Genomic DNA, 72,089 nt, shown 5'->3' on the forward strand with positions numbered 1-72,089 from the left:
CTACATCTTCTAGTAATTGCCTCAAGGTCACTTGTTGTCATACCTATCGGCCACAACCGATAGAGCATGTGCGGGAAACCATGCTACGGATCAAACACCGCAACGCCAGGTGGAGTTCCCAAATACGAACAGAGTTCACATCGTCCTAAGACTACCAAACTCGTCAGTCAATTACTAAGGAGGGCAATCTGTCTAGATCCGTTCGTACTGGCCACAACCAGCATACTTACACCGGCAACACTCGCCAACCCGAGCCACAACTCAAGAGTTCCTCATGTTCATCCGCCATCTCGAGCCACAACTCAAGGAATGCCACCTGCTTAACCCCTATCTAGAGCCACAACTCAAGGGATACGTTCCGAGCTCAACTCAAGGAACCCAGCAATTCCACCTTTGAAACATCACCAAAACACTTGTAGATCACGTCTCCAAGCATTAATCCCCAACACTATAGTAGTAAAAAATCGCCTGGCGGGGGACACGTGTCGCTAGGCACGGTTGCTTCCAGATTGACTAGCAGGGGACACATACCGCCAAGCGCCAAGCGCCTTAGAACCACCAAGACTGCAAACACCGCCCGACGGGACAGCCCACACTGCTAGGCGAATCCACTCCATAAAGCCCCTGACTCTATTGCTATCACTTGGCGGAACTTCCCTCTCCACCAGGTCTCATAGAGTTTCATTCCAAGTCCTAACACTTTTATGTCCACATTTTCCATTACATTACATAATCTCAAGCCAAACGTTTATGCTAAGTCCAATGTACACAGTCTATAGTCATATCCCTTGCACACACCAATTCTAAATCCCACAAGACTCTACTTTATTCCATTCTACTGTCATATAGTTATTATCATTATCAAGGTTATCATCAACTACCACTTCCAATCCCAAGGATAGCACGAACCCATATTTTTTTAACATTCAACATCCCAGCAACTCTCGCAACCAGAAAGATTCCACTGTCCTGAGATGGTGCCTGGCGGCAAGACCCATGCCGCCAGGAATTGCATACAATTTTGGGAAAATTCCCAGAACTCCCGCACCTGCACTACTCTTTTCTTCCAATATTTTCCCAATGCAGATTGATCACACCCTTCCAATTATTTAGCAACCCCAACAAAAATGATTAGTCCATTTCAACAATAGAATTACTAAATTAAATTCCCGCTATCTGATCCCAAGAGCTACAATTCTCAAATCATTAAACCCTAAAATATCTCTCCGCTGTTCCATTCAATTTCTCCCCCAAATGCATAAATATACCCACCTCTCAACAATAAACCATCCTTTAATGATCACAGTTAACATTCCCTTCGATCAAATTCAGCCCAGAACCCAAAAATACCAAAAACGAGCCAATTTGATTCGCGTCGCCTAGCGGTTCAATCAATACCGCCAAGCGCTTCATCCAACAGACCTAGAATTGGGTAAGACGCCATGTGTCGCCTGGCGGCCGGGAATGTGCCGCCAGGCGGTTCCTCTTCAGTAACTCAGTAACAAGCCAAAAATGCATGAGCCGCCTGGCGGAAATTCATCACCCGCCAGGCGGTTTTTGGAAAATTTCTAGAAACACGAAATTTCAACCAGAAACGAAAGATAATCATATAATTCGAAATATATCATGAAATTCATATTCAAGCATAAAATTCTAACGTGTAAAACTTCCCTAACCCGGTTTCGTTTGCTAAGCTTGAAAATTCTCGCCTCCTCCTTTGATCAATGTATAGCTTCTCTTCCCTCACCCAATTCAGCTCCAATTCTTCACTCAAACCTCACCACTCTCTAATTTTCGTGCTCTAGTTTCTGAGTACAATCCCATCTTGCCAAAACCCTCACTCTTACCAGCAAAAAGAAAGTTTAATTTGGGTTCACCAAGATTTGAACCCACAACCATTCCAATGCCAAGTCAATGCTAAACCATTAAGCCAATTCATGTTTCTTGCTAACTAATACAATTCAATCATTACGTCATCATTCAACATGCTCAATCATATTATTAAAACAATAATAATTAAATAACATATAAATGACATACATAGAACTTGAACACAAGTCCTCTCACACAATAAAGTACTCTCAACCACTTGAGCTAGTACGTTTTCACGTCATACCAATCAGAATTTAATGCCATAAAGGCTTCTACTACACGTATTTATTAATTAATTAATTATTTAATTAATTAACTTCTACGGGTCTTACAACGAGCAGGGAGGTTCGTAGAGGCAGGACCACGAGCGGACAGATTCGTGTGAGCATCATAAACCCTGAATCCGAGGTTAACTAATTGTGTGTTGTGAAGGTTAAAAAGCCTTGGGGATAAGATCTTGGCCAAGAACTAACTAGGATGGATAAGATGGGTGTATTACTTTTATACTGATGTATTATATGTTATTTTTATTGTATAAGCTCATCCTTTCTGTTAGTGATTGGCGATGATCGTGTGATTCGTTACACGGGAGCATATTATAAAACATGTGAGGCTGTGGATGCATAGATGACGGAGAGAGGGCTAGCTTGGGGATGTCAAGCTAGGGACTTTGTTATGTTTTCATTTACTTTATCGAATTTTGAATTTTGTAATGAGATTATTACTTTGCCTTTAATTGAATGTTGGCGTATTAAAAGATGTTTTAAATTTTCCCGAGTTTGGGCATAATAATATTGCAACGTTTGAATTTCAACTTCTATTTATTTTTTTATTTAATTAAGTAATTTTCCTTAGGGACGTTACAGAATCAATTGTACAAGATAATGGGAAACTGACCTTAAGGCGTCTACTGCACTGATTAACTTCTTGTTTTTCTTCTTTTACTCCTCTAGTCTATCTATGTATGAAATATACATGAATGATGTTGGAAACAATGGAAGACTCAGATAGTCAAGAGCTTTTTTTTCTGTTGTGTTTGTTGTGTTATTTATTTACTCTCTCTTTGCCATTCAACCTCTTCTAATGGTGTGTGATTATCTTTTTTCCTCTGAACATTGGAAGCATACAAGCACTACACCTTTTTCCTTTCTCGGATACAAATTGATGGTAGTGATGTATGACTAACCAGCACAAAATTCAACCTCCTTTTCACTTCATTTTATTTTCAAATCCACCAAAGAAAAAAGAACAAAAATTAAAAGGAAAAGTAAAAATGAAAAATGAAAAAAGATAAAACGAAACAAAATATAATATAATGAAGCAAAATAAAATTAAATAAAGTAATGATTCTTTTAGAATGGTTATATTTTTGCTACAATTTTATAATGGTTTTTTAGAACGGCTCATGACATAGTCAAACATATCCTAGTCCAAGTCCAACATTACAAACACGCAAAACATAAGCCAAAAGAACACACTGCTCCTTTCTCTATCACTTGGCGCTACCTAAGCACCGCTAGGCGACATTCCAACGTAGACTACCTGGCTAAACCTAGTTCCAGACCGCCTGACGGGTATCACACGTCGCCGAGCACTACGCACCTTCAGAGTTTGTTGTCTAACAGTAGTCGCCTAGTGGAACCACCCTTGCCACGAAGCGCTATGCGATTCCAGTGGCCTCTGTTTGGCCGCTATCGCTTGGCGGCTCACCCTGCGCTGCCAGGTGCCATACTAGTAGAGTTAAGGCTACTAGTTTTTTTTGCCACTTTGGACAAGTTCTCAATGAACCTAAGTAATCCATAGACAATCCAAAACATCAACCACACTTATCCAATCATATTATCATGACTGAATCACAATTCAACACATTGATATACCCAATGGGTTCACAATTTAGATCATACCATTACTCAATTATTAATAGAATTGACCACATATCACATGCATCCCTATATATTCATATATATACTCCACCATTTAAATCCATGCTAGCATTCAATTTCAAGTTATGAATAATACATGCTCATATCAAATATAAAGTAGTAGCACTCTAACAACTTAAGCACATGATTCTATGCACCAATGCAAATTAATATAGCACTTCACACCTATTATGCAACAATTTCATTTATATTGATACACATGCATTCACTAATAAACCCATTCTCAACATGTGACTAACCCAAAGGAACATTGAAATTTATGGAGACTCACAACAGGACCTAATCATGCTTCCACTCATGCAACATTGAAATTACCTCCAAAACAGTACATACACACTTCATTTATCCCAATGCATCACACTAAAACCAATATTTAGCACTCTACATGATCATGTATCCATAAATAGATTGACATTAGTAGTTACTTGAAATTATCAAGAGATTATTCATGCATTTTAAAGACCTCCAAACCAACCATCATATGTGTTCCTGCATAGAACAAACAAGATAAGTTAGGCACAAGCGTCACCTTACCCATGTAGTCCGCTATCTCCTTAGCTGGTCTCTTCCCGATTGACATATGTCGACTTGGACCTAGGAGGGGTTACCTGCAGAAGGGACTCCGAAGCTCAAGTAAGTCAAAGCTCTCAGAAGGTCAAATTAGTGATTAATGCGTACCTTTAATTACTGGGATCCACGTCTATTTATAGAGCATTTAATTATGTCTGGTTATTCTATGGGCCGAGCCTTGGCTTGGGCTTTGGCTGTAAGTGGACCTGGGCCCTAGCTCAGGCCCTTAGGACTTATTGAACGCTGGGGAATTTTCATTATACTGAGTTTATCAAAGTGGTCGGCCTATGCTTTAATCTTACCGGGTCTGCTGGAGTAGTCAGTCTAGGCCGGCTACTTACCTTGACGGTTTATGTTGGTTATATGAGGTACAGGTTATTCCTCTAGATGTTTAGGTTAGAGCTGGTAAAACTTAGGCTAACTCGGCCTAGGCTGAATACTTGACTGCCTTGGTATATGTATTGTTTACTTATTTTGTCAAGTTTGGCTAGGTATGGTACACCAGTCCCTCAGCCTTGTTCGACATGAGTTGTCGGTCAAGGGTGATATGTGTTGGTATGCTAGCGGAACCGGCTAGGTGTGATACACCAGTCCCCCAGCCTTTAAGTGTGATGAACAGTGTTAAGGCTAAAAAGTGGTAATCGTCTGAAGGTAGGTGAAGGGGTGTCAGGGGTCAAATCAGGAAGTTCTGGTGCCGTCGTTTTTAAGAGTCATATCTCTCGCAATGATGGTGTCAATTGGTATGGGTTGTTGTTTTGGCGGGAAGGGGTTTTCGTCGTTTGGGATTATGGCCTATAAATGTAGATTTCAAAACGAGTGGGGGGTTACTTGGTTCATTTGCGAGAGTTTTGAATTCAGAGGTCTTGTGTGCATTATACTGTCCGACTAGATCCCAATTTCAGCCGACATCTTCCCGTAAACACAAAAACAGGTATGTCCAGTAGCGATAGTATATCATTGTCCACATCTAGTAGTGAGAGTACGGAGTCGGAGAGAAGTAGGGGTAGGCAATTTGACGAAGAGGGTACAAGTTCTGTAGGCATGGTAAGTGGGATTCCAATGGAGACGGTGAGGGAGGTTCGAGAAGATCCCCTTGAGGAGTTGGCCGAGAGTAACTGGCTGGCTAAAGGCGGTTATGGGTGGGCGGTTGTCGACGTCCGTAATCAATCATCTTTGTTCCGGTGGTCTCGCCTATTGAACTCTTGGTTAAACTGTACGCATGTCATCTCAAAGGGTGTAAGTGGGGACATCATTTCCCTGGAGAGAGTTAGCGCTATTGATCGAGTATGTCACGGGCAGGAGGGGGCTATAGAGAAGTTTTTATACATGTACATATGTCATTTTTCTCAACTACATGTGCGGCTACCGTTAGACGGTTTTACTATGGGTGTATTGCGCGCACTGAATGTGGCACCTATACAGTTGCATCCGAATAGTTGGGCCTACTTGCAAGCCTTTCACATCTTGTGCCAATCTCTATACTTAGAGCCTTCTCCTTACGCTTTCTTGTAATTCTACAACACCAGACCCCGTTGGCCGACTACTTGGTTGTCCTTGATAGGTCGTCCTAGTATCAGTAGACTGGACACATTTTCCCAGTCTTTCAAGCACTTCAAGGATGGGTACTTCAAGGTTGTTGTTAAAGAAGAAGGCAAAGCTCATTTTTTGAACGCAGATGGGAGTACAAAATTCCCATTTAGTTGGACGGGTAGCCCTTCTCGGTATAAGAATATGGGGATGGATGAGTTATCAGCGGGGGATAAGGAGGTGGTGGAGATCTTAGCGAAGTTTGTCGATAAGTTGCCCACTAAGGGCTTAGTTAGAGTTTATAATTCGGTGCATCCGATTATAGATATTGAAGGTATCTATTTATTACTTAAATTGTGTTAATGATTCTAAGTTATTTTAATCTGAGTTGTAATATATTATTGTAGGGCACATGGCGCAATCAGGAAAGAAAAACTTAGCACTTTTCCAATCGTTGAGGAAGGAGATGGCCGCTAAGGCCAAGGCAGCTGGGAAGACTGATGTTCCCAACCTGTAGGAGTCTGTGGTGGAAGTGCATGTACACGGCGGGACGAAGAGGAAGGTTGAGTTGCCCCCTCGACACGGCTAGGGGAAAGATGTGAAGAGAGTGAGAGCAGCCTTGCTCGGGACGGGGTCGGCCAGTGGAGCAGGGTCGGCTAGTGGGGAGAAAGGACCAGAATCTGGTTTAATCGAATTGCCGGAAATATCTATGAGGAAGGATATTGCAATCAACCTCCCAGATACCATTATAAATTCCATTGATGGCATGGATGCGGACCATATTGTGAGAACAATGGTCGAGTTTGGAAGCAAGGCCTTAATATTGAGTCGTCGTGTGGGGTCTTTATACAAGAGGGAGGTGAAGGAAGGGGGTCGGGAAAAGGTGGAGGAGTTGCAGGGGAAGGTTGGCAAGCTTGAGGAAGAGAAGGCTGTGTTGGAGAAGGCGAAGGAGAGTTGGGAGGTAGAGAGAAAAAAGTTGATAACGTGGAGGGTTCGTTGTTTGGATTTAGAGGAAAGGTTGAACAAGAAAATAGGGGAGTGGGAGGAAGATTATGAAGAATTGAAAGAGAAGTATGACGATGCCGTGGGAGAGCTTGACGACTTGAAGAATAGTATTATACAAGAGCATATCAATGGTTTTGAGAAGGGACTGCGTCAAGCAGCTTTTTTCCATCAGGATGTGGACGTAACAGATTCAAAGTTCGATGTGAATAAGGACGTTGTTGACGGAAAGCTGGTCCAGGAGGACGAGGACAGTGCGAATAAGGAGGTGGAGGAGAAGGCGACATAAGAGGAGAAGAGGGCGGGCGATGCCGAGGAGGTGGCTCCTGTCGCAGCAGAATAGGATTTTGATTTTAATTGATTCAAGAATATTATTTGAGCCTATGTTTGTAATATGTGGTACATTTCGCTACATTGGTACATTTTTGCACTTGTGTTAAAATGCGATTAAGATTTTGTATGTTATTATGTATGTCGTGTTTTGATGATATATGGTGTACATGTGATACGATCGATTGTATGTTATGGGTGTTCGACCCAGGCCGCTTACTTGTGGTAAGGGTGGGGAACTTAAACGAATTAAGCTCAAGATAAGGGTGTTCGACCCAGGCCGCTTACTTAGGGTAAGGGTGGGGAACTTAAACGAATTAAGCAAAAGATAAGGGTGTTTGACCCAGGCTGCTTACTTGGGGTAAGGGTGGGGAACTTAGACAAATTAAGCTCAAGTTAAGGGTGTTCGACCCAGGCCGCTTACTTGGGGTAAGGGTGGGGAACTTAAACAAATTAAGCAAAAGATAAGGGTGTTTGACCCAGGCCGCTTACTTGTGGTAAGGGTGGGGAACTTAAACGAATTAAGCTCAAGATAAGGGTGTTCGACCTAGGCCGCTTACTTGGGGTAAGGGTGGGAAACTTAAACGAATTAAGCAAAAGATAAGGGTGTTCGATCCAGGCCGCTTACTTGGGGTAAGGGTGGGAAACTTAGACGAATTAAGCTCAAGATAAGGGTGTTCGACCCAGGCCGCTTACTTGTGGTAAGGGTGGGGAACTTAGACGAATATGAGAGTAAAAACGTAGAAAAGTTGTATAGTTGAGAACCCTTCATTTTATTTATTGAATGGGAGTGCCTCGTTAAAACCTCCCTGGCCAAAACCCTCCTTAGGGAAAAAAAAAAGACCAGGTGAGGAAAAAGAGTACACCCAGGGTTACAAGTGTTCGGCTTAGTGCAACATACATTTAACTGAAATAGAATTTGAAGTGTGATACACTCCAAGTGTTGGGAATCCCTTCCCCAGATAAGTGTTCCAGGCAATAAGCTCCTCATCCTGCATCTTCGCGTATGCGGTATGGGCCATCCCAATTGGCGAAGAACTTGCCATCCTTCTTTCTAGCACTGTTGGCCATTCTCCATACTAAGTCCCTGATGGCGAATGATCGTGGACATAGGTTTGCATTATATTTTCTGGCAGCTCGTTGTTTGGCAGCTAAATTTCGTATTTGGGCTTTTTCTCTGAGTTCGGGTAGGAGGTCGAGATGCAAAGCCATGTTTGGGTGGTTGTGGGTTGGGTCGTATAGTTCTCGGCATAGGGATGGTTCGCCAATTTCAACCGGTATCATGGCGTCTGCACCGTAAACTAGGCTGAATGGGGATTCATTTGTTGATGATTGAGGGGTGCACCTGTAAGCCCATAGCACTTCGACTAACTCTTCGGGCCATCGGCCTTTGGCGGTATCTAATCTCTTGCGTAGCTCCACGAGGATAACTTTATTTGCCGCCTTTGCTTGTCCATTGGTTTGTGGATGCTCTACAGAACTTGTGATGTGTTTGATGCCTAGGCCAGTGTAGAACTTGGCAAGCTCTTTGTCGATAAATTGTCAGCCATTGTCTGTTACGATGGTATGTGGAACACCATATCTGCATATAATATCCTTCCAAACAAATTGCTGAACTTGCTGGGTCGTGATGGTGGTTAGCGGCTTGGCTTCTATCCATTTGGTGAAGTAGTCGACGGCTACAATTAAGAATTTCACCTACCCTTTGCCGGGTGAAAAAGGGCTGAGAATGTCCATTCCCCACTTAGTGAATGGCCATGGGGATAGTATGTGGTGTAGTTATTCTTGTTTCTGGTGAATAAGGTTGCCATGTTTTTGACATGGTTTGCACTTTCTGACATAATCCTAGCAGTCTGCTTCTATAGTCGGCCAGAAATATCCGGCTCTAAGAACTCTGGTAGCCATGGTGCGTGCACCGGAATAATAGCCACAAATGCCTTCGTGTAGCTCTGTAATAATATATTGTGCTTGTTCTGCCGTGACACACTTGAGAAGGGGTTGGCCGTATCCGCGTTTGTAGAGGTCATCGCCTATCATGGTGTACCTGGCGGCCTTAGCCATCGAAGTTTTGTCCACATCTTGAGGGGGGTTGCCGGTTTTGAGGTACTGGATATAGGGGGTGGTCCAGTTATGGCTTTGGGAGGGGGTGACGTTGCCAGCTGGGACGTGGGTTAAATTTTGACAAGTGTGTGTGATGGAGGGTGTAGATAATGTTTGTTGTAATAGGGATCGGTGACAGTTTTTTAACTTGGCCAATTTGGAGAGGATGTCGGCTCTGATATTGTCGGTCCTTGGGATGTGTTCGATGCGGACTTGTTCGAAGGCGGATTGAATGACTGCACAGACCAGGTGGTAATACTATAGAAGGATGGGGCCTTTTATCTGGAACTCGTCATTTAGATGGCCTACAGTGAGCTTGGAGTCGGTTTTGCACGTTAATTTCTTGACACCTACCTCGCGGGCTAGGGAAAGGCCAACGAGGATTGCTTCGTACTCGGCTTGGTTATTTGACGTTTTGAAGGCAAAGTGAAGGGATTTTTCAATGAGGATTTTGTTGGGGCCTTCTAAGACGATGTCAGCGCCGACACCTTTTGGATTTGAGGAACCATCTACATGAAGCGTCCACTGGTCCTCTGTGGGTGTGTGCTGGAGGTCGTTGACGAAGTCTAAACATTGTGCTTTAATAGGGCCATGGGGTTCATAGGGGATGTTGAATTCTAACAGCTCGACGGCCCATGATGACATGCGTCCAGCTAGATCTAGTTTTTGCAATATCTTTTGAATTGGGTAGTCGGTTGTAACGGTTATGCTGTGGTTTTGGAAGTATGGGCGTAGGCGGCATGCTGCGTGGACCAAGGATAGGGCCAACTTCTCTACCATTTGATATCTGGTTTCAGGATCTTGCAGCGTTCTGCTCACAAAATAGACAGGGTGTTGCATGCCGTATGTTTCTTGGACGAGCGCGGCGCTAACGGTGTGGTCAGTGGCCGTGACGTATACGAGGAGGGGTTGATGGGTGTCCGGCTTGTGGAGGATAGGTGGGGAGGTTAGGGTTGTTTTTAGTTTTTGGAAGATTTGTTCACAATTATCAGTCCACGTGAACCAGGTGGATTTCTTTAAGAGTTGGACTATGGGTTGGGTTTGTTCGGCTAGTTTGGGTAGGAAGCGGGAAATGGCTGTGAGACGGCCTATAAGACGTTGGACCTCCTTGATAGTAGTGGGGTTGCGCATCTCGATGATGGCCTTGCATTTTTCGGGATTGGCTTCTATGCCGCGTTGGGTTAACATAAAACCAAGGAATTTACCCCGGTCAACGCCGAATACACACTTGTCTGGGTTGAGGCGAAGGTTGTATTGGCGTAGCGCAGAGAAAACCGCTAAGAGATCATCGACATGTTGGTGGTGACTTGGTGATTTGACAACCATGTCGTCAACATATACTTCGACACATTGTCCCATTAGATGACTGAAAACCTTGTCCATCAACCGTTGGTAGGTTGCTCCGGCATTCTTGAGACCAAAAGGCATTACCCTATAGAAGTAGTTGGCATCGTCCGTGATAAAGGCGGTTTTGTGCATGTTAGATACGGCCATGGGGATTTGGTTGTACCCAGAATATGCATCCAAAAAACTAAGTACTTTATTCCCTGCTGCGACGTCAACGAGTCGGTCGATGTTGGGTAAGGGGTAGGCATCGCGAGGGCAAGCCTTGTTTAGATCCGTGTAGTCTACACACATCCGCCATTTGCCATTGGCTTTCTTCACCAAGACTATGTTAGAAAGCCAAGTGGTGTACTAAGCTTCTTCTATGAATCTTGCGTTCAGTAGCTTGTCGGCTTCAACCTTAGTTGTCAAGCGGCGTTCTTCACCAAGTTTGCGTTTTTTCTGGGATATGTAGCGGACTTCTTTATAGATAGATAGTTTGTGGGATGCCACCAGAGGGTCCACCCCAGATAGATCAACGGCTGACCAGGCGAAAAGGTCTGTCTTGCTAGTGAGGATGGGTGTGATGATGGCACGCTCGTCAAAGTTCAAACCGATGCCTAGGTTGATAGAGTGGCCGTTGGAAAGCTCTAAAGGGGAGGTCTCCTCAACTGGCTCGAGACGAACATCCCGGCCTACTCTAGGTCCAGGTCTTCGCCTAATTGTGCGATGCCGAAGCCAGGTGGTCGCTCAATGTGGTTGGTTTGTTGAATAGGGAGTTGTGGGCGCAGGTTGGCCATGTAGCATTCGTGTGCCAAGCTTTGGTCACAGTGGATGGTAAGGATGTCACCAGAAGGAGAAGGGAACTTCATGGCCAAGAGGGGGGTGGAGACGACAGCGCCAAGGGTGTTGAGGGAAGGACGACCTAGGAGGACATTGTAGGATGTTAGCGCGTCGACGATGAGGAAACGGATTGGAATGGTTTTGGTTTGGGTTCCCTCACGAAAGATGGTGTGGAGGTCGATGTAGTCGCGGGTGGAAACTTGTTCGCCAGAGAAGCCATATATTGGTTCATCATAGGGGACCATAGCGGTGTCCGAAAGTTGGAGTTTTTGGTAGGTGGCCCAGTAAAGGATGTCAACTGAGCTGCCTTGGTCAACAAGGACTTTCTTAACGGCGTAGTTTTCGATTTCAACCGTGATGACCATGGGGTCATCTTGTTGGTGGTCGAGGCCATGAAAGTCGTCATTTGTGAAGATGATGGGAGGCATGCGGCGTCTGTGGTGGGAATGGGTGATATGGTTGATGGACTGGATATGACGGAGGTGTTTCTTTCTGGCAGAAGAGGTGGATCCTCCACTAGCGAAGCCACTAGAGATGGTGTTGATGGTGCCACGTAAGGGAGGGTCGGCGGGGGTGATGCCGGTGCGGGCCGGTTCGGATTCTTGGTTGGTGGGTTAGGCGGGGCGTCTGTCGTGACGGGAGTCATGTGGAGGGCGTCTGTGGTCGAATCGATGGGGGTTACGGGATCGAGAGAAAGAGGAATGGTCATCTCTGCGGATGAAATGGCGAAAGTGGCCAACACGAACCAGTTCTTCTATTTTATCCTGGAGTGCTTTGCATTCTTCTGTAGTGTGGCCATGGTTGCGGTGGTAGCGGCAATATTTGGTCATATCAGCGTTAGGAGGTGTGGTTGTCTTGCGTGGTGGAGGGATAAGGTCAGCTTGTAGGGCCTCGTCGAGGATGCGGGAGCGGGCTACGGTAAGAGGGGCAAATCTGGTGAAGCGAGGTTGGCGGGGCTTGCGTGGGCGGGTATCAGGGCGTGGGTTAGGTTGCGGGGTAGGATTGGCGGTGGTGGCTGCATAGTCATTGCAGAATTTGGTGTGGAGGGTTTGCATTTCTTCCATGCAGACATAGTCGGCTGCACGCAATTTGAGTTCGTGCATAGAGGCAGGTGGGTGGAGGTAGACGTTGTTGGCGAAGGGGCCGGGTTGTAGGGTGAGTGCCATGCACTGAAGGATCATCTCTTGGTTGAGGTGTGGAGTGCGAAGAGCTGCCCTACTGAAGCGATCTATGAACGCTCTGAGCGGTTTGCCTTGTTCCTGTCTAATGCCCAGGAGGGAGATTGTGGTAGTTTGGTGTGGGCGGCTGCCAGCGAAATGGGTGGAGAACATGTGGGAAAGGACGTCAAAATTGTCGATGGAGTAAGGTGGAAGGGTTGTGAACCATTCTAGGGTAGGGCCCTTGAGGGTGGTGGGGAAGGCTTTGCAGAAGACTGCATCTTGGGACGTGTACAGGGCGACATGGGTGATGTAGACTTTGAGGTGCTCATCAAGGTTGGTTTCGCCAGTATAGCGGTCCAGGGTGAAAGGTTCCCACTAGGTGGGGAGAGGGGTGTTGGCGATGAAGTCGGTGAAGGGGTGACGACGTCTGGCTGGTGAGGAGGGAGCAGATGGGGTGGGATGGGATGAGCGGTCATAGCGAAGAAGGTGGAAGTAAGGTTGTGAGGGGGGATGTGGCTTGTTGGAGGGTACTGCGGGTTGTATGGTGGAACATGTATGGTGTGTAGGGTGGTGGGTATGGTGTAGGGAGGGTAGCGGCAGGGGTTGGGGCTGCGGTATGGGGATGGGTGGAAGGGATGGGTGTTTGTTGGGTAGTGGTGAAGGTATGAGGAATGGGGTTGTATTCGCTTTCTTCCTCTGTGGGCTGGAAGGCCGGGGACCTTGCAGCTTTAGAGGTTTCCTTGGTTTTTCCCTTCAGGTTGGGATCAGCTTCGATCTTTCGCCTAAGGCGAGAGTTCTCTTGTCGCAGCGCCTCCATCTCGTCAACACTGCGTTTCTTCAGATCTGTCAGCTCTTGTTGCATCTTCGCTTGGCCATCCAGGAGGGCGGCCAGGTCAGGGGTGATGCCAGCAGGTCTTGAGGGACCAACATCCGCCTGCTTGTTCACTCTAGCTTTGCTGCGGGTTGAAACCATTTTTAGAGAAAAACGGGTACTAAAGGTGTTCGTCTCGTGCCCCACGGTGGGCGCCAATTGTTCCTGCAGAGAACAAACAAGATAAGTTAGGCACAAGCGTCACCTTACCCATGTAGTCCGCTATCTCCTTAACTGGTCTCTTCTTGGTTGGCATATGTCGACTTGGACCCAGGAGGGGTTACCTGCAGAAGGGACTCCGAAGCTCAAGTAAGTCAAAGCTCTCAAAAGGTCAAATCAGTGATTAATAGAGTAATGAATGCGTACCTTTAATTACTGGGGTCCACGTCTATTTATAGAGCATTTAATTATGTCTGGTTATTCTATGGGTCGGGCCTTGGCTTGGGCTTTGGCTGTAAGTGGGCCTGGGCCCTAATCCAGGCCCTTAGGACTTATTGAACGCTGAGGGGTTTTCATTATACTGAGTTTATCGGAGTGGTCGGCCTAGACTTTAATCTTGCCGGGTCTGCTGGAGTAGTCGGTCTAGGCCGGCTACTTACCTTGACGGTTTATGTTGGTTATATGAGGTGCAGGTTGTTCCTCTAGATGTTTAGGTTAGAACTGGTAAAACTTAGGCTAACTCGGCCTAGGCTGAATACTTGACTTCCTTGGTATATGTATTGTTTACTTATTTGGTCATGTTTGGCTAGGTGTGGTACAATATGTATCATATATCTCCAACTATACATATCCAAATTAAGATCACACTGCATAAACTAAAGAGCAACATGTTATAAACCTGCTGTCAAAATTTTAGCTAAATCAAACGATTAATGAACTGAGAAACACAGTTTTACGAAAATTGCATAGACCAGAAAAATTAGTGGCATGGCACCCAACGCCCAAATGTCAAGAACTTGGCACCTGAGAGTACAGAAGCAGCGCCCGACGATTCCTGTTGCGCAAAAAACACGAAAAATAATGTTTTTTTTATGAAAATACCTATTCCACATATCCACGCGTCGCCTGGTGAAGAACTGCCACCAGGAAGTTCTTAACAAAAACCCAAACACTAGGTGGTTTCAGAATGAGTCGCTTGGCGGCTTTTAAGGCGATTTCTGAAAAATTTCTAGAAACGCAGTATAGTCTAGAAAAAGCATAACTAGGCACTAGGCATCCAAGATTATCATACAATGCAGAATTACGTAAATAAATATTAAGTACGAGGTACACCTCTCCTAACCTGAATAATCTTTGCTAAAATATGCAATTGGTAAGCTCTTGATACTCTCTTTAATTTATGTCCAAAACTCACTCTCTATAGCCCTCACAATATGGTAGTCTCAAAACCTACTCTCCTCCCACAAATTTAATTAGTCTTAATGACTAGAAAACAGGATTGCATTGACAAATGCTTTTAATTATCATTCAAAATGGCATACATAGGACTCGAACCCAAGTCCATTCAACACAACCAAGTACTCTCAACCACTTGAGCTAATATTGTTCCACGTCATAAACCCCGACATTAAATGTCATAAAGGTTCTCACTACCCGCATTTATTAAATAATTATTTATTTAATTATTTAATTTTCCCGGGTCTTACAACTAATGCACGTTTTAGTGTGGAGGCAAAGATGTGACCTTTTTGGAGCAAAAAGAAACTGTAGAAGAGCTTTGATGCTGGAAATCCAGGTTAGAGGAGATGAAGCTTGTGCTTGATTGTTTTATATAATTGTGTTATGTGTGGGTTGGTTATGAATCCCCTGGCGACAGAGTTGAATCGTCAAGCGACGCGAACTGGGTTTTCTAATTTTGCAATTTTCCTTGGTTCTTAGGATGTGTAAGACCCGTGAAATTTAATTAATTAAATAAATAATTAATTAATAAATGCGGGTCGTGGAAGCCTTTATGGCATTTGATAGTGGTTGATGTGACGTGGAAAAATACTAGCTTAAATGGATGAGAGTACTTAGTTGTGTGAGAGGACTTGGGTTCGAGTCTTATGTATGCCAATTGGGTGTTATTTAATTATTATTGTTTTAATAATATGAATGTGCGGGTTAAGTAAGAATATAGTATTTGAATTATGTTAGTTAGCACGAAACATGAATTGACTTAATGGTTTAGCATTGACTTAATATTTGCATGGTTAGGGGTTCAAACCTTGGTGAGACCTAAATTAAGTTTTCTTTTTGCTAAACTTGATTTTTGGCAAAGAAGAGAAGAGGTAGAGAACCCAGCAGCCACGTTAAGGTAGCCAAAGGGGCTGAAAAACAACCCCATAATGGTCTTGAATGACACTTATCACAAGCAATAAAACCAATTTTTGTTTTTGGCCAATTAACCTTCATTAAGAAGTAATTAAAAGACAAAATTGAAGGGAGAAAGAAGGTTTTTCTTGGTCTGGACTGGTACTGCACGAAAAGGGAGAGAAATCAGTATGAAGAGAGTGAGTTGGGTGAATTTGTGAGGCATTTTTCAGGAGGATTAAGAGAGATCTTTGAAAGCAAGTGGAAATCTAGAGCCATTCAAGTTTTAAGCAAAAGGATCCAGGTTAGGGGATGTTGGGGTATTAGGATTGTATTTTTATTGCACATATATATATAATTGGCCTGATGGAAATTTCATGAACTCACGAATGGAATTGGGGGTTAGGGATCATGTTGGAATTGAGAATAATTATGCCGATCATACTTTTGATTAGCGGATTGTTCAATAGAATTGATGTTAATATGATCAAGTATGAACTTTATAAGATAGGTGCAGTTGGAATCATATAAGAATGATGTTGTATGGTGTGTATGGTATTAATTGGGGTCACGTCGAGTGTAGGGAAACCTGGATAGGACCGAAATTGTTGTGCGTCGCCTGGCGGTACCGTGATTTCTGCCAGGCGACATCGCAGAGGTAAGTAACACATGGTTTTATTCCGCGTGGGATTCTTGAATGTAGTTAATTGAACCTATGATATGTAAAATTGTGTTAGTATTTATGTGGTGTGAGAATAAAGCTTGACAAGCGAGATAATGAACTATAATTGTTAAAAGGTATGAAAAGAATTGGGTACAGTTATGTGAGAATGGGGAGAGAGGCAATTAAACTCAATAAGAATTGTATGTAGAAACATGATAAGGACTACATGCATATGAGGATTATTAAATTGGACACTTTATGATTTAATTGGTGATTATGGACTTGGTCAAATAGAAAAATGAAGAATATGAAATATATTGCGCAATTTAGCTACTGTAAATACGTTGGAATGATTGAGATTGATGCTTGGAGGTGGGATAAATTGCATGCTATCTTGTTTGCGTTATTTAAGGTGTGCTAGTTACATTGGAAATGGTTGCTTTGTTTGATTTATAGTGTGTTATAATTTCATGTGTGGTATGATTGGAATCCTTTGGGGATCTGCTCAAGTGCCAAGAAACCAGTAGCATTGCACTAATGGTATGGTGCCTAGCGGTGTGTGCGAGCTGCCAGACGGACGGGACACAAACCTGTGACAGTGGTCACAGTGTGAGCAGGGCGCCTGGCGGTAGGGAGGGTTCCGCCAGGAGGAATGGTGCAGCAGAGACCCTGATGGTGCGGTGGCGCCTGGCGGCGTGGGGTAGGTGCGCCAGGCGGTGGTGGTGAGTGGCGCCTGGCGGCATGGTGGAATCCGCGTGGCGGTGACAGTGCAGTGATGATGTTGCAGGCGCGTGGCGCGTGGCGGTGCGTGATGCCCGCCAGGCAGTCTAGACCCAGTGTTGCTTGACGATGTGAGATGCGCCCCAAGCGGTTTTGGTTCAGTGATGGTGCGCGAGGAAAGGTTTCTACACAACTTTAGGTGATGTTCATGATGCGAGGCTTTGGCTGGGGTCCAGTTACGAGTGTAACCCGTTTTGGATTAACACGTGACCACTCTAGGTTGTAGCCTGGTGGTTTAGGAAGTCCAGTGGAGTGTGCGAGTTGTAGCTCGTACGACGAGGTTCAGGTGATTGCCCTTTTCAAAGCATTCTGATAGAGTTTTGGTAGTCTGGAACAACTACAAACTTTATGTTTGTTTTGGGGAGCTCCACTTGGTGTCACGGTGAGATGTTGTGGGAAATTGTTGAATGATAAATGAGGTTGTTTTATTGAATTTTATTTTTGTTTTATTTTAATAAGTAATTTCCGGCTAGGACGTTACAGGATGTGCCTTGGTGCTGTGAGAATATATCTAGTCTAAATTAACGTGTGCATATAAATTGTATGATTTACCATTGTGGGTATGATAAATGGATGAATTGGTGATTTCATGAGTATGAAGGTTTGCCTTGATTTGGGATGAATGGGAATGTGATTTAACTGTGGCGATTGTAATGATTTTAATGCATGTATGAGTGGAATGAATATGCCTGAACACTGTGCATATGATGAAATGCCATATTGCATGAAATTGCACGATTGTTAGTGAGTTGGAAAATTTGAAGGTTCTCGCATGTGCAAAAGAATCTAGGTTCAACCCATAAACTGATGCACTACTTGGCGGTACAAGTTAGTGGCCAGGCGATAGACGACTCCAGTGTTCCTTTGGGGCTGACTGTTAGGTGCGAATTGAGATGTTGAAATTCCCTTGAATGCACGTATGAATATATATATATATATATATATATATATATATATATATATATATATATATTAATCTTATGTGTAAAAACCAATAGAGTAAAGTCTAAATTTGGTTGCATCATTCATGTACGAGTGCATAAGCTTATATGCATACAGGGCTAGTATAATCTATATCAACATGAGAATGCATGCATAAACTTATGAATAAGTATATGAGGGATAAAATCTATGTGTTGGTGAAACTTGAGTCTGGAGTAACGATATGCATGAATTAGTTGCTGAATTTTAATGTTCGTAGGTATATTTTATTGTTGGTTAAATCTAAGTGTTGGTTAGGTTCCGTTGGATAAATATTGTTACTTAAATGTGAATGATGAATGTACATGTTTAGAAGTGATGAGTATTGAATTAAGGTATGAGCTATGTGATTAAACAATTGAACCCATTTAAGTAGAAGAGTATATGTATTGATACTCTGGATTGTGTGGTTTGGGAAATTGGGTTCATTGGAACCTGAGTTAGAGGAGAAAAACCAGTAATTGGTATGTTACTAGTGTGGCGACTAATAGTTCAACCTGCATCGCCAGGTGATAGGCCAAAAAGAAAAATCTGGAGTAAAACCTGAGAGTTGATGCTTGGTGACATAAGGGGTTCCACCAAGCGGTTCATTGGAAAATTTGGCCTGGATCAAAATCCAATGGGTTGTCATTGCCAGGTGCCAAGTGTCTTGCCAGGCGGTTTGGAACTAGGTTTTGCCTGGCGACGTTGTAGATGCGTCAAGTGATGTTTCACGCAGAGTGAGGCTGCGTTGGAAGATTTTACACTGCTTTGGATGAAGGCCTTGAAAAGATGACTTGTTAGGGGCCCATTTATGAGTTGTAGCTTGTAATGGGGAGTTGAACACATGACCATTCTAGGTTGGAGCTTGATGGTATTGGAATTCCAATGCGAGCATGATAGTTATGGCTAGTACAGATGGTTCACTTGATTACTATTTATGGTCGGAGCCGGTGAGGCTGATAGTCTTGTGATGAATACAAATTGTGGTCTGTATTAGGGTGCTCCACTCGATGTTACAAATATTAGTTTGTAATTAGATAATTCCCTCGTGTGATCTATAGGTGGTGGCCAGTAGATGAAAGGATCATGAGTTGGAGTTTGTGGTGGCAAGAGTCATCTTAAGGACATCATTAGAGTGTGGAGAATCAGGATGCGCACGGTAATGGCTGTGGCTTCTAGTGCATGAGGATGGAGGTCCCCATAAGGGGTTTGAGTTACTCTTAAATGCTTTGGATGCTGACTTAGGGGTGGAAACTTGCTGAGGACATTCCTTGAGTTGTGACTCGAAATGACATTCCTTAAGTTGTGGCTCGAAATGACATTCCTTGAGTTCTAGTACTTGCTTGAGACCCTAAGACTTGTGCCGCCATGCTTTTTGTTTGTGTTGTTGGTTCATGTTTGCTGCAACCATGGGTGTGGATCTCCTTGTACTAGTGGAGCTGTGGTTTGATGGTCCTGCAACGTTGGGTATGTATTAAAGATTCAGAATTGCATTATTTGGAAGAAAAAAATTGGAAACAATTATAGATGTGCTTTTACCTTTCTATTTCATTTTCCTTTTCTACAACTTCTGCCTCACCCAACACAACATCCTGACCCACCACTTCCTCCAATCCATAATCACCAATAAAGTGAACAACTTAATGTTGACTAGGAACATGCTGAACATATATATTAACCTCTTCGTTAGTCTCCTCTGCAAAGTTAGCTAATACCAGTGCTTCATTGTCATCATTCAACAATCTCAGGTTGTTTAATAGCTTTTGTTTTGAACCCTTCCACCAAAGTTTCACATCACCACCATATTTAAACTCTTTGACGATGCCCAATGCTTCAAAATAGGACAAAAAAATATGGATCGAACCTTTTAACAACATGAATTTCACCCCCAATGTATTTCAATCCCTTATTTCTTTTGAACCTACCCATATGATGAAAAGCAACAACGAACCCCATTTCCAGCCCTACATTTTAAATCAACACACAAATTAAACAAATTGAACCATACATGAACAACAACAAAAAAACAGCCAAACCAAACCAAACAATAAAAAGAATCAAAACAACAAACGAACTAACCTTAGTACTAGAAATCGTGATTTTGTCAATCACATCAAACCATTGTCTTAGCTTTTGATTATAACTAATGCCCCAGCTTTCGATTATATTCTGTATTAATTGTAGTTTATAATGTTGTAATCCTCTTTGTTCTCACCAAATGCCTCTTCCCCTCACCAAATGGGTCTTCCCCTTCTTTCTAATTTTAACAAATCCTAACTCATGTTTAATTAACATGTGTAGAACATATACAAGTGACAAAGCTGAAAACGGGATCCTGACATGACAATCTGTTTGCCAGGTGCCAAAAGAAACTAACGACGTCCAAAAATGAGGACCAATTCCAAGTGTTTCAAAATGTGAAGGACCTAAATAGAGCAAACTTTAGATGGAGTGACGAAAATCAAAATCGCTTAATACTTGAGGGACCAGAAATATAATTAACCCAAAATAAAATGATACATTTGTAGTGTATTATTTATCTAAGGGTATTTTCTAAACTAAAATAAAATGTAAATATAAATATAAATTAAATATGTGAAAAATAAAATAGTACATTTTCTGTGTATTATTTATACAAGAATATTTCCTAAAACTAAAATAAAATATAAATTTAAGTTAAATATGTGGAAAATAAAATGATTTATTTTTAGTGTATTATTTATCAAGAATCTATAACAATATATAAAGGAGATTCCTTTTTTTGTGTTCACTTTTCAAAATACCGATTTTACCCCTTTAAATATAATAATTTATTAAATTTTTAAAAATTGACCGTTACTTTTATAGACTTTTTATAAAATCAGATGTTTCTATTTCTTATCTTTTTTCTTTATTTATCGATGGTTATTTTTTATTTGTTCTGATATATTTCACTTTATTTTTAATAAATATAATTTTAATATATATATATATATATATATATATATTAACTTAATAACATTATAATATTATCACCTATTAATATAATATCACGCATATTTAAAAAATGTATAGATACAGGCGCTAATAGCGCCTGTGTTACGCTAGTATTTTCTAAAACTAAAATAAAATATAAATTTAAGTTAGATATATGAAAATTAAAGTAATATATTTGAAATATAATATTTATCTAAAAGTATTTCCTAAATTTAAAATAAAATATAAATTTAAATTAAATATGTGCAAAATAAAATAACATATTTCTTATGTATTATTTATCAAAACATATTCTCTAAAATTAAAATAAAATATAATCTTAAATTAAATATCTGAAAAATTAAAGCGATACAATTTCGATGTATTATTTATATAAAAATATATTCTAAAACTAAAATGAAATATAAATATAAATTAAATAAAATATGATACATTTTTTCGTGAATTATAAATTCCATGTATTTCCTAAAACTAAAATAAGATATAAATTTAAATTAAGTATGTAGAAAATAATTCGTTCACCACATCACCCACGACTCTCGGTCACTCATACGTTCACCACCTTCCTCCGTCACTGCGTCACTGTCCCTTCCTCCACCGGCGTTCCGCCGCTCACTGTGCCTTCACTCGCTCACCGTTCCTTCTGCACCGTTGGCGTCGCCCACCACTGTCAAATACAATTTGTAATCTCTAATTCCCTTTTCTGGGTTTAGTTTGTAATCCCTATATTCGTTGGCTCTGTTTGTACTCAATCTGTGTTGAATGCTTGTCTTCAGTCGCTCACCGTTCGTTCTGCATCGTTGGTGTCGCCCGCCACTATCAAGGTACAATTCGTAATCCCTAATTCCCTTCTCTGGGTTTAGTTTGTAATCCCTATTTCCGTTGGCTCTATTTTTACTTAATTTGTGTTGAATCTCTGCTTATGAATGAAAGAATGGAATGGAAATAGGGATGTGCTGAGTTTGTGCTTATGAATGAGAATGGAATGGAAATAAGGATGTCCTGAATCTGTGCTTATGAATGAAACCACGGAATAACTCTCTTATTTTAATTTTAAATGATATGAATATTTAACACGTGTTAGATAATATAAGGTAGAAAGTCATTATCACGTGGTGAAGGTGACTACATCTATTCCGAAAATGATTGACAAAGAGATCTTAAACCCTAAAGCTTTTGGCAGACAAGTGCTTGCATTGATATGCATCCAAAGCACACAATTTACACCTCCATTATTATGCTCTTACATAAAAATATTGGTACTTCCACATAAGCGGAAGTTGTAGATTAGGTCTGTTTATACTTTTTATGTGTAGGTTAGCTTTGTTTGTACTTTGATTTGGAGATGTAATGTGTGGCTGGGAAATTAGGAAACTTTAGCTGTAGTGTAAGGCAATGGGCAGTGGAGGCACTATTATAGTACTTGAGATTGAGACTTAAAATATATGAGTAGTGGACTTATGGGACCACTCTCACTTTCTTCTATCTATAATGAAAACTTATACAAATACATGGAAGACTAAGAGACTGCACTAGGACCCTAGCTGCATAATTAGATACAATAGTAGAGGTTTCCCACACTCTACACCTCTATACATAGGGTTAATGATACAAAATAGAAGTAATAATTTCAACACTCCCCCTCAAGTTAGAGCATACAAATTGTATGAACCAAGCTTGGAACAAATGAACTCAATCCGAGGTCCCCTTGATGACTTGGTTAACACATTTGCAAGTTGGTCATTTGACCCAACGAACTCAGTACAAATTTCCTTGGTCATCAATTTTTTTCGAACAAAGTGGCAGTCAATTTCTATGTGTTTAGTTCTCTCATGAAACACTAGATTTGATGCAATGTGGAGAGCAGCCTGGTTGTCATAGTACATCTTCATGGTCTGAATTTCACAGAAGTTAAGCTCTCAAAGAAATTGCTTTACCCATATGAGTTCCAACATGCGAGATGCCATTGCCCGATATTCAGCTTCACCGGTGGATCGGGCCACTACATTTTGCTTCTTACTTTTCCAAGAGATAACATTTCCTCCAAGGAAGACACAATATCCCGTAGTAGAGCGTCTGTCAATAGGGGAGCCTGCCCAATCAGCATCACAGTACCCGGAGATATGAACATTTCCTTTATCCTCATATAGCAAACCTTGTCTTGGAGCCTTCTTGAGGTACCTTAAAATACGGATGATGGCATTCCAATGTCCAAGACATGGAGTCTGCATAAACTGACTAACAACTCCAACTGCAAAAGATAGATCAAGTCTCGTAATAGTAAGATATATTAACTTTCCAACAAGCCTCCTCTATTTCTCTGGATCGGAGAATAATTCGCCTTTTGTTGTTGACATCTGATTTGGGTCCATAGGACTGTCTACTAGTCTGCAGTCAATCATGCCTGTTTCTTGTAATATATCAAGAGCATATTTCCTTTGAGAGATTACAACTCCATCTTTTGACTGAGCTACTTCAATGCCCAAGAAGTATTTGAGGCTTCCGAGATCCTTGGTTTGAAAATGTCTACACAAGTGCTCCTTCAATTGAGATATTCCAGCAGTATCATTTCCTATAATGACAATATCATCAACATATACTATTAGGTAGATACATTTCCCAGGAGAGGTATGTTTGTAAAAGACTGAGTGATCTGCCTTACTGCGTCTTAACCCAAATTTTTGAACAATGGAGCTGAATTTTCCAAACCAAGCTCGTGGTGATTGTTTGAGGCCATATAAAGAGCGATACAATTTGCATACCATACCAGACTTCCCCTGATCAACAAACCCAGGAGGTTGCTCCATGTAGACTTTCTCCTCAAGATAACCATAAAGGAAGGCATTTTTGATATCCAATTGATGAAGCGGCCAGTGACGAATTGCTGTCATTGCAAAGAAGAGGCGAATAGTAGTCATCTTGGCCACAGGAGAGAAAGTGTCACAATAATCAAGGTAGTGTACCCTTTGGCAACTAATCGGGCTTTGAGCCTATCAACCTGACCGTCACAGCCAACCTTAACTGCATATACCCATCGACAACCAACAACCTTCTTGCCCGGTGGGAGGGGCGTGAGCTCCCAAGTATTGCTGTGTTCAAGAGCTTGCATTTCTGCAATCATGGCTTGTCGCCATCTAGGATGATCAAGTGCTTCCTTCACATTTTTGGGAATAGTAATAGAAGACATTGAAGATAAAAGAGAACAATAGGAAGGCGACAATATGTGATAACTAAGAAAATTATAAATGGGATAGGGTTCCGAGTGGAACGAATACCTTTTCTAAGAGCAATGGACCAACCGGAATCACCTTCATCAGGAGGCATGGGAGCAAGAGATGAGGGAGAAGGATCTGAAGTCGGGGATTCACCATATTCTTGGATAATTGGACTATCCGTCGGAGTCCTGTGTTGGAGGTCGGGACTCAGGAGGGTATTAGTAGGTGGGGATGGGGGATTGAGAGGACTTTGATTAGGACTCGGGTTGACAGAGGCATCCGAGATAGGGGACTCAACCACTGGAATAGGGAGGACCTACTGTATGACATGAGCGTCTTGAACAGAGGAAGAGAAATAAGGGGTTTGTCCAAAGAATGTGACATTGGCAGACATGTAGTATTTCTTGGTTTCAAGAGTAACACCGATACCCTTTTTGAAGTCGAGAATAGTCCAAGAAGACACATTTGAGAGCACAAGCAGAAAGCTTATCTAGACCTGGAGACAGGTCGTGAACAAAACATACAAAACCAAATACCCGAGGAGAAATGTGAAAGAGAGGGTTATTTGGAAACAAGATGGAGAAAGGGACTTTATGATTGAGAGAGGACGATGGCATTCGGTTAATAAGAAAACATGCCGTTAAGATGGCATCTCCCCAATGATGGACAGGAATGTGGGCACGAAGCAAAAGTGTATGAGCAGTTTCAAACAAGTGTCGACTTTTTCTTTTTGCTATACCGTTTTCCTGTGGCGTATGTGGACAAGTGGACTGATGCAAGCTACCATGTGAACTTAAAACCGCAGACAAAGCAGATAAGAAGTACTCTTTGGCATTGTCACTTCTTAAGATTTTGATTACTCGACCGAATTGATTCTTGATTTCGTGTAAAAAGGATGTGAAGATGGATAACAATTCAGAACGATCTTTCATAAGATAAACCCAAGTACATCTTGAAAATCTATCGATGAAAGTAACAAAATACCTAAAATCAAAAGACGAAACATGCCTAGGTCCCCAAATATTGGAATGGATAATAGAAAAACTAGAATTACATTGTGATTGAGACCTTTTAGGAAAGGCAGATCTAACATGTTTTCCTAGTTGACATGACTCACATTCTAAGGTCTGGGGACCACTAAGTTCAGAACACATTTTTTTAAACTTGGATAGATGAGGGTGACCAAGCCGATCATGTAACATTTTAGGACTAGGGGCTGCAACACATGACACTCGTGGACGAGATCCAAAATGATATAATCCTCCTGCTTCATATCCTTCTCCAATCTATCTCCCCAAACCACGCTCCTATATAACAAAAGATTTGTTATCAAAGGTTACTGAACAATTTAACATTTTGGTTAACTGCTTAAAGGAAAATTAAATTGAAGGGGCAATTAGGGACAAAAAGGATAGATTTTAGATTTAAGGAGGGAGACATGATGACTTGACTGACTTCCTTTGGGGAAGTTTTAGACCCATTTGCAAGGGTTATAAAATGAGGTTTGTCTTGAAATGAAATGGTTGAGAACAAATAGGTATTACTAGAGATGTGGTGAGAAGCATTGGAATCAATTACCCATGAATTGTGACTTTCCATAAATTGAGAGATGCAAGCTGTTGATGTACTCAGAACTTGAGATGACTGTGTCAAGCTGTTGGACTTGAGGTGTAGGTACTCTTGATACTCATCCTTACTGAACTTGGATTTAGTAGTTTAAGCCTGAGAGACATTGGCAGTTTTGGAAGGAAAACCTTGTAAGGTGTAACAGTTTTCTTGAGTGTGACCCATCCTTTTGCAATACGTGCATTGAGGACGCCCGTGGCCTCCACGTCCACCTCTAGGTCCACGTTCTCCTCTTCCTGGAGTTGCGGCCATAACAAATGATTCTACTCGAGCAGGAGATTCTAGAGTTTCATGTGTTAGGACTTTTGGGACATGAATCATGCGTTGGATCAAGGTTTCCATGGAAGGGACCTCATGAGAGGTCAGAAGTTGATCTCTGATGTAATTGAAGTCTGGATGAATGGCGCGAGGAATCATCACCATATAGTATTTGTCCAGCTTCTTCATTTCATTTGAAACGTGAACTTCTAGAAACATCTGCAGGTCTTCCATGGCTGATTGTGCTTCATTCATGAAGGAGATCATGTCATGGTTGGTCATTTTTAGAGATGCCAACTTGTCCGTCGAATCATATAGGCGTTGGATATCGTTGTAATATATATTCTGAGTCCTCTTCCAAAACGAGTGACATGTCTTGAAGGCCTTAAGAAACATTAAAAGTCTTGGCTCCACGGATTGCCACAACAGGGCACACAACTGAAAATCTGCTTGCTTCCACTGTTTGGCTTTTTCTTCAAGCTCATGGCTTTCGTCTTTCTCAAGATGGTCATGATGTCCCTGACCAAGCAACCACATCTCAACGGCAGCGGTCCGGGAGAGGTAATTTTGCCCGTCTAGCTTCTTGGAAGTAATGTAGGGGCTTCTAGAGAATGAAATAGCACTCCCAGTACCTCCAGTGGCCATATTTGATCAAGGGAACAAAAACACAGCGAGGAGCTTCGGAAAACAGTGAAGATTTTCGAATGCCCTAGGGAGATTTCCGCAAGGGTTGTGTCTGGACTTCTCCGGAACAAAGTTTTGAAGGTCAAAACGGGTAGAGTGGCTCCGGCGACACCTATGGAGGTGGCATAATGACGAACTAGCGACTGGAAGGCGGCGCATGGACGACACGCGCTTGGCTGCAGTGGATTGAAATGACGCACGTGGAGGCGCGTGGCAACGAGTCTGCCTTTGGCACCGACAGGGTTGGCTGTCGCTCGGAGAGGCGGTCTAGATCCAGTGGTTGCCGGTGAAAACTGAAGACGACGACTGGCGGCGAATAATGGCGGACGGCGGCAGAACAGTGGCAGAAGACGACGATTTCGTGAACAGTGGCTGCTGGTAGCTTTGGATAGCGTTTAATGGCAGTGGGCAACTATAGACAATAACGAACAATGGCAGATGGCGGCAGACAGCCGCGAACTGTGGCAACAAGTGCCGGTGGGCAGGACCAGACAGAAACCAGAGTGGGATCGACCTGCTCTGATACCAACTTGAGATTAAACAGTGAAAATATTTTGAGGGCTTGTTCAGATCCCTCTACTGTTCCTAATATTTATATAAATGATAAAGGAGATACAAGGGAAGTTGAAACATTAAAAGCTACAACTAGGTGCTAGATGTAGAGGTTATCCAACATTCAACCTCCTAGCTTACACATAATGATTGCCTAGATATACTAATTATTTCTACACCTTGAATTAAGATCAAAGTAATATGAAATAGTAAACACCATAACCATTCAAAAATTCATGATTTCAGGTTTCCTTAACCTGACCTGAGACAGACCACCACAACTTTTTAGTTAATGTTTCACTAATTTATGTTTATGTTTCCATTTTGGACAAAAAACTATACGCTAAGTTATCTCAATTTGTATCATCACCAGAAGGCATTATGGCAATAAAGTCCAACATCAGTGCCACATAATATTGAAAAGTGAGACAACACAAACTTGACCCTATTTTCTTGATTTTACTTTCTCCCCACTGCTGATTCTACAAGTTCCCTGTTCTTTAATAGTTTATACTTGGTTCAAGTGGTGTTTCATTTTGTTGGGGAAGAATAAAGCTAAGGTTTTGAGCCTTGTTTTGGCAAGGGAATAAGGTCAAATTTGAGGACCCAACTTATTTCAAGGTAGAACAGCTGACCACAACAACACCATAGCTATATCTTGAGACTATCCTAAGAAAATAAACTCAAATCGAGGGAAAATTTGGGTTTTTAACCCTTGTTCATCAAAATGGCCATAGTAGACACATTTTTTTTCAATTATAGTGTGGCTGTGATTGAGCATATAATGACCATATCCCATAAACACAATGCAATTGAGCACCTGTTGCAGCGACCTGCCACTACTTAACAACACTATTGTTAAAATTATTACTTCTATTTTGTATCATTAACCCTATGTATAGGGTGTAGAGTGCGAGAAACCTCTACTGTTGTATCTAATTATGCAGCTAGGGTCCTAGTGCAGTCTCTTAGTCTTCCATGTACTTGTATAAGTTTTCATTATAAATAGAAGAAAGTGAGAGTGGTCCCATAAGCCCACTACTCATATTTTCAGTCTCAATCTCAAGATGGTATCAGAGTGGGTCGATTCCACTTTGGTTTCTGTCTTGTCCGGTCCACCACCATTTGTCACTGCCGTCTGTGGCAGTTCTCCACCACTAGTCACCGCTATCCGCAGCTGTCTAGCTTGGTTTGTCATTATCTGAAGTTACCCACTACTGTCCAACACTGTCTAGCACTAGTTTCTGCCAGTCTGCCCCTGTCCTTAACTGTCCGCTGCCACAGTTTCGTCCAGCGGATCTGGATCGCGTCTTCGAGCAACGACCAACCCCGTTGGTGCCGAAGGCAACTTCTCCTCCACGTGCTGCCACGCGCCACTACACTGTCCGCTGCAGCCAGGCGCTTGACACTCACACGCCGCCGGAACCTCGTCGTGTCTCCACCGTAGGGGTAGCCGGAGCTTCCTCTATCTGTTCAGCCCCCTAGAATCCAGTTTGAGTGAGATCCCGAGGCCTCCCTTGTGAAAATCATCCTAGGGCTTAGGGTTTCTCTTGTTTTTTTTTCACATCTGCAACTGTACTTGATCTCCCTGATCCAAAATGGCCAAAACTATCTATCTTGGTCGGCTGCCGTGGAAATGTGGTTTCTTGGTCAAGGACAACACGACCACCTCGACCAGCCTCCTTGTTCTCAACCATTTCATTTCAAGAAAAATCTCATTTTATAACCCTTACGAATGGTTCTAAAACATCCTCAAAGGGAGTCGGTCAAGCCATCCTATCTCCCTCCTTAAATCTAAAATTTGTCCTTTTTGTCCCTAATTGTCCCTTCAATTTAAGTTCCTTAAGTTTGTTACCAAAACATTGAATTGCTCAGTAACCTTCGATAACAAATCTTTTGTTATACAGGAGCGTGGTTCGGGGAGACAGATTGGAGAAGGATATGAAGTGGGCGGATTATACCATTTTGGATCTCGTCCACGAGTGTCATGTGTTGCAACTTCCAATCCTAAAATGTTACATGATCGGCTTGGCCACCCTCATCTGTCCAAGTTAAAGAAAATGTTTCCTGAACTTAGTAGTCTCCAGACCTTAGAATGTGAGTTATGTCAACTAGGAAAACATGTTAGATCTACCTTTCCTAAAAGGTCTCAATCAAAGTGTACTTCTAGTTTTTCTGTCATCCATTCCGATATCTGGGGACCTAGTCGTGTCTCATCTTTGGGCTTTAGGTATTTTGTTACTTTCATTGATGAATATTCGAGATGTACTTCGGTTTATCTTATGAAAGATTATTCTGAATTGTTATCCATCTTCACATCCTTTTTGAATGAAATTAATAATCAATTCAGTCAAGTAATCAAAATCTTAAGAAGTGACAATGCTAAGGAGTACTTTTCATCTGCTTTTTCTAACGTTTTGAGCTCCCATGGTATCCTGCATTAGTCTACTTGTCCTCATATGCCACAACAAAATGGTATAGCAGAAAGAAAAAATAGACACTTGGTTGAAACTGCTCGTACCCTTTTGCTTAGTGCCAATGTTCTTGTCCATCACTGGGCATCTTAACTGCAGGTTTTCTCATTAATCGGATGCCATCTTCCTCTCTCAATCATAAGGTCCCTTTCTCCATTTTGTTTCCAGATAATCCTTTCTTTCACATTTCTCCTAGAGTTTTTGGTTGTGTATGTTTTGTTCATGACATGTCTCCAGGGTTAGACAAGCTTTCTGTTTGCTCTCTCAAATGTGTTTTCTTGGGCTATTTACAACTTCAAAAAGGGTATTAGTTCCACTAGGAACCCCCATCCCATTTATAATTTTGTTAGTTATCACATATTGTCGCCTTCCTATTGTTCTCTTTTATCTTCAGTGTCTTCTGTTACTATTCCTAAAACTGTGAAGGAAACACTTGATCATCTTGGATGGCGACAAGCCATGATTGCAGAAATGCAAGCTCTTGAACATAGCAATACTTGGGAGCTCATGCCCCTCCCACCGAGCAAGAAAGCTGTTGGTTGCCGATGGGTATATGCAGTTAAGGTTGGCTCTAACAGTCAAGTTGATAGGCTCAAAGCCTAATTAGTTGCCAAAGGGTACACTGCCTTGATTATTGTGACACTTTCTCTCCTGTGGTGAAAATGACTACAATTCACCTCTTCTTTGCAATGGCCGCCATTCGTCATTGGCCACTTCATCAATTGGATATCAAGAATGATTTCCTTCATGGTGATCTTGAGGAGAAAGTCTACATGCAGCAACCTTCTAGGTTTGTTGCTCAGGGGGAGTCTGGTATGGTGTGCAAATTGTATTGCTCTTTATACGGCCTCAAACAATTACCACATGCCTGGTTTGGAAAATTCAACTCCATTGTTCATAGTTTTAGGTTAAGACGCAGTGAGGAAGATCACTCGGTCTTTTACTCATACTTCTCCTGGGAAATGTATCTACCTAATAGTATATGTTGATGATATAGTCATTACAGGAAATGATATTGTTGACATATCTCAATTAAAGGAGCACTTGTGTAGGCATTTTCAAACCAAGGATTTGGGAAGCCTCAAATACTTCTTGGGCATTGAAGTGGCACAATCTAAATATGGCGTTGTAATCTCTCAAAGGAAGTATGCTCTTGATATACTACATGAAAATGGTATGATTGATTGTAAACTAGTTGAGAATCCTATGGACCCAAATCAAAAGTTAACAAGTGAAGAAGGTGAATTATTCTCTTTAAAGATACAGGAGGCTGATCGGAAAACTAATTTATCTCACTATTACAAGGCCAGATCTATCCTTTGTAGTTGGAGTGGTTAGTCCGTTTATGCAGTCTCCATGTGTTGGCCATTCGAATCCTATCATCCGCATTGTGAGGTACAAAAAAAGGCTCCCGGGCAAGGGTTGTTATATGAAGATAGAGGAAGCTTTCATGTCTCTGGATATTGTGATCCGGATTGGGTAGGATCTCTTATGTACAGATGATCTACTACTGGATACTGTGTATTCCTTGGATGTAATGTTATTTCATGGAAAAGTAAGAAACAGAGTGTAATGACTAGATCGACAGCTGAAGCTGAATATAGAGCCATGGCATCACTAACATGTGAACTTATATGGGTGAAGCAATTTCTTCAAGAACATAATTTTGTGACATCCAGACTATGAAGATGTATTGCGATAATCAAGCTGCTCTCCACATTGCATCAAATCTAGTGTTTCACGAGAGAACAAAACATATAGAAATAGACTGCCATTTTGTTCGTGAAAAGTTGTTGGCAAAGGAAATATGTACTGAGTTTGTGGGATCGAATGACCAACTCGCAAATATGCTGACCAAGTCATTAAGGGGACCTCAGATTTGAGTTTATTTGTTCCAAGCTTGGTACATACAATTTGTATGCTCCAGCTTGAGGGGGAGTGTAGAAATAATTAGTATATCTAGGCAATCATTATGTGTAAGCTGGGAGGTTGAGTGTTGGATAACCTCTACACCTAGCACCTAGTTGTAGCCTTTAATGTTTCAACTTCCCTTGTATCTCCTTTATCATTTATATAAATATCAGGAACAGTAGAGGAATCTGAACAAGCCCTCAAAATACTTTCACTGTTTAATCTCAAGTCAAGGCACAATCCAAGGATTGGTTGATTGATTTGAGTCTTGCAAATGGCCCTATAAGATTTTGATGTTTTGGTTTCTTAAAATAACATGTATGGTGATTTAGGAAGAAAGTGATATAATGTATCCATTATTTACCTAAAATGCAATACTAAGTTTTGCTAAATATAATGGAATAAGATCCTGATAATACAAAAACGAACAACGAAACAAATATCATGATTTTTTTCCTTTCAGTCCCAACCCATCTATCTATAAATGTTTAGTAGCTCCATTGCCACCACAAAAAGCAAATAACCAAACATGCTAATGATGGACACATAGGAAGTGATTTTTCATTTCTTTTGGTTCCTACTTCGAAACACACTATTACATTAGATTTTAATCAAATTTTGAGGGAAAATGGAAATCAGTATACTTTTCGATATCAAATTATAGAATATAATTTGAGAATATAGTTAACTATGGTCAAACAAAGTCATGAGAGAGAAGGTGTAATGCACATGTGAAAGGAAAATTTAACTCTTTAGAACCAAGGAAGCATTTTTTAACATTACACCAAGTGTACATAGAACTCGAAGAAGGCAAAGCTAAGAGATCATTAACATTAACCCAATTGTAAAATTTAGAAATAATATCTAATTTCTTCTCTTGTTTTCTTAGTAACATTTGTGTTACTTTAATATATGCAGTTCAATTGTCAAGGCTATAGCTTCTGATTTGGTGTGGGATTTCCAGTCCAATCATTAGGTATTAGTGTTATTTAAAGTTATCATGTTTTCAGCCACGGAATCCGCTTTCTATTTGTCGCTAGCATAAATAGTACTCATTTGTGGTTGTTCTTTTGTAGTTGATGTTTAGGAGCTTAACTATAGAAACCTGTTATGATATGGTTACAATATGTAGGATATATGATACAACTTAGAGAGAAATTAGATTTTTTGAGCACATGTGATTTTTTTCATATGCCTTTAGCTAATGGAAGATGTGACAGTATAATTGTTTTGTTGATTTGATTTTGAGCTACTGGAAGATGTTTTGGTGATTTAGATGGACAATTTGGATATATATATATATATATATATATATATATATATATATATATATATATATATATATATATATGCATATATATTATCAAGATAATTACCAGTATGTATATCTTAGTTGTAAGAACCTCGACTTTATTTCTTAGTTGTTTGTTTATTTATTTTATATTTTTTACTAATAATTTGATAAAAAGAATATGAATATTAGTTTGACAAATAAGTTTAGGATAATGAATATTATTCAGTTAATTTTTAAAATTTCATATAAAATGAGACAAACAAACATAAAAAATACTTGAGATATTAAAGATAATTAATAAAATAAATAAATTTTAACCTTAAGGCATTAATTCGATAGTGATCTTCCAAATTGATTGCAAATGCATTATATTTTTGTTTAAAATGTTCTCTATTAAATACAAACACATTCATGTGCTACATTACACTCTCAGGAAGACAGAAAAACGAAGAGGAGCTTCGGGAGTGAATCACTGTTATGTGTTTTCACTGAGTCGGTAAGAACAAACGAGTGAACGAGTCGAAAAGCAAGTAACTGTACTGCATGGACCCTTTGGAAGCTTTGGTCGCTCAAATCCAAGGGCTATCAAGCACTTCTAGCGATGTCAATCGCCTCCATAGTATTTTGAAACAAGCCGATGACTTGCTCCGATCCAAGTCAACTCGCCTCCCCCCGCTTCTCACTCAACTCGACCCTTCCATTCACTCCCTCGGTTTTCTCTACATCTTGTACGTCCCAAAAAAGATTAATTATAAGCGTTATTTGTTGATGCCAAAAACCCTAGTTCTTGAACCCTTGAATATTGTTGCGAGATTATGCGAATTGTTTTATTTTGATTCTTTTGTGATTGCAGAGATGCCTACATGACTAGTCCGATCACCAAAACGCAGGCTGAGACTGCCGTTCCAATCGCTACCAGGTTCATCGGCGCTTGCAGCGATCAAATTCGTTTGGCCCCTGAAAAATGTATGAAAATATGAGATTCAAATCGTTAGTTTTTCCTGATTCATTGGTTTTATAGAAACTGCTTTAAATTGCGGTCGTAGTTAGGGTTGATCCTTGATGTTGGGAAATTGCTGGCCGAAGTTGTTTTTGCGCACTTATTTTGAAACCTTGTTGTTTACATGAGTTAATTAAGTAACAAATTGCGGGTTGAAATTATTTTATTGGTTTTTAGATACTTGTGCGATCGATTGTTGTTTACAATTCAATAAAAGTGAAGGGGAGATGTTTAGTCGGCGTGGTAGAGAGGAGAAATAGATTAGATGGAAACATGAAGGATGAATGGACATAGGTGGGAAATAGAGTAGAAACTGTAAGTGTTTTGTTAAAAGGAAATAAAGAAGAAACATGTAGAGAGATTGAGAGATAAATGGAAATTGTTCTGTCAAAAGTTCCACATAGCATAGAAGAAGTTGAGGAGGTGAGATAGGGAGTGGAAGAGTTTAGGCGAATCCCACTACTTTAAAAATATCTCCTCTAACTCTTCTCGACCAAACGTCCCCCTTCTTCATCCATCCATTCTATATCTTACTAACAACACTGGATTGGGAAAAAGGAAAAATATTTAGTGAGTCGAGATTAATCAATTAGAGAGAGAAGAAAGGGGACAGATGAAGATTGGGAAGATCTTTTTTTGGTGTTGGTTTTCTTTCTTGGCTTTGGTATTTTAGTGTTGACTGTTTTTTCTTCTGAATTTGTAGTTTTGTGCATGTTTAAGGTGCTGATGGATCTAGAACAGAATGGGTTTTAATTTGATGGTGATGTTATTTCTTGGTTTTTGATTAATGTGTTTTTGAATTTTTTTGGAATTTTTTTAGTTTTATCTGTGTGTAGGAGGTTGAAGGATCAAGTGATGTTGTTGGAAACTCCAATACGAGGTGTGGCTCCTTTGTTCACTGCACTTCGGAAAGTTCAGGTCTCTGCAGAGCACCTAACTCCCCTACACTCAGAGTTTCTTTTGCTTTGCTTGTTGTCAAAGTGCTACAAAACTGGTTTATCCATATTGGATGATGATGTTTTTGAAGTTAACCATCCAAGAGACTTTTTTCTCTACTGTTATTATGGGTGCGCTGCTTTCTTCCCCTATTTCTTTCTGTGCTTTTAGTATTGTGTTTTAGTTGATAGAATGTGCTGTAATTTCTTCCCTGTATGTAATATTTTGTTGAATTTCTTACATTTATATTAGATATGCTATAGGTAATGTTCTGTGTTCTTAACAGTAGTGGTGGGGTTGTAGGATTTTCCCATGTCAAAATTCATGTGGGTATTTGGGAGTTGGAAGGGGAAAAATGCAAAATAAAAAGGGGAGGAAATGGTATCAGGGAAGAGTATGGAAGTTCATTAATAAGTTTCCTTCTTTGGTTTGGATGTTTAAATTGGGGGAGTTATTAAAATGTTTCCCTCTTCAAACAAAGCAAGAGTGATGCTCAAAATCTGCCCGTTCTAAATCTGTTAGGATACCTGAACAATGTAGGAATCGAGGTCAGAGTTTTGTCATGTTTCTTGTTATTGCAGGAAATTGTGGATAAATGCAATTGATGTGGCTACAATTGCAATCATGGACACACCCAAAATCCTTGATGTAGGAGTGATGAAAATAACTATTGCAGATTGTTTTTAAACCTTGGCATAATTTCATGGGGAAACAAGTGACTGTAGGAAAAGTGATACAATGTCCTGTATCTCGAGTGCAATCTCCATGGCTTCTCAATGGGAGATACCCCTCTTTCCCTGTATCACATAAGGAAAAAAGGCTAGATGAATTCTTATGTCTATCCTTTCTCATGTGTATATTTCCTATCATAACACAATCATAATAACCACAATTTTCCTCTCTTCATTCCCAAAATACTCTCCTCTTCATTCCCATCCAAATTGCCTTTCTGAAATTTTAATTTTTTTGCTGATGCTTATATAATGCATACATACCTTAGGGGGGAGTGGATCTCATCGCTAAAGCTTGCCATTGTAGTGGAAAAATGCCCAATGTCATAAACAACCCACATAAAAAATCTTCATTTCTTATGTAGGACTCGGCTCCCATAACTTGCATTGCTATTTCAGGGTTCTAATATTTAACATTCTCCACTTGTTCCCACGTGTAGTGACTGTGCTCCAGCTCTTCTGGCTGGTCACTCGTGAACAATGCAATGTTGCCATCAACATTTGTGTTGCGTCTTTGCTCTTAAGAGGCATGGTGGTGGGCTCTAACATCAAAGTGATGGGTTTCTTTAAAGTGATCTCTAATAGCATTATAATAACTAGGAAATGAAAAAAAGGCCCTGCAGGTGTGACTTGCTTTCTGCTGTCCTAAAGCCGCACTCACTTTTTCTCCACCTTCTCTCATGACTCCTCTTCCTCCCATTCTCTCCCTTCAACTGAATTATCCTTGTAGAATACACATGTGGGAGGTATATCATTATGCTTGTACCTTTATGTGGTTCTCATATCTTATTTGGATATATATGTCTATCAATGGTAGTTTAAATATGATGTCAAACATGATGAAAATCTGGATTCATTGCATTTAGTATTATAACCATATAAAACTTATCCAACCTCTTTTTTTATCTCATCTAATGTGTCAACTTCCAAGAAAATTTTCAATTCCTCAATTGTTGGTAATAAAAGACATCATGTGATTATGTTAGGTTTCTTGTTAAAGGAAATTTGTTAGAACGTGTAACACATGGACGAGATCTGTATGTAAACCAAAGAATAGAATAAACCTTGTGTATTCCACTTAACACAATAGTGTCACATGTACAACCTTCCTAGAGCCAAGCTCTCCTCCTACACAGGATAGACTCTATCTTGTCTCCAAACAAACAACAATACAACCACAAAAACTCTCCTGAACAACCTAGGATCAACCATATAAAGACTTTCACTCACGAAGGGCTCACTCCCCCAACCACCTAACTAACTACCTAATTTTTAACAAACTTCCTTCGAACATACACCTACATAGTCTTATCATCATGATCGAACAACCTTGTCCTCAAGGTTGAAACCTGGAGACTAGTCTGTCATAGTAGCCATGTCCTCCCAGGTTGTTGCTTCTGGATCTCCTTTCCACTCAATGAGCACTTGCTGCACCTTGTCACCTTGTTGCTGAGTGGTTCTTTTATCCAATACTGGGATTGGAACATGGACAGGAAAATTGCCTTGCAATTCTTCTAGTAAATCTTTCTCAATATTGTGCATTCCCACAACTAACTTTAGTTGAGACGCATGAAAGACCGGGTGAATGCGGGCCATATCTAGTAGTTGTAATCCAAATGCCAATGGACCCACCTGTCGCAACTTTGAAAGGCCCATAATAGCATGCTGATAACTTGGTATGCAACCTCGTTGGCATGGAACTTTGCCAATGAGGTCGTATCTTGGGGTAGACCCAATGCCCCACTTTAATCTAAGATGGTTTATGTTTCCTGTTTTTTGCAAAACGTACCATCTGTTCTTGGGCCTTGAAAAGATGTATTTGAGTTGTTCGAGAGCTTCATCCCGATTCATTAGTTCTTGCACCACTACCTTTATAACTGTTTCCCCATGGATGAATCGTGTGAGTGAGGGGGGAGAAAATTGTGACCATCTCTACATGACCCACCAAGTGGTATCAAAATGAAGAATAGAGGGCAAAAGCTAACTCTACTTACGAGTTGAACTGTGGTGGTCCAAAAGGATTCCAACCATTGGAAGGCAGTGCATGTCAGTCGTCTAAGGCAGTCAAGATCTTGATGATGCATTGGTAGGAATTTGGATACCTAACCTACCTAACTGTGGCGGTTGGGTTATGCTGCTCGAGGCCCACTAAACCCAAGCATTGGTGGACGAAACTCCAATAGTGGATGATGAGTTTTTTGCCAAACAGAAATAGGTAGAGCAAGATCGACCCACTCTCATATCAACTTGAGAAAAATACAAATGAATAATGAATAAATTTTAGAGTGAATTTCCTTCTCATAGATCCCATATTTATAATAGCATTGGAGAGTTAGATAAAATGTGTAAGAGGGAAGAGAGGAGAATAGGAAATGTCTTATCTAGAAACTAGGTACAACACAAAGCACACAACTTTTCAATCAATTCTTTTTTGGATAACTTATTCTAGTACCTCACATTCATTATACATGAAATCTGGTATGCCATGATAAGCATGAGATCCTAAGGGAGAGAATCACCCTCAAATTTAGGGATGTCAAATAAACTCATTCCTATGAGTATTGTTTGAATCTAATGACTTTGATTGTAAATCCTAACATTGACTGGATATGGTTAATATTTGATTTTTTAAATTGAGGATGGGGATGAGAATGGGTATGTAGATATCTGTCACGTCCCCATTCCTATATATATCCATGTCCTCATACCCATTCCTGTTTTAAATTACTAAAACACTTGTAGTTTATTAGGTAACCTGATAAACTTGATTTCAGTGTTCTCTCTTATCTTTAGTTTCATTTCATTTGGAAAACTCTTATTTCTTTCTACATAATTTTTCATTCTGTCTGAATTGTTGTTCAACTTGTTCATTATTTATGAAGTTCACTCAATCACTCAGATTCCTAAGTACTTTCTCTCTCATTGCAACCTTAATTACACATTTGAAGAAACACAAACATTAATTTCATTAAATCAAATAGTTTTTAGGCCATACATTTGATTATTTCTACTCTTTTAATATTTTTATTTACTGTTTATTTTTTTCACATGAGAATATCTCAATTTCAAGTGTTAAATTGTTTAAACCCTTACAATGTGTGTCCTTACATAGATAATATCATATTTTCTTTGCTGTGATTTATATCTTTTTGTAAAAGATTTATTTAATTGATAATTGAAACAGTGATGGTGATGAGATGTATTTTTACAGAGGTTAGGATGGGATAATTAAACTGGCACCCACCATTGCGACTCAAATTTTTTCTCTATTCCTTTTGTATTTATCTCAAGTTTTTATCATGGTTAAATTGATATGCACATGGATCAAATTGACAAGTACTTTGAATACTTGTCAATATTTAATAACTTTAGATCATACCGCTGGTAATGAGCTCTTAGTCAAGCCTTTTTCATATTGTCTGTCTTTTGACCTTCTGACAGAGGAATGATATGCATTGGAATGAAGTGCTTTCAAAAAGCATTGGACCTTCTGCACAATGTAAGCAATCTACATAATCTATAACTTGTGTTATTCATGATTTGTTCTCGAATCAACCTTTTAGTTCAGCATTTATACATTTTCCAGGTTGTAACTGCTCCCATGTCTGTCATTAATGCTATAGCTGTGGAAGCGTACAAAAAGTATATCCTGGTTTCTCTCATTCGTAATGGGCAGGTATAAGTCTAATTTATTTATAGATTACGCCTGTTATGTTTCCTATGCATCACATCCTAAACAGTATTGTTAGATGACAAGCCTTCTTTGTACAGGGTTTTTCTCGTTTTGACCAAATTAAAATATATTTTTGAGGTGCTATATTGATAATTTATCAGGTGATGAGCTGCCATTTCTTTTTTGCAGTTCTCTACCAGTCTTCCTAAGTATTCTTCTTCTGCTGCTCAAAGGAACCTGAAGAACTTCTGTCAGGTATGACTTCAATTTAGTTGGTTGAGATACTGTCTTATAAATTAGAAGGTCAAATTGTACAAATTTGGTTTTTTATATTCAAGATATTGATAGAAATAACTTTATCTTAGCAAGTGTGATCAGAATGAAAATTAAGAGAAAAGATACTGTCTTATTATAGTTTAGTAAAATAGGAATAGTTCCTGCCGTAGTAATCATTGGGTTACATGAATCATGGTCTGCTTGGGTAGACAGATTCCATCAATACCACCCTCCTAAGAAGCTTTCTTGTCCTCAAGTCAGAAGCTGCTTTGTGTACTTACTGGAGCACCCTTTCTCTGCAGCCCTTGATTGTATAACTCCCCATATCAAATTATCTTCTGGTCCAAGTTGAATCATCTTTGCTCAGTCCAGAAGGAAGGACAGTTTTCAGCCTATGTTATCAATAGTGACCAGAGTGGTCACCATTGTGGTGGTGGGGCAGGGTGGAGTGGGGTTGAGATACAGGAACAGACTCTATCTCGTGTTATAGTGTTGCTGTTGGAGTGGCTGCAATCAAGCTTCTGGGACTTAATGTTTCACTTTTAAGGGGTGGTGCAAACTATAACAGAAATGGATGGCTCGTGGTTCCCTAGGGCTTTAGGGTGTATTTTTCTCCTTTCTCATCTGTTTTGGGGCTTGGGCATCAATTTGAGTCCAACATTTCTGTTGTATTTTTAAATTGGTCACTTTTTAACTTACAATAGTCGGCATTTATTTATTATATTATAATATAATAAACTAAAACAGAATAATAATGACCTAAATAAAGCATAATATATGATATGTTAAAAATAGTAATGAACTAATTATAGCAATAAAAACTAAATTAAACATACTATTATAATATGATTTGCTAAAATGTTAATAAAAATTATAAATAGAAGAAATACATATACACAATAAATAAAAACAATATAGATATTGTTGAGCAATAAATTCACATACGAAATACATACTGCATGCGTGTAAACACATATTTAGGATCTGTTTATACCAAGGGTAAGTCAAAAGGCTTACACCAAATCCGATAGTTCAGATCAGTTCATCTAAGTAAGTCACGTTGTGTATTAAATTTCCATTAATTTGATTTACATTCAGATTTAAGTACACTAATATATATGCTTTCCTTCCAAGGAAATAAAGACACTGTTTTGGCTCGATGCATAGGTAGCACATGACTCACTAGGTGAATTGATATCAACCATTAGATTTTATAGAATTAAAGGTTTGGATTTGGTACGAGTTTTTAGACTTTACACCTGATGTAAACAAAAGTTAACACATATATATGTGTGTATGCTTGCTTATATTGACCCATTCATTACAAGATACATAATGGTATAAAATATATATTACTTATTTAGCAGGTTGATTGGGTTCTCTGACTTTGTAATTAGGTAATGCGAGGAAAGACTAAATTTTCAGATTTCTTCCCACTTTGTGGCAGTAAAAACCATCACTAAATGTTAAGCCTAAATATGAGGAAAGACTAAATTCTTATATTTTCAAACTTTGGAATACTAATTCGGTATATTGAAGGTGTATGAAGAATTACCAAATTAGGCAAAAAGAACAAGCGCTTAAAGTACATTTTCCCATTTTGGAATGTGTCATTTCCATTGAGTAACCTGTACAAGACTCAGCCTGCTTTAGTATATCCTCCTCTTCGTAAGCTGTCTATAGGGTAAAATCTTAGATGCAATTGATGGCTTTCCCTCGATTTTTTTAATTATTCGTGGATTTACTTTTTAAGAATTCCTTTTTTTACCATCAACATGAATGGCCGTGTAACTTGCTGTTAGCAATTTTTTGTGATTACTTCAACGCATATTGACTTGTCTTCCATGCATATATTTTGTATTTGAGCAATGTTAACCTTATTTTAATCCCTTTGTCATTTGGGCAGCCTTATGTCGAATTGGCAAATACTTATGGGAATGGAAAAATTGCAGAATTAGAGGCTTTCGTCAAGACAAATGAGGAGAAGTTTGAATCTGTGGGTCCTTTTACATATTTAATACTTATTTGTAGCATCGGGCATTTTGATTGTTGCTCAGTACAGTGTTTAACTTCCAGTTCTGACGTTATGCAATTACTTATCAAGATTTCTTGTGCAAATTTCTGTTTCAGGACAGCAACCTTGGACTGGTTAAGCAGGCTGTATCATCCATGTATAAGCGGAATATTCAAAGATTAACCCAAACATACTTGACCCTTTCTCTCCAAGATATAGCCAACACAGTGCAGTTAAATAGCCCCAAAGAAGCTGAAATGCATGTGCTACAAATGGTGCTCTTCCAACTGAGATACATTTTCATTTTCATTTTAGCATTAACGTACCACTAATAACATACTCCTAAACTTCAGATTCAGGATGGTGAGATATATGCTACTATCAACCAGAAGGATGGAATGGTGAGATTCTTGGAGGATCCTGAACAGTATAAAACCTGTGAAATGATTGAGCATATTGATTCATCAATCCAGAGGTATATTTTATGTTAAAACCTCGTTTAGCACAATTTTTCGGTTTTGTTACTTTTAAAGCTTAATTTCATAGTGACCTGTGTCTATAAAATGTTCTTCCTCTCGTATTGAAGTATTTTTTTTTTCTCAATTTATGCCAGAATAATGGCACTCTCAAGGAAACTAACTGCAATGGATGAACAAATTTCATGTGATCAGTTGTATTTGTCTAAGGTGTGTGTTCATCAACTGTCCTGTTATGTTAACTTTTCTGTAAAATATTTTTAACTAAGCGTAATTTGCGTACTCAGGCCGGAAGAGAGAGACAAAGATACGACTTCGATGACTTTGATGTTCCACAAAAGTTCAACATTTAAGGTCAGACAATATAGGTTATATGTACGAGGCTATGAATGATGTAAGATTCACCACTCTCTCTCAGTGAGATAATATTCTGAAATAATGTTCGCTTTTCACTTATATTGTTCTTTCGTTTGAACGATTTCGATGTGCTAGTTGTTGTATGCATTTGAAGTAGCGGTTCCTTAAGTCCCTTTTATTTTAATGTGAAAAATAAAGAAGCATGGTTACTTACGAGATAGTTCCGACTCTTAATTGTGGATATAGAGGTAAATGAGTGAGCATACGAAGAGAGCCATGGATGAGATAAATACTGTTATGTTCACGTGTTGCTTTAGTTAGTGTTATTAATATTTCCTTTTCAACCATGCCAACAACAAAATAGGTGATTGTTTGGTATGGAATTCAGAGATTTCCTAGCTGAAAGGTTTTTAATCATTTTTTATTATTCATACTTCCGAAACTCCTCATGGCATTAGCATCATTATCCCGAACAATTGTTTTCTTATACTCATTTCTTGGTGACCCTTTGCGTTATTATTATTTACGCCAACCAACACAAAATTAAATACCATTTTGTTAAAACCATGTTGGAAAAATCACATTAAGTTGTATAAAACAAAAGTGTTCATATTCTCATGTTATGATTTTCATTAATTGTGGCAGGGGGGATGAACAGTGGAGAAGATGGAAGATCTTTCTTATTGTCACTGTTATCGCAAAAATGACTCAATTGTTCTTATTCCTAAAACCCTACATTTTTTTGGTAGGATTTGGAAGGTTGTTCTTAGAATTCAAGGCATGATAAATACAATTCCTGTTGATAATCAATTAAGAAATTAGTACAGTATAAATATTGTGAATTATGGTGATGTTACTCATCAGAAACTAATGCAATCTCTTGATTGAACAAAGAAACACAAAAAGATAAATTTGTTGAGAACTTTTTTCTTTTTCTATTTCTAGGCAAAACATGGTCTGTTTCTTCACTACCAAAACCTAGACCATGCAAAATGAATAGAGCATATCTTATAGTGTCACAACAAAATATATGGGTTTGTTTTTCTTACAATTGGGAATAAATAATTTTGATTGATTGTTCTTAAAATTGTTTTATATACTAATTGAAATGTTTGTCTAAATCTTCACTATAGAGTTTATACCGAAACTTGTGTTATATAGGAGTAGCTGGTCCGGTTGTAAAACAAAAAAGAAAACTTCAAATTGTAAGAATATACACAACTTGTTTTAGTATATGTCAAACCAAAATTTATAAAGTATAAACCAGTAAAGTAGTAATAATACTAATAATAATACATAAATATAAAAATATCAACCTATTTCAAATTTAAAATTAGATAAAATTAGATTTAAAAATATATAAAGACTAAAATAGCAATGGTAGACCTTTAACAATAATTATATACTCTTAAAAAATTATAATAATTTTTTTATGGAGTTTCTTGCAAAAATATTATTAGAAAACCAATTTTGAAATTAGGATCACGGTCAAGTCAACAAATTGAATTTTATTAATAATTTAAATTCGATTACATTGGAAAGAATTTCGTAAGAATATAGTCTTGATTTAATCACAAAATTGTGTTTCAAAGCTAAGTTTGTTCACAATAAAATTAATTTTTGATAATCCCATTTTATAGTCACATATGGTATGTGACTCTATTTCCCATCACTTTCACAAACCCAAAGTATCCCTGTACGTTAAAAATCAATAATCTTTCATATAAATTGTGCTCCAAACTTAATGAGTACCAAAAATATTTGTTTTGGCTCAACTTCAAGGAGAAATCCAACGTATGTTGAAGAAGCTAAACTATGATACAAGCTTAATGCTGCTTTGTAGCCAAAGATGGCAACAAAGATTGGCTGCTACAGAATAAGGTCATATTAGCAAAAGAAACCCTAAACCTTTCAGCTAACAAAATTTTACCATTTTCTTCATACTTGCCCTTTTGTTTGCATGCACTTAAGGCCTCTCCACATAGTCAAATGTTGTGTTTGGTTTTCTTATATTCTTATTCAAATCTTTTTCGGCTATAAGCATTTGAAGCACAATGGACATTGAGGGTCGTAGCTGAGGATAATCCTGCATGCAAAGGAGAGCAATCTTTCAAAATCTGATGGCCTCCTTAACATTGAAGTCTCCATTTAGATAAGCATCCACCAACTTTTCTGTCTCTCCAGCCTCATACAAGTTCCAAGCCTGTAAGACACATTCACTTTTGAGTTTCCATCCCCTTAATGGTGATGAACATTAATATTCTATTAGTACCATTATCCCTACTTCCATTTTCGATTCAAATTCAAAGATATGTGAGAGAAGGTGTTACTGCTTACCCTTATGAGAAGATTGTGTTCTTCAACAGGCAAATGTCCTTACCCTTATGAGAAGATTGTGTTCTTCAACAGGCAAATGTCCTATTCGGTTAAGCCTCCCACTAACAATTTCTAATAATAGAGCTCCAAAGCTGATTTTATTGTCACTTTATTTCGGACTCCATGTTCTGGTGCCACATAACCACTACAAAATCAAATTAGAAGAACAAATAAGAGCAAGATGGAGGAAAAAATACTGATAAACCTGAAAATTCCAAAATTCTGAAATTTCATGAGCTAATTGAAAACAAAATGGTAAGCTTACCCTTCAAAAGGAAAATATACACTGGGTGGGATAAGCTTTGCAAGCCCAAAATGTGAACTTTTTGGCCGGAGATCTTCGTCAAGTAGTACTTTGGTTGCTTGTATCTTTCTATAGATAAAGTGGGACCGAACCTCTTCATGAAGGAACGCAAGACCCCTTGCAACACCTACACAAATGTTTCTTCTTGTTGGCCAACTAAATTGGATGGTACTGTGGTCTGCACCTGTAAACTCAAACAGATTAGTTCATAATTAAGATAGTTGTTTTAACAATTCATTCTCTTAACACATGACATCAATTCAATTACCATTAAATGTTTGTGCTAGGCTCTTACTCTCGAGATAGCCATATACCAAAATTTTGTGGTCGTCTTCCACACAACATCCATTCAACTTAACTAGATTCTCATGCTTTATACTAATGTTGATGATGCAGGTAATAAAACCTTTATAGCTATTAGAGAAATTTATCAGTCACATTTTTATTATTTAAATTCATGATAAACTTCTACATAAGTACTTGTAGAAGAAGAAAGCAAGAAAAAAAATGCATTCAGTTTCTCCATAAGCTATTGAAGTTAAGTGCATAAGTTTGTTAGTTTCCTTAGTGGGTCTAAGAAATCTTCATAAATTCTAGATTGATACCATACTACTATAGTTACCTTAAAGACGGCTCCAAAACCTCCCTGGCCTAAGAAGTTTACACGACTAAAATCTTTAGTGGCACTTCGCAATTCCTTATATGAATAGATATTGACATTCTGAAATTTTGAAACATCTATCGTAGCATATAAATTGTAACTTGATTAAAACACATAACATTTAGATCATATCAATGTTTTGTATATATCATATTGTAAAAACAAAGAATACAAAAAAATAGGGCTCATGCTTATGAGTATATAAGCATGCCATCCTAGACAACCGTAAGAGTCTCACCTACCCAAACCCTTTTAAAAAACGAAGATTAAACTAATAAAAAAAATGGGTGACCATAAAACTGGATTATTATGTTTTTGTGGTTTATGGAAACACCAACAAGGACCAAATCTTGGAATAGTTCAATGGAATAAATATATTAAAGTATACCTAAATCAATTTCGGTCAACTGAGTGTACAAGGAAGATCCTTTCTTTCTGAAAAGATTAAAGAAAGTAGTCATCATAGTAATACTCTTGCTCCAATTGATCAAACCTAGCTCTGCAAAAGTGAAAGAGATAATTGAGAATCCTCTTGAAATCTCTCAAAATCTCAACACCGCCTCAAAGGCAATCTCTGAAAGAAAAATTTGGTTGAACCTTTAGCAGCAGTTGCAGGGAACTTCTGCTTCTGATAACATACCATTTGCATAGAAACACTCCTATATATAAAAGAATGATGAAAAACATTCAACCCTAAAAACTTAATATTGAATATTACTTATTCTAATGAACACGAAAAATCAAAATCCAAAGTCAATTTTTTGTTTTATTTTCTTCATGAAAAGTAACCTAGCTTGTTTCTTTGAGTAAACAAGTAAAATAACATTCCATTGCTGTCACTCTTCAATTGTGCAACAAAAACTCAAAAATGATAGAAGGGTATATCCGTTACACCCTTAACCAATTTTTGTCTCACTGTTTTACTATTTTTGGACTCAAAGCCTTGCAATCATTTCTAACCTACCCCCAGCCAAGCCACATTACAAGCTAAAAAGCAAGTCCTATTGATTCTAAGTGTGTTTTCGACATATTGGTGGATGTTAGAGGTTCTACAAGCCTATGTAAATACAGTTTATAGCAAGTGTAGAGAGTAAACACTTCCCTGGATAAATTTGACAGTGAATGTGTATACACAACCTTATGAGGTTAACTCTAGTGTGCATAAGTGAATGGCATGTTCTATGCTGAAACTCAATGAGGTAGACTGTATTTGACTGGTTTGGATGCCTTGATGCTCATTTCAGCTTGCTTTGCATATGTATATATTAGGAATTCATGTAGTGAATGAGTATTGGTGTGAAAATTCTGTGAAGATTTTGTTTTTCTGCTTTGTGTCTTGTTCTTAGTTTTTCCCTAAAGTGTGTTAGATATTGTTTTATATTGTTAAGATATTGTTAATCATAATATCAAACAATATCTTCTATTTACTCTATTTATTTTCAGCTACACTTTTTAGTTGTACCTTTCTCTATTATAAATAGATTACCCTATGTGTGGTTTATACACAAGGGAGATTAATCTCAAACCCTATTTTCTCTATTATCAACATGGTATTTAGAACTTAAGGTTTTTTTGACATTTTTTTCATTGCCTCTGCTGCTGCAACCGCCGTGTCATCGTTGTCACCGCCGTCGTCGGAGTATTAGTTCCGACCGACGACCGCACGGTGTTGATCGCCCCAGCCACGCGACCTCAACACCGCCAGAATCATCGACATCGGAGTAGCGACAATCCCTCACGCGCCACTCGAAGCCATGCATCCTCCCGTACTACCGTCACGCGTGGCTGCAAGTTATCCATTGTCTTCGGTAGTGATCACTTGCATTGGAATTGCCTCGTCTTGCTCTTTCTGGTTCTAGTCTCATTGATCCACTCAGACCGCTTTGGTATTTCGAACATGTGCTCAAATCTGGGAGTATGCTAGGTTATTATACATCAATGATACTCAAAGTCTCTATGGTGTCTGTCCTAAATTTGCAGATCTTATTGCCTCTAAACATCAAGACTTTATGACTGATTGTATGGGCAAAATTCATGCTCTTTTTCATGAGTTCAATGAGTTATTGCCTCCTTCCCCCGACCTTGCCATAGAGCATTACACAGACTTGCTGATAGATATTCACAAATTCGTGATTAGATTTTGGGTTCCCTAGTTGTCCCCACCTTGACTTCGACCTGCTCTATTCTTTTGCGTGTACCAGAAAAACCCAACATTGATACACCCGCTTTTGTTGATGATTCTTCTGCGTTGGCATCTCACCATGATGACAGGACTCGCCTTCGCAAATAGGGAAAAGTCCTAAGTGTGAACATTATGGCAAGCTAGGTCAGAAGATTGACAAGTGTTATGCATTACATGGTCGTCCTCCTTTGTGTGTGTGACATATGTAGTGAAACTAGAAGATTGTTGATCCTTATACCATTTGAGAAATTTGTTGAACATAGCAAGCGTATCGAATGAAACAGAAGAGGGACGATCCCCAACAGACGAAGGTGGGGAAAGATTGTAGGGCAAAGGTTATATTGAATTTTTTGGTTTGGATTATGGGGATATCTTTTCTCCTGTGGCAAAGATAGCTTTTGTTCATTTATTTATCGCCATGGTTGCTCTTCAATAATGGCCCCTTTATCAACTGGATGTTAAAAATGTTTTCCTCAATAGTCATTTGTAAGAAGAAATCTATATAGAGCAACCTCCTGGGTTTGTTGCTCAAAGGGAGTCTTCTGGGATCTTATGTGTTGTAAGAAGGATATTAAATGCATTATTAGAAGTTGGTAGAATATTAAATATATCACTAGAAGCTAACTAGAAGCTAATAAAAGATTCTAGAGATCTCCTTGTAATTATTACTTTAGGGTTAGAGTTCTATATATAGAGACTACTGTATTGTTTGAAATGAATCAAAAGATGATTTGTAAGAAGAAATCTATATGGAGCAACCTCATGAGTTTGTTGCTTAAGGGAGTCTTCTGGGATCGTATGTCGTCTTCGCAAATTCCTATATGGCCTAAAACAGCCTCTTAGGGCCTGGTTTTGAAAGTTTAGTAATGTTGTTCAACAATTTTGTATGAGTCGGTGTGAAGTAGATCATTCTTTCTTTTATCAAAACTCGAGTACTGGATGTGTTTACTTGATAGTATATGTTGATGACATCATTCTTACAAGTAGTGACAACCATGACATCTCTCAATTGAAACAACATCTCTGTCCACTATTTTCAAACCAAAGATCTTGGCAAACTCAGATATTTCTTGGGTATTAAAGTGGCACAATCCAATGATGGTATTGTTATATCTCAGAGGAAGTATTCCATGGATATTTTAGACAAAACTGGGTTGATGAATTCAAAGTCTGTTGATACACCCATGGATCCCAATACTAAACATCTACCAAATCAGGGGAGCCTATATCTGATCCTAAGCAATATAGAAGCTTGGTTGGGAAATTGAATTGTCTAATAGTTACTCGTCCTGACATTTCCTTTGTAGTCAATGTGGTAAGCCAATTTCTTAATTTCCCATGTGAAGATCATTGGAATGCAGTCATTCGTATCTTCAACTACATTAAAGGATCTCTTGTAAAAGGATTGTTATATGGTTCTAATAATCATACAAGATTTATTTGTTATTCAGATGCTGATTAGGCAAGATCTCCTTCTAATAGAAGATCTACATCTGAGTATTGTGTCTCAATTGATGGTAATTTGATCTCATGAAAAAGTAAGAAATAAAGTGTTGTGGCAAGATCCAGTGCAAAAGCAAAATATAGAGTTATGGCCTCAACTGCCTGTAAACTTGTTTATCTTAAGCAATTGCTTAGAGAGTTACAATTTGGAGATGTCACTCAAATGACACTTGTGTGTGACAATCAGGCCGCTCTTCATATTAACTCTAATCCTGTCTTTCATGAGAGGACTAAACATATTGAGATTGATTGTCATTTCATTCGAGAAAAGATTAGCTCTTCATATTAGCTCTTATTATTTTACTTTTTTACCCTAATTTCAATTACCATTTTTATTCTTTAAAACCTAAGCCTGACCCACTAAATGCATATTTAACCTAACCTATATGCAAAACTTTCTTCATTCTCTATTATTTTATTCTATTCAGAAATAACATCTATTATTCTTTTAATTTTGTAACCAAAAGCTTGTAAAGTTTCCCTACCAGCCAATGCCACCTGTCGCCACCCGCTGTTAGTCACACCGACCGCCACCGTCGTCGGCCGCCACTGCCAAGTTTTTTTTTCAAATTATTTATTTATTTTTTCTATTTTTCTACTTTCACTGTAATTATTTTGTAAAGAATATAACTATTTTCCAGCAACAATAATGGCCAATGATAATGATCCTTCAAGAACATCTCATAGGAGTGACCTAGGATGGAAATATTGTCACCGGGTGGATGAATCAAATTTAAATACAAATATTTGCAATTATTGTGAGAAAGTTATGAAAGGGGGAGTTACTAGAGCAAAAGAACATCTCATGGAAAAAAAGGACAATGTTGCTGCTTGCACCAAGACTCCGAAAAATGTGAGAGAAGAACTTTGGAAATTATACAAAGAAAAAGCAGACAGATCCTTCGTCAATCTTAGATATACTGCAACCAATGATAACCATGAGAGTGAAGATGAGGTTGAAATTTTCACGGCTAGTAATGATAAAGGGAGAAATAACGGTGGAAGAAAAGGACCAATGGATATGTTTTGTAGAAATCCATCTACTACAATAGAGAAGAGAAAAAAGGAAAAACTAAGGCAAGCTAACATCAAAGAGGCATGTGACAAAAATTTAAAGGCCTCGGTTCATCAATATATTGCTCGATTTTGGTACCAAGTAGGCTTGTCATTCTACCTTGTGAAGTTGAAAAGTTTTCAAGATATGATGGATGTCATAGGTGCTTATGGACCTAATTTACCCACTCCTAGTTATCATGAAATCATAGTTCCACTTCTCAACAAGGAAGTTGAGTACACTGAAAAGTAGTTGCAAGATCATAAATTGCAATGTAGCAAACATGGTTGTTCTATTATGTTAGATGCATGAACTGATCGCAAGCAACGATGCTTAATTAACTTTTTGGTGAGCTCCCCTGTAGGGACAATGTTTGTCAAGTCCATTGATGGTTCAAACTTTGTAAAGACAGGAGAAAAGCTATTTGAGATGCTTGATTCCCTTGTGGAGGAGATTGGGGAAGAAAATGTTGTTCAAGTTATAACAAATAATGGGAGCAATTATGTGTTGGTCGATAAGTTGTTAGAAGAGAAAAGACCCCATCTCTATTGGACTCCTTGTGCCGCCCATTGTAAAGATTTGATGGTCGAAGACATTGAAAAGCTTCCTTTGATAAAGAAGACAATTCTAAAAGGAGTTAGACTTGTTGGCTTTATCTATAGTCATTCTAGTACCTTGAGTTTGTTGAGACAATTTACAAATAAGAGGGAATTAGTAAGACATGTTGTTAAAAGGTTTGCTACCTCTTATTTATCATTGCAAAGGTTGCATCAAGAGAAGGGAAATTTGAGAAAAATGTTCACCTCTGATGAATGGAGCAATAACAAGCTATCTAAGGAAGCCAATGGGAGGGAGGCTACAAAAATTGTTCTTATGCCTTCATTTTGGAATCAAGTAGTATTTACTCTCAAAGTCATGGCTCCTCTTGTTCATGTGCTTCGTCTAGTGGATGGGGAAAGAAAAGTAGCTATGGGTTATATATATGAAGCAATGGAGAAGCCAAGGAAACAATAATGAAGTCATTCAACAACGATGAAAGTAAATACAATGATGTATTTACAATCATTGATAACAGATGGACATGTCAACTTCATCGCCCCTTGAATGTTGCTGGTCACCTTTTGAACCCAGAGTTCTTTTATTCCAACCTAGACATGGAATATGATTTGGAAGTTACAAATGGATTATATGATTGCATCAGGAGGTTGGTGCCAAGTAAAGATATGCAACAAAAAATTTTAACTGAGTTGCCTCTTTATAAGAGTGCAAATGGACTCTTTGGTGATGATTTTGCCAATGAATCAAGGAAAACCACAGCCCCAGGTTAGACACTTAAACACTTTTTAAATCGTGCTAAGATATAATGGTTACATTCTAAGCGACTTTCGTTGCTTGTGTAGCTCAATGGTGGAAGAATTATGGACATGCAACTCCCAACTTACAAAAGCTAGCAATCAAGATTTTAAGCTTGACATGTAGTTCATCGGGATATGAGTGCAATTGGAGTGTTTTTGAGCAAGTAATAAGACATGACTCATTTCATTATTATCTTAGTTTGAAAGTTGTAGAAATAAATTAATTTACATATTACTTATTCACATTGCAGATTCATTCAAAGAAAAGGAATAGACTGGAGCACAAAAGGTTGCATGATTTGGTTTACATAAAGTATAATCAACAAGTTGCTCAAAGATACAATATTAGAGATGAATGTAATGAGTGGTTAGTGGGAGAAGTTGATGATGATAACGATAATGAAGAGGGGGCTAATGATTTGGTTTTTCATGATGATCCCACTCTTAATTGGGCAACTGTTTATTAAGCTTCAGGTATTGGAGAACCAGTAGTTTATACAAGGAGACAAGCAACTAATAAACGAAAGCAACCATCAAGTGATGGTATTGTTATTGGATCTTCCCATGCTTTTAAGAAAGGTTCAGGTGCAACTCCAACTCCAACACAACCTAAGAAGGATAAAGAGAAGACTCAAATTCAAGTTCAAAATGAATTGCATGATAGCTCTGATTCCAAGTTTGAAAGATTACTTAACTTTGACAAGAGTCTCTTTGAAGGGGAAGAGGAGGAGCAATATGCCCCATTGGATGATGACATTGAAGACAATTATGTTGGAGTTGAAGAAGAATATGATTATTAGAAAGAAACTTAATACATACATTTTATGATTTGTTGCTATTTTATGTTTTGAACTTTAAATTTATAGTGTTTTGATATGATGTTATTATTAATTGAATTTTTACACATAATATCACTTTTTCATTAAAATTGTATATGGTGGTATTACATTTTTTTTACCGCAATACTTTCGCCATAATCCGCTATGGTTTTCGTTATAACTTTATAAAGGTTTTTGGGGTCGCCGATATTTTCTGTTATTCGATATCAATAACACTATGTTCGATATTGTTTGATATTGGTAAATATTGTTAATCACAATATCAAACAATATCTTCTATTTCCTCTATTTATTTTTAGTTACTCTGTTTAGTTGTACCTTTCTCTATTATAAATAGATTACCCTATGTGTGGTTTATACACAAGGGAAATTAATCTCAAACTCTACTTGCTCTATTCTCCACAAAGTGCAAGAGAGCTAAGTGTCGGGTGTGTTAAGTCCCTATACTTACATAAATCTAGGTGTTAATAGCACTTTTTTTTGGGATTTTCTTGGTCTAAATATGTGGTTTTAGATTAGATTCTCTTATTTTGTTAAATTCTCTTTTGTTCTAGAATTAGTCGTAATAGGATAGTTTTAACATACTTTTTAGGATAGTATAAGTGCCATTAGTTTTCAGCCGTTTAGTTTAGCATTTGTAGAAATTAGAACATTAGTTTTGATTAGCTTGTCTTGGTAATCTAGCACTATTAGGTGTATGAGTTCTAGTCTAGGTAGATGATTCCTTTACTCTTATGTTAGTAGCATAACATTAGTTTGATGATTTTGAAGTTGTGTGCATAGTTACTTTGCTGTTTGATAGTGTTAAAAGTAGATTTTAGAACTAGTGTAGTTTTCTTAGCTCATTTTCATTAGTCTAGAGCTGTAATTTTAGGTGCACAGGTAGATTTTGATTTCTATGTCATTTTTTGTAGGTAGTGCAGTTTTTGATAGTCCTTTAGCATTTAAAACTTGCTTAGATACTTGTAATACAATTTTATTCTCAGGTTTACTGCAGTTTCTTGTTTTTCCCTACTTTTAGCTAGTTTAGGATGCCTTTCTAGGTTCTAATAGGACAAGTTTTACAGTTCTTTGTAATTGTAGTAGTTACCATCTTTTCTAGCATTCTTTTACCATTTAAAAATTGTTTAGAAAGTAAGTTTTCTGTTTAGGTAGCTTAGGTGTTAATTTTTAGTCATTGTAGCATAGTATTAACCTATTCTAGTGCTTTTTTTGGTTCTAACTAGTAAGATTTCGAAATTGTTGCTGTTTGTGAGTTTTTCCCTGGTTTCCACTTTTCTTTTACCATTCAAAAGTTGGCTACATAGATAGTTGTCAGTTTCAAATAGTAGTTTAGTGCAGTTTTCATTTTTAGCACTTTTAGCCTATTCTATTTAGGTTCTAGGTAGTCATATTTTTAGTTTTAGGTAGTTTTACAATGTGAGTTGTTTCTTAGCTATATTTTACCATTTTAAAATTTGTAGGATAGTTTCTTTACTGATTTTTAGGCTAGTATAGTACAGTTTTCAAATTTTAGCTATTTAGTAGAGTTTTTGAGGTCTGAGTAGTGAATTTTAAAAATCTTGTTAGAAATAAATTTTTGATTATTTTTAGTCAAATAGGACTTGTGTAGATAGAGTTAGTTGTTGTCTAGGGTGTCAGTTACAGATTTTGCACTTTCAATCATTCATTATGGTAAATTTTGTGATGTGCAAGTATGTGAAAATTCTGGTTTGAGTAGAGAGAATTCTGGCTGGTTTGTGCATTTCTTTCATTGATGATTAGGTAGTTAACATGCTTAGACACTTTGTGCACCAGTTTTGGCACATTCTATACCTAGCGAGACTTGAGTCTTAAATGTTGATTTTTGTGATTCACTTGTGTATGCTGTAATCTAGAACTTGTGGAAACTATTATTGATGCCATATGTTTTGAGCACACTTTTCGTATAATATAGTACACCATTTCTACTGACCAAATACAGCAAACCTGCATTCATACACCATTGCACCCATGATTTGAGCCTTATTATCCTTTCTTTTGTACATTTTTTCCCGTTGAACTGCCCATGACTAGAAAAATCAGAAAAATACCGTCAAAAAGCTGTGAAACAGTGGTACAAATCAAAGGTGTGATGCTCGAGTGTGGGGTGCCAATGTGTTTCAGAGTGAAAATATGTTGTATAAAGGCTGTAACAGCAAAGAAAAGAAAGGAAAAAGAGAAAATAAGTGCTTTGAAGCGGAAAAATGAAAAGAATCAGAAAGTTGCATGAAAAAAAATGAAAGTGAAAAGCTGAAAAAAAAAAAAAGAAACAAAGTTGGTTTATCATGGTGTGTTAGGAATCCAAGTGTGAGTCTAAGTCCCACATTGACCAGAAATGAGAAAGTAGACTATATAAGAATAAAGACCCATACACCCATTCCCTTAAGGTTTTGCCCTCTCTAAAACCTCACATGGTGTGATACTAAAATGTCAAAACAAACTTGAGTTTACACCCTTAATCAATTTTTGTCTCACTATTTTACTATTTTTGGACTCAAAGCCTTGCAACCATTTCTGAGCTACCCCTAACCAAGCCACATTATTAGGAATTTTGTGTATGTGGAAGTTCAAGATGATGATCAACGAAGAAATGCGAATGAAGACCATGGTAAAGATGGGTTCTGAAAAAATGGTGGCAGTCGTTTTCGGTGCTGTGGGTTTTGAAAAATGCAGAGAACCAACTGTACAGGATAATGGGAAACTTACCTTAAAGGCGTCTATTGCACTGATCAACTTCTTGTTTTTCTTCTTTTACTCCTCTGCTCTATCTCTGTGTGAAGTAACTATATATGAATGATGTTGGAAACAATGGAAGACTCAGACAGTCAAGAGCACTACACCGCACAAAATTCAATCTCCTTTCCATTTCATTTTATTTCCAAATCCATGGAAGATAAAAGAATAAAAATTAAAAAGAAAAGTAAAAATGAAATAAGATAAAACAAAATAAAATATAATATAATGAAGCAAAATAAAATTAAATAAAGTAATGGTATTTTTAGAACGGTTATATTTTTGGCACAATTTTATAATTTTATAATGGTTTTTTAGAACGGTTAAAATTTAACTGTGCTATTAATTGATTAAATTTTTGTAGTGTAAGTAGTGGAACATAGTTCCCTTCCCCTAGGAAGATGAATTTCTGGCCTTTCTTTTTTAACCAATGCTGACTAGACTTCCGCTTGTTATTCCACTCATTTGGAAAATTGTTGTAACTAGACATAACACAGAACACTTGAAGGAGTGGCAAAATATCTATTAAAGGAAATTTCAATTAAGCTAAGGTTTTATTGTTAGCCTAAAAGACATATATTATACTTTTACCAACATTCATCTATGCTCTTAGGCCATCTAATTGGAGGCCTATACCCATCTGGGGGAGGAACTAAGCATTCTTTGCTCTCAGATTTTGGAGGGCATTGGCGTTCCAACAAAATTTAAGCATACATAATCAATGACAAAAATTTCTTCTACAAGTCCTATAACATGAAAGAATGGACTACAATCAGTAACATTACCCTTGGATCTGTGCATGGAGTGTAATCTTGTAAGTCAATACTGCATTCTGGAAAACTAATGTATTTAACTTGCAGAGGACTTAATCAAAACTTCAGACATTGGATAAATAAAATTCAAAAGGTGAAGATAATAGAAACAAGGTTAAATTACTCTTTTAGTCCCTCTATTTGTCATGAAATTTCAGTTTGGTCCTTAAGTTTTTCGTTGTCTCAATTTGGTTCTCATTTTCTTAAAAATGACTCAATTTGATCCTCACTGTTAACTTTGACCAAACGGTGTTAAAATCAACGCCACGTGATATTAACTTTAACACTGTCTGGTCAAACTAACGATGAGGACCAAATTGAGTCATTTTTAAGAAAATGAGGATCAAATTGAGACAATAAAAAACTTTAGGATCAAACTGAAATTTTATGACAAATAAAGAGACCAAAAGAGTAATTTAACCTAGAAACAATAATAGAATTCAGATGGAACTTTTTGAAGCATAGTCAAACACTTACCAAATTAATGTTATAGGTTTAGCACTAGGGTAAAATTAAATATAAACATTAAGCATTCATGCATGTGAACAGAAAAGCATAGAGGATGAATCTAATTAGCCAGGTCACTACAAAAATATTAACTATATAAATTTCATTGCCTTAAGGGAAAGAAACATAGGTCCTTTACGATAATCATGAAAGAATTCTAGCAAGACAACAAACTATAGCTGGCTTGCTGCAGAATGTATGACAAACCTATTTTATTTTTGTGAAAATGGCAATGTAGCAGGAATTTACACAAAAATGTTGGACCTATTTTATTTCCCATCCACCCATTTTAGAATACAAGTTTCCAACCAATCACAAACTATGGTTCTTCAGGAATTCTTGCTCACCCATGGCCCTCAAGAGTTTGTTCAAGAATTTCAATGTGATGTAGAAATTATTGAAGAACTAAGAGGGTTTACTCATATTGATGAAAAAGGTAAATGTTAGGTTTTCGCTACAGTCATACTAAAAAGAATCCGAATCAGTAAACCTTAAATCCAAATCCGTTTACTTGTGGTGAATAACAGTTTAATATGGATCAGAATTTGTTTAATTTACAACAGGAGTTTTTTGTTTCTGAAGTATATATAGAAGTTAGAATTTGAAAAGATGAGGAAAATGCAAACAAGGGTGAAAACTAAAGACAAAAGTTGCAGAAGTGTCATAATGTTAGGTAGAAAAATGTCAACAAGTTTGAAGTAAATAAAACAAAAAAAGGGTCTGAAAATATTTCAATGTTTAAGTATGATATCACCGTGTAACAGTTCAAAATAAATTTAACCACCATTCTTCAAGTATTTCTTCCATATCTTACTAGGTTTTGTTATGGATCCATCCAAAAACCTGGTGTGTCCAAAAGATTGAAAAATACCAAGGTTTCAGTGTTAAACCTGGTTATTGGAAGAAAATTTGTGATAGAAGCAAGTTTAAGTGTTCTTTGTTAGCACTTTGTTAGACAAGAATTCTATAATCTTGTGAAAAAAACTTTATTCACCTCTTGTTGTTATATTTGTTCTTACAATACATTATATTTATAGACCCACATTTCCTCACCATTGTACTCTCAACGGCTATAAACGGCTAACTCATTAACTACCTAGACTCCAACAGCTAGTGCATTAACCACTCACAACGGCTAGTTTCTTACAACGGCTAGTTACCTATAGTGATTAATACATTTAAGTTTATTAAAAACCCAATAAAACTCCCCCTTAAACTTAAATGCTTCTTTTATTCTCCATCTTTGTTCCTTTATTCTTCAACACGGCTTCCAACGTGCAATAACTCTTCCTCACATTGTGCTTGTCCCTTTCATGAGTAGTTAAGTTCTTTGCTTTCTTCATGACTGACTTCCCTTTCACTTTATCTATGGTCGACTTGTACTTCGCTTTCCCTGTGACTAACTTGTTGTCTGCTCTCTCAGTTTTTGCATCCTTACTGGCAAACTTGTTCTTCTCTTTGGTCGACTTGTTACTCATTAGGTTCTTTGTCTTTGTGGCCGACTTGTCGTTAACTGAGTTTTTATCAATAGGCCGATTTCCTTTTGAAAGATCATACCACACCCACGTATTGTTGTGCTCAATCTCCTCATCCTTTTCAAGTAGCCACTTCTCATCTTGCACCTCCAGTGCAACTCTCAGATCCTTCTCAACTTGTAATTGTTCTTGCAAACTTGAAACATCTTCTTCAAATTCCAAGTGCCGCTTTTGCAAAGCTTGTTTCCTTCCCTCTACGCTTTCTTGTAGAATTAAATTGTCTCTAACCTCCTTTTCAATACTCTGTTGCAAGTCTCCTTTTACAATCACTAACCTTTGGATTAGAAGCTTTTCTTCTTCAAATTCTGAGCTACTCAAGCTTTTCACATGCTCCACCGAGATATCTGAGTAATCCACTTGCTCCACCAACTTATCCGAGCTATGTAGGCGTTCCATCAAGTTAACCGAGTTGGTCTCATGCTCCACCATGTTGTCTGGGGTATCTACACGCTCCGCCACCCTGTTTGGGCTATCTATATGTCTCACCAGCCTATGCAACCTACTCGGTTGTCTTGCTGACCTATCCACGCTACTCGATTGTTTTGTCGAGTTATCAACTATACTCAGCCTTCTTGTTGAATTCTCCATGCTACTCGGTCTTCTTGCCGAGTTCACCACTTGCTTATGCTCGGCTCCCGAGCTATGCGCCATCATCAACAATGTCGCTTCTTCTTCAACATCCTTTGTGAGGTTGATCGTCTCTTCCTTTCTACTTTCAGATCTACAATCTTTGGCAAAATGTCCAGACTTACCACAATTGAAACACTTGCCTGAGTAACAGTCCTTTGCATAATGGTCATACTTGCCACACTTAAAGCACTCAACATTTGAGTTGCTTGATTGACCTCCTCTCCATGGACCTCGTCCTCTTCTGTGCCAATTTTGTTGACCAGATTGTTCTTTCTCTTCTTGTCCTCGACTTCTACCACCAGGACCGCTTCTTATACTTCCTCGATATCGTCCTCTACCTTGAGTGTTTTGAGCTTTCTCATCTTTAATTGACATCTTCGTTTGGAGTAATTGATCAAGTGGCTCAACCTTCTTCTTCTTCTTCTTCCGCTGCTCATGCACCTCAAGGGACCCGGGAAGCTCTTCAACCGTGAGCATTGACAAGTCCTTGGACTCTTCAATCGCGCACACCACGTTCTCAAAGTCATTCGTTAGAGACCTCAAAATCTTTTCTACAACTCGGCTAGCGGGCAACGTCTCTCCGTTTCTACTAAGTTGATTCGCTACAGTTTCAACCCGAGTAATGTACTCGGCTACTCCTTCTGTCTCCTTCATCTTCATGCTCTCCAATTCGCCTCTAAGTGTTTGAAGTCGCACCTGTTTCACTCAGTCATCTCCCTTATACGCCTTCTCCAATATGTCTCACGCTTCTTTTGAAGATTTAGCACTTGCAATCTTCTCAAAGCCAGACTCGTCCACAGCTTAGTACGGATGTACAAAGCTGCCTTGTCCTTCACACGTGCGTCTTTCAGCACTTTCAACTGGGCATTTGACCAACCTGTAGTGTTGGCTGGTTCATCGAAACCATCTTCAACAACCTCCCAATTTTCTTGGGATCCAAGAAGGGCCTTCATTTTGAGACTCCAATTGTCATAATTGACAGCCTTTGTCAACTTGGGTAGGGAGACACTGTTTGTAAGACTGGCCATCTCACTCTCTTTTTTCTCAAACACTTAGGTCTCTAGCTCTTTTTTCTCAAACTCTCTAGCTCTCTCTTTTTTCCACTTAAACACTCAAGCTAACCGGCTCTGATACCACTTTGTTAGTACATTGTTAGACAAGAACTCTATAATCTTGTGAAAAAAACTTTATTCACCTCTTGTTGTTATATTTGTTCTTACAATACATTATATTTATAGACCCACATCTCCTCACCATTGTACTCTCAACGGCTATAAACGGCTATAAACGGCTATAAACAGCTATAAACAGTTATAAACAGCTAACTCATTAACTACCTAGACTCCAATGGCTAGTGCATTAACCACTCACAATGGCTAGTTTCTTACAACGGCTAGTTACCTATAGTGGTTAATACATTTAAGTTTATTAAAAACCCAACATTCTTGAGATTTTTTTTTCACTGTGATTTGCCAATTTAAGTTCGAATTTCATTTTCTGAAGTTTTAATTGATTGATGTTGATTAGATGAATGCTTCTCAACGTGTTAGCACTTTTAATTATCGAATTAAACTCAAAATTACAAAATACAGTTTTTCTCGTTAAATACTTTTTTTCACTAGCTTGGGTTTTGGAATTGTGATTTTCGTTTATATTCAATCATTTAGTTTCGTTTCAGTTCCTGCATTCAGTTGATGTTAATATAAAGTCTTTTGCATCATCAAATCATCCATTAATCCATTCCATATTAGAATTCAAATCAGGCCCTGCACATTCACATGCATATTTTCACTGTCAAAGCATAAATTATGTGATTTTCTTATTCACTTGTGATTTTCCATTTTTCTAGTTTCTATTCAATTTAATATGCATATTATAATTAGTTAGGTGATTAAAGCATGTTTTATTCATCTACCTTGTAAAAATCACATGTTAGGTTCATTTAGGCATTTCATTGAACACCTAGTGGAAGCTAGGTTTTGATCAGCATTTCATCAAACAGATTGTAATTTGTTCGTTCTAGTGGGTTTTAGTTGATTTTAGATTTCATATTTCGTGCTTTAATTAATTTTTTGTACATGTTAAACATCCATATAAAGTCAATTCATTTAGTTTTAGTAAATTTAGGATTAGTTTATAGGCATAGTCATGCATTGCATATTAGCATATTATTTTAGTTAGTTAAATTTTCCCCACCACAAGTTGTTTACAGGCATTTGCATCTCTATATTTTAGGGGAAAAATTGGTTTTGAATGAACTTAATGTTGCTAATTCTAGTTCATCAAATCGCGCAGTTGTCGGGGAAATGACAATTTTAGATGATGTGTGTAAACTAATTTGTCTTGTATATAGTAATTTTAGAATCAGTCTCAGCTCTATTACTGTTTTGGTTTTGGTTTTATTGTTACTTTCTTAGTTGCATGTTTTTTAGCCATGGATTATGTTTACTGTTTTGGAAATTACTCTTCTAGCTGCAGAGGTAAAACTGATTTCAGAACCTCCAAAGAGTATCAGGAAAAGCTTAATAAAGCTAAAAATCATGTTTTAGTGCTGCATTATTTTGAGATGGAGTTTGATGCTGATGCGTGTGATCCTAGGTCTGATTTTGATGCTTTTGAGCATGTGCATGTTGAACCTTTAGAGAATACCATTGTTTCACCATATACCATTAGAGATGGCAAATAAATCCGTCTCCGTGGGTATTGCCTGAACCCGTCCCCGTTTTGACGGGAAATCTCCGCATTGACTGGGTATGGGTATGGGTATGGGTAATCCCCGACTTTTTCAATTGGGTATGGGGATGGGTATGGGGATGTACATATCCCCGCCATAATACCCGTCCCCGTTTAAATTATTAAAATATTTACAATTAATTAAGTAATGATATATATATATATATATATATATATATATATATATATATAACAATAAAGGGGATTCCTCCTTTTGTGTTCACATTTCATAATACCCGTCTTACCCTTAGTTATTTTAAAAATTAATTATATCCACTTTACCCTTAGTTATTTAAAAATTAATTATTTTATAAATAATTTACTTTTAATCATTTTTTTACAAATCTCTTTTGTTTTAAATTATTATTTAAATTTTCTTTTTACATAATTTAATTTTGTTATTTTTGTTTAAATTATTTTTATTATTGATCTTAAATTTCTTGAAAATTATATATTTATTATTGATCTTAAATTTCTTGAAAATTAAAAAATACGAATACTGTGTGTTCGCTAGTTATATATAAAGAGGAATTCCAACTTTACCCTTTACAATGTAATTGTTTGTTAAATTTAAAAATTTAACAGTTACTTTTACAAGATTTTATAAAACTATTTATTTATCTCTTTCTTCTTTTTCTCCTATTCATCAATAATTATTTTTTCATATTTTCTCTATACATTTTATTTTATTTTTTATAAATATAATTTTATTTTGTTTATTAACTTAATAACATTATAATATCATCAATTAATAATATAATATCATGCATATTCAAAAAATACGTACACACAGGCGTGATAGTGCTTGTGTTTATCCTAGTATATATATATATATATATATATATATATATATATATATATATATATATATATATATATATTATTTTTTATTTATTCTAATTATTTGGTTTGTCATCAAACTCATTCGCATCTCAATTATATTTTTCATCTTATCATAACTTTTAAGTAATTATGTTAAAAAGATGTACGTCAATTAAAAAAATTTTATGTCTCACATTTGAATATTTCTATTATTTTATAATATTTTTATTTATTGTATATTTTCCTTTCACATGAAAATGTTTAATACTATCAATTTAAATATTTAATAACACAAACCTTTGGTTTACTAGGTAATATAAAAAAAAATTTACTTATTATTATTAGTTTTTGTTTCATTTGAATAACTCTCTTTTTTTTCGCTAAAACAATTTTTGTTATTTCTCAACCATTAAGTATATATGTTGATATTTGAAAAGTTTTCTTAGATCTATGTGGTAGTTTTCATCTTATTATACCCTTAATTATACATTTGTTTTTCTTGGTGCAATTTATTTCAATAGTATCTCAAATTGTTTATAAACATTATTTAATTTTTAATATTTTTATTTGTTGTTTATTTTTATTATGTAGAATACTATTTCGATATATTTTATCTATTTATTTTTATTTTTTAACTTATTATATATCATACTGTAATTTTTTCTCTATAATTGTATAAATAACCTTTATTTACTACAATATAAAAATTTAATGTAATTGTCATTAATTTTTTTATCACCATCCAACAAAATTGAAGTTCAAAAGATACAAGATCTATATTAAAATTTTATTATTATGATTATCATTTGTTCTTTGTATCATTTTGATTCAGTGATGTATTATAAATTTTATTAGTGTATAAACAAACATTTAAAATATATTTTAATTTGAATATTTGTTTTCCTTTTATATTTTTTTAAAAGTATTTTTAAATTTTATCAACTAGGTTTCATTAATGTTTGCAAATTTAATAAATGTGTTGGTTCTCATGAAATTTTATTTGGTATTATAATCTAAAATGTAAACAATTATAATTTATTTTAAACTTTTATTATGATTATTATTTTTTCTTTATATCATTTTGATCAAATGATGTATTATAACTTTTATTAGTGTATAAAAAAGATATTCATTAGAATTTAAAAGGTTGAAGTAAACAAACATTTAAAATATATTTTAATTTAAATATTTGTTTTCCTTTTATATTTTTTAAAAAATGTTTTTAAAATTTTCAACTATGTTTCATTAAAATTTTCAACTATGTTTATAATCTAAAATATAAACAATTATAATTTATTTTAATATATTTGATATCGAAGAAACAACCATCCTTTTAATATGGAATATTTGATAATATAATGTTTCCTTTACCATAATTTTTTATTATTTTAAAAAAATTAATCAAAATTAATATTGAAGTAGTAAGAAAATGGGTATGGGTATGGGTACGAGATTATACCCGTTACCCGGTGGGGATGGGATGAGACAAAAGTTTGATACCCGTTGGGTTTGGGTATGGGGATGTGGATAAATTTTTTTTATGGGGATGGGTGTGGGATTGCGAAACCCGTGCCCGCCCCGCCCCGTTGCCATCTCTATGTACCATTGAGCATTTGCATATTCCCGTAGCAAATAGCATGATAGATGTCTGCTCAGATTTTGATGAAATTTTTAAGGAGAAATTGGATTCTGATTTTAAAAATAACAGCCTTGTATTGTTTGACGGTTCAAAAGTTGATATGGCTGATTTTGAAGGCATAGATGACGAAAATGCTTGGACAGACATAGAATTTGAAATTGAATTTGTAACGTCCCATTTAATTTATAAACGCAATTAAAGGAAACGCCACACATAAGATAGTATAACCATGCAGTCCTGGGGTTTCCAACATCACCCCTACAAAACTAGGCACACCACGATGCCAACAAAAGCAGAAAACTGTTCAACTAGAAGTTTACAATCTAATAACCACGAGTACAGGGGCCATAGCCCTAAAGAAACATGACAGAAAGAAGTATAAGGTACAACCCAGATGGCTAGGTAGCGGAATCGTCGTTCCCTTGTTGACCACGAGAACCTCGCCCATCTGCTCCCATCAACCAAGTTGATGATCATCGCAAGGAAGAACAACCACATACAACACAACCATGCAACAAAACGGGTAAGCTAGAGCCAACACATATTCATCATACAGTTAAATATATTTTCATCATCTCATATCCATATAACAACCAAACATGTTATGACTCTTCATTCAATACACTACGACTCGACTCGACTCATCCGGATACGTATAACTTAGTCGGATTCAGCGGATGCTTGCACTTGTGGTGGATACCTCTGCTCGAACCTGAGCTGCTCATCCCCGAGCTATGTGTTACAAATGTTACGATGAATCAAATCTCCCTCACCACAAGGTTAGCCCTTAATGAATTTCGGGCCTCCTGCTACTCTCACCACAGGAGTCAGTCCGCTCTAAGTGAGACTAGCTGGCCCCTTAAAGTGTCAGGATACAGTCCTTACCTTGAATCCTTACTTGGTTATACAGATGGGGCACCACCATGGACACCCACTAACAGGGGCCATGGGATTACGTCCCGACCACTGAAGCGTAACCTCGGAGGTCTCACCTAGAGACCCCAAGGAATTACACGCTGACACGGACCAACATTCATAAAACAACAGTAGGAGAGCATCAAAGATCATGTTTGCAATTCCATACCCTTCTTTGAGATTTATTCCTCATACACATCACATTTTGGATCCATACATCTGATCATCACCACCCCATGAATCTAGGGCCTCATCTCATATCAATAACATTTTCCTTTAGTTCCAAACCTCTCATACATTTCACATGCCAATAACAAACCCAACCCGTCATACACAATTCGTGATTCATGCCAAGCACGCATAATACTCCATTATATACATGTTCCTCATCATACAATTCACACACAAACCAAAATCAATCATCCAAAAAATAAACAAGCACCCAAACAACGTACTGCCTCGCCCAACCCCTCGCTCAGGCTGAAGGGTTTCGCTCAGGCGAGACGTGCTCGCTCAGGCGAGCCCCCCCTTCGCCTAGGCGAGGGTTCGATGGAGCACTCAGGGAACATCACGGGATCTCGCTTAGGCGAGACCCCTCTCGCCTGGGCGAGGTGTTCCCTCGCTCAAAGTTCGAGCAGGTCGCCTGGGCGACCTTTCGTGCAATAGTCCTAGGCGAGCTCCCTGTTTCATCTCGCCTAGGCGAGATTGACTCGCTTGGGCGAGATTAACAGGTCTCGCCACTGTTCTTCACTGCAACAGCCATGTAAATCGAACCAACCAAGCATACAAAGCAGTTAATCACACCAAAACGAAGGATTTATCCATGCAATCAGTAATTCACTCAGGAACAGCCAAGACAACACCAAAAGACTGAAACCCTAACTTCCCGTACCTGGAAAGAGGGTCAACAGAAGCCTTGACGGCACGACGACGGATACTACAGCTCTACGAGTGAACTAACGAGCTGAAAACAGAAGGTAGGAACAAGGGCGCATTATTACTAAACGTTAACCGTGGAAAGAGTGGAGGGAAAACGATGGAAGCCATAAGATTTGGAAAAAGGACACTTACGTGGAGCCGGAACTAGGTTTGAGCTTGAACGAGGTGGACCTTAGGGCAAACCCTAGCAGAGCGTTCAGTGAGGTAGTGAGGGATGACGGCTGGTTTCTGAAAGAGTGAAAGTGAGGTGAGATTACGGCAACATAGCAAGATCTTATATGCTGGGCCAACCCTTAGGCCCACTTACAAGGGCAACCCACCAACTCTGGGGCAGAAAATAAAAGGGGGCCTTACATTCTCCCCAACAAGAAAAATTTTTGACCTCGAAAATAAAGACTCACCAGGTAAATAGATGTGGATGTGATTTTCTCATGTCTCCTCTAACTCCCAAGTCGAGTCACCCGTCCTCCAATCCTAGATGACTTTGACAAGACTGACGGTCTTTCCACGACGTTCCTCAACCTTGCTATCCTCAAGAGCGATAGGTGGTACTTCCACTGTGAGATCTTCCCTGATGTATATCCTCAGCCTCCAACACGTGGGTCGGATCAAATACATACTTCCTCAGCTGTGACACATGAAACACCGGATGGAGGTTTGCCAACTGCGGGGGTAAAGCTATCTCATAAGCTACTGGCCCAATCCTCCTCGTGATCTGATACGGGCCAAGGAACTTGGGTGAAAGCTTCTTTGAGCGGAGAGCCCTTCCCACGCCCGTGGTTCGGGTCACCCTCAAGAATACATGATCTCCTGCTGCAAACTCCAAAGGTCTCCTCCTACGATCAGCATAGGCCTTCTGCCTACTCTGAGAAGCCAGCATCCTATCTCTCACCATCCTCACCTTCTCGGTGGTCTGCTCTAACAACTCTGGTCCAACTAATACTGTCTCCCCATCCTGATACCAACAGAGAGGAGTCCTACACCTCCTGCCATAAAGAGCCTCGTATGGCGCCATGCCAATGCTCGCATGAAAACTGTTGTTGTAGGTGAACTCAATCAAAGGCAATACTTCATCCCAAGCTCCCAGGTGGTCCAATATGCATGTCCTCAACAAGTCTTCTAATGACTGGATCGTCCTCTCAGACTGACCATCGGTCTGAGGGTGATAAGCTGAACTCATGGTGAGCTTGCTACCCATAGCACCCTGTAGCGTCTGCCAAAACTGGGATGTAAACCATGGGTCTCTGTCGGAAACTATGCTCGAGGGCACCCCATGAAGTCTTACTATCTCTCTAATGTACAACTGGGCCAACTTGGCCATGGACATCCTCAAGTTCATCGCCAAAAAGTGTGCGCTCTTGGTCAACCGATCCACTATCACCTAGATGGCGTCATGTCCTCTAAAAGTCCGTGGAAGATGAGTCACGAAGTCCATGGAGATGCTGTCCCATTTCCACACCGGTACCTCCAACGATTGTAGAATGCCACCGGGTCTCTGATGCTCCACCTTCGCCTTCTGACACGTCAGACAGGCGGATACAAACTAAGCCACATCCTTCTTCATCCCCTGCCACCAGAAAGTCTCCTTGAGGTCTTGGTACATCTTAGTCATGCCAGGATGCAAGCTAAGACGACTCTTGTGCCCTTCCTCAAGAATCAACTTTCTCACCTCTGCGTCATCAGGTACGCATACCCTGTCCTGAAACCGCAGTATACCATCTTCACCCAAAACAAAATCTCTAGCCTCATCTGATCCAATCTGTTCTCTAACTTTGTTCAGACTGGAATCCAATAACTGCCTCTCTCTGATTGAGCCCAAGAAGTCACTAGATATAGTAAGAGTACTACACCTAATGGACTCGGACCCCAACTCCACCTGTATCCTCATGTCTCTGAACTTCTCTAGTAGCTCTACCTCTTTTATCATGAGATGTGCCGTATGTACCGTCTTTCTACTTAGAGCATCTGCCACCACATTTGCCTTCCCCGGATGATATAGAATTTCGAAGTCATAGTCCTTCAGGAATTCCATCCACCTCCTCTGCCTCATGTTCAACTCCTTCTGATCAAACAAGTACTTTAAACTTTTGTGGTCGTTGAACACCCAAAATTGAGCACCATACAGATAGCGCCTCCAGATCTTCAAGGCAAAAACTATAGCCGCCAATTCCAAGTCATGAGTGGGATAATTACGCTCATGTATCTTAAGCTGCCTCGAAGCATATGCCACCGCCTTCTTTTCTTGCATCAAAACACAACCAAGTCCAAGATGAGACGCGTCGCAGTAGACTTCAAACGGTTTCCCCACATCCGGAATTACCAATATAGGAGCACTCGTCAATCTCCTCTTTAACTCTTGAAAGCTCTCCTCACACTTGTCCGTCCAAGTGAAGGGTTGGTCTTTCCGGGTAAGCAAAGTTAGAGGCGCCACTATCTTGGAGAATCCCTCTATGAATCTCCTATAGTAGCCCGCTAACCCCACAAAGCTCCTGATCTCTGTGGCTGATTTAGGACTTTCCCACTTTACCACTGCCTCGACATTTGCCGGGTCCACTGCAATCCCCTGGGCTGATATCACATGTCCTAAGAACTGAACTTCATCCATCCAGAACTCGCACTTGGATAACTTAGCATACAGCTGTTTCTCTCTCAAAACACCAAGCGCCAACCTCAGGTGTTCTGCATGCTCCTCCTGAGTCCTGGAGTAGATAAGGATGTCGTCTATGAAGACCACTACAAACTTATCTAGGAAAGGTCGGAAGATCCTGTTCATGTAGTCCATGAACACCGCTGGGGCGTTGGTCACTCCGAAAGGCATAACCACATACTCATAGTGGCCATACCTGGATCTGAAGGCTGTCTTCTGTACATCATCAGCCTTTACCAAAATCTGGTGGTAACCTGATCGCAGGTCTATCTTCGAAAACACTGATGACCCATGTAACTGATCCATCAAGTCGTCAATCCTCGGGAGCGGATACTTGTTCTTGATAATCATCTTGTTCAGTTGCCTGTAATCCACACACAGTCGTGAACTCCCGTCCTTCTTCTTCACCAACAACACTGGTGCTCCCTAAGGCGAAATGCTGGGTCGAATGAACTGTTTCTCCATCAGGTCTTCTATCTATTTCTTGAGCTCTACCAACTCTGCTGGAGCCATACGATACGAAGCCATCGATACCGGACCTGTGCCTGGGACTAGATTGATGGAGAACTCCACCTCTCTACTGGGAGGCAATCCCGGTACCTCCTCCGGAAACACATCCACAAAATCCTGAACAACCGGTATCACTGACGTTGCCTCTCCTCTCTCCACCTCCATATGCGTGAAGATCATGTAACACTGCCCACCGTCCTGTAGTTCCCTCATGACACCCTGGGAAGACATCAACTCAGGCTCCTCTAAGTCGGGAAACAACAACCTCTTCTCCCGAAAATCTATCAGAATGCGATTGGCAAAGAGCCAATCCATCCCTAAGATCACCTCCAGCTCCTGTAGAGGTAGGCAGATTAAGTTCACCCTGTACCTGCGCCCCTCTACCTCCACTGGAAGCCTAGCACACAAGGACGACGTCCTGACCAAACCCGACGCCAGAGTAAACACCGCAAGCTCACACTGCAGCTCGCGCACCGACAAACCCAACCGTTCCACACAAGCAAAAGACACAAAATAGTGTGTCGCTCCAGAATCATACAACACACAACATCTCATCCCAGAAATCACACAATAACCCATAACAAGGTTACCTGAACCTGCAGCCTTAGCTCCGGTCATGGCATAGACTCTGCCCGTCGCCTGAGGCCTGTTGCCTCTGTCCCTCCCTTGATGCTACTGGGGTGCCTGAACTAGAGGGCGTGTCGTTGCCCTAGAAAGGTTGGGGCAATCCCTCCCAAAGTGGCCTTCCTTGCCACAGTTGTTACACCTACGGTAACCATCCCTACGTGGACAGGCGTACCTCGGGTGGGGTCCCCCACACGTGAAACACTAAACTCGACCCTACTGAGGAGGAAAGCTCCTAGACTCCTGAGGCTAATGGTGTGGTCTATCATATGGTCTCCTCCGCTCCTCATGTCTGGGCCTGGACCTAGATGGTCCACCGATCCTCTGAGGTGGCTGTGGCTGCTGTGGGCGTTGACCTTCCACCTCACGCTTCATCTTCTCCATTACTCTGGCCTTCTCTACCAGAGCAGCAAAATCCTTGATGGACAAGGGTGCCACCATCAAGCGAATATCACCGCGAAGACCGTTCTCGAACTTCCTGCATCGCCACTCCTCATCGAGTGGCAGGGTGTAAAAACGGCTGAGGTGTTTGAACCTCTCAGCATACTCCGTCACTGTCTTCCCTCCTTGGGTCAACTGGAGGAACTCCACCTCCTTGGCGTATCGGATGCTGTCTGGGAAGTACTCGGAGAGGAATCTCTCCCTGAAAGCCTCCCATGTCACTGGCTCATCCCTCTCCTCCAGGATGGATCTAGTACTGCTCCACCAATGCTCCGCCTCCCCCGTGAGCATGTACACAGAGAACGCCAACCTGTTCTCTGCAAGGCACATCCTCGCATCATAGATGCGCTCCAGGTCCTTCAGCCATTGGTCTGCGGCGTCAGGACTAGTCTTCTCGTCAAACTTCGCCGGGTGGTGCTTCAGAAAGTCCTCCAGACTCCACTCCCTAACTGCAGGTCGTGGTTCAGAACATAAGGGCAGCCGCCCTGTTCTCCTCCAACGGGCGGAGGGCCTCCATGTGCTACCGATGAGCATCCTCAGCAGCTACTCTCGCAGCCTCCATCTGCTGCATCACAGCCTACTGCTGCTCCAGCGACGCCGCCTGTCGCTGCATGGATGCCTCATGCTGCTGCATCATCGCAGCACTCTGCTGTGCCATCGTTGCTACCATCGCCTCTATGGCTCTGGCGATATCTGGTGCGTCTCCCTGGGATGATTGCGAAGTCCTACGAGGAGGTGCCATAGTCCACTGGCACATAGAAAATCACCTGGATAGGCTTGATAAAGGCAAGAATTTAACTAAGAACACTCAGAAGATACACAGAGAAAGCTAAGCGGACGTCCAAGTCCACAGACCTAAGGAATGACCGCTCTGATACCATAAATGTAACGTCCCATTTAATTTATAAACGCAATTAAAGGAAACGCCACACGTAAGATAGTATAACCACACAGTCCTGGGGTTTCCAACATCACCCCTACAAAACTAGGCACACCACGATGCCAACAAAAGCAAAAAATTGTTCAACTAGAAGTTTACAATCTAATAACCACGAGTACAGGGGCCATAACCCTAAAGAAACATGACAGAAAGAAGTATAAGGTACAGCCTAGATGGCTAGGTAGCGGAATCGCCGTTCCCTTGTTGACCACGAGAACCTCGCCCATCTGCTCCCATCAACCAAGTTGATGATCATCGCAAGGAAGAACAACCACATACAACACAACCATGCAACAAAACGGGTAAGCTAGAGCCAACACATATTCATCATACAGTTAAATATATTTTCATCATCTCATATCCATATAACAACCAAACATGTTATGACTCTTCATTCAATACACTACGACTCGACTCGACTCATCCAGATACGTATAACTTAGTCGGATTCAGCGGATGCTTGCACTTGTGGTGGATACCTCTGCTCGAACCTGAGCTGCTCATCCCCGAGCTATGTGTTACAAATGTTACGATGAATCAAATCTCCCTCACCACAAGGTTAGCCCTTAATGAATTTCGGGCCTCCTGCTACTCTCACCACAGGAGTCAGTCCGCTCTAAGTGAGACTAGCTGGCCCCTTAGAGTGTCAGGATACAGTCCTTACCTTGAATCCT

The 72,089-nt window shown here is 38.9% G+C and overlaps 2 protein-coding genes across 5 annotated transcripts; one reads left to right on the forward strand and one right to left on the reverse strand.

The window, feature by feature from the left end:
* The first annotated feature begins 21,724 nt into the window (after positions 1 to 21,724).
* On the forward strand, positions 21,725 to 43,592 carry LOC114169952 (COP9 signalosome complex subunit 3-like). 3 transcript variants are annotated; one of them, XM_028055361.1, is made up of 15 exons: positions 21,725 to 21,899; positions 21,993 to 22,040; positions 32,855 to 32,912; positions 33,664 to 33,958; positions 34,084 to 34,196; positions 35,051 to 35,297; positions 39,339 to 39,396; positions 39,484 to 39,573; positions 39,760 to 39,825; positions 41,753 to 41,842; positions 41,977 to 42,135; positions 42,214 to 42,335; positions 42,474 to 42,546; positions 42,624 to 42,730; positions 43,339 to 43,592. In XM_028055361.1, exons 4-14 carry the CDS (start codon positions 33,774 to 33,776, stop codon positions 42,687 to 42,689), a joined length of 1,269 nt encoding a protein of 422 aa, XP_027911162.1. In that variant the 5' UTR covers positions 21,725 to 21,899; positions 21,993 to 22,040; positions 32,855 to 32,912; positions 33,664 to 33,773; the 3' UTR covers positions 42,690 to 42,730; positions 43,339 to 43,592. The 3 variants fall into 3 exon arrangements, with proteins under 3 accessions (XP_027911162.1, XP_027911161.1, XP_027911164.1); XM_028055360.1 differs by lacking the exon at positions 43,339 to 43,592 and having other exon boundaries at positions 42,624 to 42,909; XM_028055363.1 differs by lacking the exons at positions 32,855 to 32,912; positions 43,339 to 43,592 and having other exon boundaries at positions 42,624 to 42,909.
* Positions 43,593 to 44,394: 802 nt separating this feature from the next.
* On the reverse strand, positions 44,395 to 55,825 carry LOC114170681 (cold-responsive protein kinase 1-like). 2 transcript variants are annotated; one of them, XM_028056209.1, is made up of 6 exons: positions 55,695 to 55,825; positions 54,936 to 55,018; positions 46,423 to 46,533; positions 45,335 to 45,557; positions 45,074 to 45,214; positions 44,395 to 44,896 (listed from the first exon to the last, which is right to left on the reverse strand). In XM_028056209.1, the coding sequence occupies exons 2-5, from the start codon at positions 54,943 to 54,945 to the stop codon at positions 45,142 to 45,144; spliced, it is 417 nt and encodes a 138-aa protein (XP_027912010.1). In that variant the 5' UTR covers positions 54,946 to 55,018; positions 55,695 to 55,825; the 3' UTR covers positions 44,395 to 44,896; positions 45,074 to 45,141. The 2 variants fall into 2 exon arrangements, with proteins under 2 accessions (XP_027912010.1, XP_027912009.1); XM_028056208.1 differs by having other exon boundaries at positions 45,031 to 45,214.
* Positions 55,826 to 72,089: the final 16,264 nt, after the last annotated feature.

This window comes from Vigna unguiculata, chromosome 11, assembly GCF_004118075.2.
Source record: "Vigna unguiculata cultivar IT97K-499-35 chromosome 11, ASM411807v1, whole genome shotgun sequence".
NCBI lineage: Eukaryota > Viridiplantae > Streptophyta > Magnoliopsida > Fabales > Fabaceae > Vigna > Vigna unguiculata.

What these genes read in the sequence shown, in the direction of transcription:
- LOC114169952 (XM_028055361.1), top strand. Translation starts at nt 33,774, where the DNA reads ATGGACCCTTTGGAAGCTTTGGTCGCTCAAATCCAAGGGCTATCAAGC. An exon ending in CTCTCATTCGTAATGGGCAG is followed by an intron (nt 39,574 to 39,759) that starts GTATAAGTCTAA and finishes TCTTTTTTGCAG; the next exon opens with TTCTCTACCAGTCTTCCTAA. An exon ending in ATGAGGAGAAGTTTGAATCT is followed by an intron (nt 41,843 to 41,976) that starts GTGGGTCCTTTT and finishes TTTCTGTTTCAG; the next exon opens with GACAGCAACCTTGGACTGGT.
- LOC114170681 (XM_028056209.1), bottom strand. An exon ending in GTTGACCGAAATTGATTTAG is followed by an intron (nt 45,558 to 46,422) that starts GTATACTTTAAT and finishes TTGAGTTTACAG; the next exon opens with GTGCAGACCACAGTACCATC. An exon ending in GTATATTTTCCTTTTGAAGG is followed by an intron (nt 45,215 to 45,334) that starts GTAAGCTTACCA and finishes TTGATTTTGTAG; the next exon opens with TGGTTATGTGGCACCAGAAC.